Raw genomic sequence first — 71,444 nt, forward strand, 5'->3', positions numbered from 1 at the left:
TGAAGTAAGTTCTTTGGAATTAAGCCATGTTTATACAAGTATACATACCCAGTTTTCTATGGGACACGCTTTGCCACAGAGGAAAGAGGGTCAAGGCTCTGCCGTGTGCCATGCTGTTAATGGAGGTGTACATAAGCCAGTCTTCCGTGTTCTGCTGTAGAGCACAAAGGCTTGTCATGTGGCTCCTGCAGTGATTGACTTCTCTCTCCTTTGGGAGCACTGATGTTGGATCTGCTCAGCCCAGGAGAAATTTGTACTTGGGATTTTTTTAAAAATACATGTATTTACAGTGTGGATGAAGTGCAGCTGCGTATCAGCTCCTCCACATGAAGAAAGAAAATGGTGGTAAACATTACTAATAAGCTTCATCTTCCAGCCCTGGGGTTGAGTAGAAAGGGAGGAGAAAGATTTCAATTTGAAACCAAACTAAAAAGGCATAAATTTTAAAATAAAAAGAAAAGAAAGGAGAAAGGAAAGAAAGAATTGTTGATTCCTTGGGCTGTGTCTAAAATGATATTCTGAATGGTCTCATAGCATAAGGCACTTTGCACAAATAAGTAATAAGCTCTTCAGGTTAAAAAATGGAGTAATCAGGGAGAAGTTGAATTGCAGGAGAGTCAGCTGTGAAATTTGAAATTGTAGACAAGTTTGTGTGTTCATCGAGATTCTTCTCTTTTTAGGGTTTCTCTCCTTCTCTTCTTTCTCCTCCTTCCTTGTCCGCTTTTCCTCAGAAAAAAATTTTTTAAACCAGCGGTTAGTACAACCTATGTCCAGTCAGCACACAGTGCAAACAAGTGGAACAAAAATGTATAGCCCTTCTTTTCAGCTTTTTTCCTCTTTGCCAGTTAAAAAAAGAAAAAAACTGAGCTCTTTTAAGTCTTTATAGTTCCAAAATAAAAGAAGTTGAAAAACCCACAGAGAGAAGAGCATCCCCCCGAAAAAGATGTGTCACAGATGCAAACGAGCCTTCTGTGGTTTGTCAGAGCATGCTCGTTAAGGGTTCTCATCTTCTATAGTCTCGCTGTGTAGTCTGCCACATACCAGCTCTTGTCAGTATTGCTCAGGGTAGGTATAATTTCTGTTCCCAGCTGCCCCTCAGTACTTTTCAGATCGCAACAGTCATCATATGTGATTAAGTTGATGGCTAAGCCAAGATGACCAAAGTGACTGATCTTCCAATACAATGAAGATAAGTCTCTGCTAGCTTTGCAAAGTCAAAGTTTATAACCACATTCACAGCATGTATATCAGTACCTTGGGTAAAAATATCAGTGCAAACAAGATGGTGGCATAAGCCACTTCAGAAGTCATGACATATATAATTTCTATGTTCCTGACTCATTTTAGCATGAATATAGAAACAAGAATAACCCAGCTGAGAAATCTTGGCTAGCAATTCAATTCTGAGAGGAGTTACAGAAAATGATTGACTGGTTTATCTGAAGCCTGGAGAAAAGTGTGTTGAGGCAGGGTACTTTTTGGTGCTCAGTTACATAGGTGTAGTACTGGGTTACTCCCTGCAGAGTAACCTCCATCAGGTTAATCGCATAGTGTTTCTATAAATGGAAATTCATGAATTTGTGTACACTAAGAGGGAAAGTAGCGGAATATGGTAAAATCTGCATGTGTTAAGGTAGCGTGAGACTAATAACCTCCATTATCTGCACAAAATCCTGTGACAGCAACTTATCTGCCTCGTCCAATAGTATCATCTGGACATGATCAACCTTTGCTACTCTTGATAAAATCCGGGATTCTCCCAGGGATAGCAATCCCCATGTGCACTGTGTCATCAAGCCTCATTATGTCATCCCATAAATTGGTTCCTCCTGTGGTTGCCATCACTTTGGCCCCTCCCATGTGTTTGCTGGCTTGGATGCAAATTTGACCTGAAGAGCAAGTTCTCTAGTGTGGACAATCACCATTGCTTGTACATTGTTCTTCTTCAGGTCTAGCCATTCAAGTAAGGGCATGAGGTAGGCACCACTCTTGCCTGTCCATTCTTTGCTCTAGCTAAGATATCCCTACCAGATAAACTAACGGGAATGCTCTCCTCCTGAGTAGGAGGTGGCTTTTCCCAGCCCATTTCAAAAATTCCTATCAATAGCTCCCATTTCAAACAATAGTCTTCAAACTCATTTCCTTTTGTGGAGGTCACATCTGAAGTCTTGATTCTTAGATCCTTTGGAGGGAGTTTTAAAGTCTCTCTCCAGTCATCACCAGGTTTAATAGTGGTGGTCAAACTCTGTGCTTGCAGCTGAGTGCCATTATTGGCTGTGTTGGTGTTTTTCAGCTGGTTCATCTGTTGCTGTGTCTCTGTGACCCCTCCTCTGGGGCCATCACTGGGCTTCACAGGGCCCCTCAGCTGACCGTTCTGACTGGACAGACCCATTATAACACGATTCTCTGTTCTGGCTGTGCTTATGCTGTATTAATTGCAAGGGTGTCTCTTTCATATTTCAAAACTTTGCAAAGTCAGTAGAGAACCTGTAATAACAGTTTATTAGGCTCTCCAAAATGAAGAGATAAATAGAAGCCTTGCTCAATGAGTCCTTTATTGCAGTGCAATCAAGCACCTGTAAGTGACCAGCAAGCAACAGTTAATTTGCTCTCATGTACCACAGCAACTTTTTATTTTAAAAAGCCCTCTAACAACAAGGTTGAGTTATATCTGAATTCACTCAGTTCAAACTCCACTGCTGCCTGCTCTCACGGCACCCTCCCCACTATTTTTAATTATTTCCCTCCTACTACTAATTTTGTTTTTTTTTTTTCTTGAGTTTTAGGACTTTGAGATGCCTTAATAGGTCATTTATTTCATGCATTTTCAATTTCCTCATGCAGACACCACTGCTGTAAGCTTCCTTCTTAACACTGCTTTTGCTTTATCTTATAACATTTAAAATGTTATGTTGTCATCCTTATTTATTTCCAGGAATTTCTGAATTTGCCTTTCAATTTCCTCTATGACCCGCAGTTCACTCAGGAGCATGTTGTTCATTCTCCATATGTTTGCATATTTTCTAGAATTTCTTTCATTGTTAATTTCTAGCTTCATTCCATTGTCAGAAAAGATACACGGTATAAATTCAGTTTTTAAAAATTTGTTGAGTCTCCCTTTTTGGCCTAGCATATGGTCTATCCTAAAGAAAGTTTCATTCACTGGTGAAAACCATGTATATTCTGCAACTGTGGGATAAATCATGCTGTAGATATGTTAGGTCCTTTTGGGCCACAGTACATATCAGCTCTGTTGTGTCTTCGTTGATTTTCTATCAGTTGATCTGTCCATGGATGAAAGTGTGGTGTTGAAGTCCCCCATTATTGTTTTTTTTCAAGATTTAATTATTTATTTGAAAGGCAGAGTCATGCAGAGGCAGAGAGAGTGAAAGAGACAGAGAGAGAGGTGTCGTCCTTCTGCTAATTCAGTCCCCAAATGACCACAATGGCTGGAGCTGCACTGATCCAAAGCCAGGAGCCAGGAGCTTCTTCTGGATCTCCCACGAGGGTGCAGCAGCCCAAGGACTTGGGCCATCTTCTGCTTTCTCAGGCCATAGCAGAGAGCTGGATCACAGGTGGAGCAGCTGGTACTCGAGCTGGTGCCCATATGGGATGACAGCACTGCCGGCAGTGAATTTATCTGCTGTACCATAGTGCCAGCCTCACAATATATTAATTATTGCCACATACTCTATTATAGGTTTTGGTGGATATTTTAATAGTTTTTTGATTGTTTTTTTGGAACCTAGGCATGTTAGCGTATTAGTGGGTCTGTTTATAGGTGCAGCTTGGAGTGGTTACTGGAGTTGTTTTGGTGAAATCTACATTTCCTGGTTTTTTGCCATCTTATTTAAGTCTTGATTATTTACTCTCTCTCTCTAGACACACACACACACGCATATACACACACACACACTCTTAAATGTTTATAATAGTGTGATAGCAGAATCTATCTTTGTCTTTAGGTTTCTCTACTTTCCAGTTTATTTTTTAAATTGTAGCTTTGAATGTTAGAGCACATGGCTCATAGTTTATATTTCACAGGTAGTTTGAACTTGACTGGGGTAACCTGCAGATATTTGAGGTATTTTATTATTCTAGAAAGGGCTATTAATATGGACAGTGCCTAGAGGAGTACTGTATGCCCTCTGAACACACAGTAAGTAGTATCTGGTGGATTAGAAAGGAGCAAACAAGAATGACTTATTTTCCCCCTGGAACTTCCCTGGACTTATTTTAAGTCTTGATGGGAAATCACTGAGTAGGTTTATCATGAACACAGCAGAAGTAAGCTTTATAATGGTTTGCTGTCTCTAGCTTTGGAAGTTCACTTTTACCTTAGTCTTGAAAGTTAATTCTAGTACTTTGGTTTCATTTGTAATGAACACATTAAAGATTAGATTGAAATATTACCTGCAAAGTTGTGTTAGATTTGCTCCTATTGCCATATGCTGAAAATTGACCCTGGATACTATCTAGAATACCATAAGGCCATGAGTCAGCTGGTAAAGTGATCAGACTGAAAAATGCATATTGGTAGTTGAAATTAGCAAAGAAACAAAGATAATCATGATTATACCTTTATTTTTATAGGAAGAGATATAATTAGAGTATGCATCTACAGTAGTAATGATTTCCAAAGAGTATTTTTTAAAGGAACAAAATGAGCATGAATTAACTCTTCAGTATAAGCTGTGAAGTAATAGTTGGTTATGAATTATGGTGGCACCAGCTAGCACCGAAAGACCCTGTGATTTAAGGGTCTTTCAGTGTTTCTAGAGCAAGCCCTTATTTTCAAGGGTTTATAACAGACATAAAATCCCCTTTCCTGGCTAAGGCTGCTATGAAAAGCCTCAGCTTGGGAGGACAGATTTTTTTTCCAATTATTACATCTAAATATTTTGGCCCTTTGATTTGGAGGAGTACAAAAATGGAAGAAACTTTATTTTAGTACTTTCAGTGCAGAGAAAATGCCATCACTGTGCTGTCTATAACGATTCATAGGTTGATCATTCACAAAAATTCACTCTAAGGCTTTTATTAAGAAAACAGTAGAAAGATTATGTCTTGAGTAAGTCTGGGAAGAAATGGCCACTGTAGAGATGCATTGAGAAAATTTCTTTAGAGACACCTGAAAGTCTGCACTCTGTCAGCTTCTGCCCCAATTCATTAGAATTGGCTTAAGGACCTGCCGGGTAGTATTTACCAAGAAATAAAGGAAAAGGATTCAGCTAAGTTTTGAGACACCATCTTCAGGCCACTGCAACCTCGTTCTAGAATTGTTTGCATTCAGTGCTACACTCTGCCACTCTGGTTCTCCTAGTTTTTCCCTTGTTTCACCGTTCTTCCCACCCTAACACCCCTCTCCTGTCTGCTTTCCTTCTCACCCACTCCACATTCCAGCCCCCTCTTTTCTTCTGTGTATTATAACATCTTACAGCCATCAGTGCTGAAACCTTGTCTGATTCCTGACATTTTTGTTTTTCAGTCTCACTTGATAGTTATTGTTATCAACTTGACTCAGCCACTGGGTTCCCAGATATTTGGTCTAACAGTGTCTGTAGGTTTTTGTGTGTGAGTATTTCTGGATGAGGCTGACATGAATAGGGGACAAAATACAGCAGATTGTCCTTATTTCCTTGAAGGCCTAAGCTCTCGAGTTGTTTGAAGGCCTAAATAGAAGCAAAGTGCCGACTTTCCTCTCAGCAAGAGGGAACTTTGCCTCCTGCTGGACTGCTCTTGAGCTGGGAAATTAATGTTGTTCTACAATACTAGCTCTGGTTATCTTTTGTCTCCATCTTGCCAATGCAGTCTTTTTTATTTTATTTTTTTATTTTTGACAGGCAGAGTGGACAGTGAGAGAGAGAGAGAGACAGAGAGAAAGGTCTTCCTTTGCCATTGGTTCACCCTCCACGGCCGGCGCGCTGCAGCCGGCGCACCGCGCTGATCTGAAGGCAGGAGCCAGGTGCTTCTCCTGGTCTCCCATGGGGTGCAGGGCCCAAGCACTTGGGCCATAGCAGAGAGCTGGCCTGGAAGAGGGGCAACTGGGACAGAATCCGGCACCCCGACCGGGACTAGAACCTGGTGTGCCGGCACCACAAGGTGGAGGATTAGCCTATTGAGCCATGGCACTGGCCGCCAATTCAGTCTTGGTACCTGTGAGCTCCCATTAAGCTTGCTCAAGGGATTCAGTACTTGTAATATTGATCTGCAGAAAAGCAAACATTTTAAATAGAGACTCAGTTGATAGATAGGCAGATACATACGTATTTTTGCATTGCGTGGGTTGGTGCTGTGGCACAGTGGGTAAAGCTACTACCTGCAGTGCCAGAATCCCATATGAGCACCAGTTCAAGTCCCAGCTGCTCCACTTCTGATCCCACCCATGTGGGAAGACCTGGAGGAGGCTCCTGGCTCCTGGCTTTGGATCAGTGCAGCTCTGGCTGTGAGGCCAACTGGGCAGTGAATCAGTAGATGGAAGATATTCTCTCTCTCTCTCTAACCCTGACTTTCAAATAAATAAATAAATAAATAAATATTTTTAAAAAACCCTAACTAACACAAGATTATACCTTAAATGTAAAGAAGACAAAGCATCCTCAAATAAAAAAAGAAATCAAAGCAGAAGAAAGAAATGCTTCCAGAATTGAAAGGGGGAAAAACTTTAACTTTCGGTGTGGAGTAACAAGTCAGTGTGGCCAGGTGAGACTGCTTCAATCACAGAAGACAAGCAGTACTGCCTTGGGGCTGAGGAGGGGGTGTCAGAATTCCAGGTCCATTCCCAAGCTGAGTAGGATCCTCCAACACAAATAACCATGGACCTTGAGTGCTGTGTTGGTCGGTCCCAAGGAGTTGGGTCAAAGAGACATGAAGACACAGGACTTCACAGTACATTTCAGCCTCCTTGAACCTGTGGGGTTGGCCACAAAGTAGAATGCCTTCTTGTAAAATGCCTTGCATACAGCTGGAATGTTGTGGCGAAGCTGTCTGTATTCTCAGCACTGCTGTCTTGTTGGTCTCCTATTGCAGTTCAGATCCATGGTCACAAGTACAGCAAGCTGCTCAAGGACTAGGAATTTTTTTAAAGATGTATTTATTTATTTGAAAGGCAGAGTTAAAGAGAGGCAGAGACAGAAGGAGAAAGATCTTCCATCCACTGGTTCACTCCCCAGATGGCCACAACAGCTAGAGCTGTGCCGATCTGAGGCCGGGAGCCAGGAACTTCTTCCAGTCTCCCATGTGGGTGCAGGGGCCCAGGGACTTGAACCATCATCTACTGCTTTGCTAGGCCATAGCAGAGAGCTGGATCAGAAGTGGAGCAGCCAGAACTTGAACTGGCACCCATATGGAATGCTGGCACCGTAGATGGGGGCTTTAACCCAGTGTGCCACAGCGCCGGCCCAGGACTAGGAAATTTTATCTGTATGTATACTGTACAAGTTATTATTTACATATGAAAGTATGTATACAAATTCCATACCAGTCTACTTTCTTGTGTGTATATGTGTATAGATAGAAGGATGAGCACACATTAAGGATAAGGAACCACAATGAAAACCTTCAATTAAAAAAAAGGAAAAGTGGTTGAAGTGATTCACAAAAGATATCCTAATAACGAATAAGCACACAGAATCATTACATATAAGATACATGCAAATTAAAGCCTAGAACAGATCACCATACTCTGCTCAAGGATTAAAATTTTATTTTATTTATTTCTTTTTATTTGTTATTTTTTTGGACAGGCAGAGTGGATAGTGAGAGAGAGAGAGAGAGAGAGAAAGGTCTTCCTTTGCCGTTGGTTCATTCCCCCAGTGGCCGCCGCAGCTGGCGCAGCGCGCTTATCCGAAGCCAAGAGCCAGGTGCTTCTCCTGGTCTCCCATGCGGGTGCAGGGCCCAAGCACTTGGGCCATCCTCCACTGCACTGCCAGGCCATAGCAGAGAGCTGGACTGGTAGAGGAGCGAATGGGACAGAATCCGGCACCCCGACCGGGACTAGAACCCGGTGTGCCGGCGCCACTAGGCGGAGGATTAGTCTGTTGAGCCACGGCGGCACTGGCTCTCAAGGATGAAAATTGGTGTTGGCCAGGTTTGTGCAACAACAAACTTTCATGTATTGTTTGGTGATTATTGGTGGAATCGGCCTTTTTCAAAAAGTGGAATACCTACCAAAACTACGTGTAAAGTCTACCTTACGATTCATTAGCTTCATTCTTTAATATTGCATATAGCTAGAGAGGTAAAGGAGGGAAATCTACCCACAGACAATGAAATGCAAAGTGGACATTATATTGTCAAAAGCAGAAAAATGCATTGCTATTACTTTTCTGATACTTTATTTTTCAAGTTAATATAGTATTAATACAAAGAAAACAGATAAACCATAGTTCAAAAGCTATAATTATAAGAATATAATGATCTTTCCTTCCTCCTTCACATCCTGCCCTCTTGCTGCTCTCTCTCTTTTTTTTTTTTTTTTTTTTACTTTTTGACAGGCAGAGTGGCTAGTGAGAGAGAGAGGCAGAGAGAAAGGTCTTCCTTTTTGCCGTTGGTTCACCCTCCAATGGCTGCTGCGGCTGGCGCGCTGCGGCCGGCACACCGCGCTGTTCCGAAGGCAGGAGCCAGGTGCTTATCCTGGTCTCCCATGGGATGCAGGACCCAACCACTTGGGCCATCCTCCACTGCACTCCTGGGCCACAGCAGAGAGCTGGCCTGGAAGAGTGGCAACCGGGACAGAATCCGGCGCTCCAACCGGGACTAGAACCCGGTGTGCCGGCACCACTAGGTGGAGGATTAGCCTGTTGAGCCACGGCGCCAGCCTCTTTCTCTCTTTCTTTCTCTCTCTCTTTCTTTCTTTCTTTCTTCCTTCCTTCCTTCCTTCCTTCCTTCCTTCCTTCCTTCCTTCCTTCCTTTCTTTCTTTCTTTCTTTCTTTCCTTCCTTATCTCTCTCCTCCCTCCCTCCCTCCCTCCCTCCCTCCCTTCCTTCCTTCCTTTTGAGTTTTATGGGTCATGTTTTTAATTAATGATACAGTTAAGGGTTTGATGCTCCACAAAATAAGGAGTTCAAGAAATTAATGTTAAAGACCCTAGTTCAGCCACAGTATACGGAAGGGCTATCAACAATAATCAAATGGAGGGTGGCGCCGTGGCTCAATAGGCTAATCCTCTGGGTTCTAGTCCCGGTTGGGGCACCGATCCTGTCCTGGTTGCCCCTCTTCCAGGCCAGCTCCCTGCTGTGGCCAGAGAGTGCAGTGGAGGATGGCCCAAGTGCTTGGGCTCTGCACCCCATGGGAGACCAGGAGAAGCACCTGGCTCCTGCCATCGGATCAGCGCGGTGTGCCGGCTGCAGCGCGCCAACCGCAGTGGCCATTGGAGGGTGAACCAACGGCAAAAAGGAAGACCTTTCTCTCTGTCTCTCTCTCTCACTGTCCACTCTGCCTGTCAAAAAAAAAAAAAACACAATAATCAAATGGAAAGATGACCATTTTTGCCATATACTATACATTTTAAAATCATCACAAGTTGTGGAATAGTGGAGACAGCTACACCGGAGATGCCAGCATCAATGTGGGAATTGGTGGGAGTCGCTGCTGCTCTACCCAGACACAGCTCTCTGCTAAAGCACCTGGGAGAGCAGTGAAAGATGCCATGTGACTGTGTCCCTGAAGCAACACAGGAGACCACGGAGAAGCTCTTTGCATCTGTCTGGCCCAGCTCTGGCGGTTACAGCCTTTTGGGGAGTTAACCAGTGTATTCATTCTCATTCTCTCTGTCTCTCTCTCTCTGTCTCTCTCTCTCTGTCTGTCTGTCTCTCTCTCTCTCTGTTTCTCTGTCTGTCTGTCTGTCTTGCCATAGCTTATTAGGAGCAAGGCCTCGCGGGTTCACTCCTGCTTGTTGCAGTGGGCCTAACGGGGCGAGGGGTGCACAATTCTTGCAAGAGTGCACTAGGTGTTTGCATTGGCTCATTGTTAGCTCTGGGAAAAGCAACTTTATGTTGCTTGCTGACATATGGAATTTTTGGTGTAAAATACGGGCTTGTTCTAAATGTTTTGCAGGAGCTGGAAATTGGGCTCCCATACTGTAAAGGCAAAGTAAGCCTTATCCTGTTCCGCAATGGGAATGGAAAAGAAGCAATCTTTGATATCAATGGTAACTATGTGGTATCCGTTAGGAATGACCCCTGGATGGGGAATGCCAGCCTGGAATGTTCCCATCTTTTTTATGTTTTTGTTAATGGCTCTCAAATTACCCTGCCTTAGAGGAAGGACATTTATCAGGCCAGGTAGAAGGGGCAGGATCCCCTGAAAGGTCATCAGGATCCAGGCAGGACATTTGAAATGCAGATACTGGGCAGTACCGGGAAGGTTATCGGGATGACTTTTGAGATGTGGATGCTGGAACACTGTAGATGCCAAATCCTTAGGCCTTTGTCACACACACATAAGCTCATTTCTGACGTCCTACCCAACAAGGGTGCCAGTGCTCCCTGACCCCGTGAGCGTGCCTGAGACCCCTGACCTGTGAGGGTGCCCACGTCCATGAGCCGTGAGGGTGTCTGTGGACCCTGACAGTGTGTGAGTGCCAGTGCCTCCTGACCCAGTGAGGGTGCCTGGGAACCCGAATCCTGTGAGGGTGCCAGCGCCCACTGACCTGTGAGGATTTCTGAGCCCACACAACTGGGAAAGGATGTCTGTGTGCCCCCTCCACAGTGGCAGACATGGCTGCCCCCAGCCTCCCCCACCCGAACCGCAGCCTTCTTCAGTCTTCCCAGGCAGAAAAAACTCCGGGAGGTCCCCACGCTGTTCCTCAGAATCACTCTCAGTGCCCCGAGGACCGTCAGCCGTGGTGGGTACAGCCACTCTGCCTGCCTCAGGCCCATGTCTGCCCCGCTGCACCACCCCACACTGGGGGCGCCCCTGGGACCTCAGGGCCAGGCCCCTCCCTCTCCCCACTGCAGCTCCAGACTCCCTCTTTCCTGTTTCTGTCCTTGTGCCAGCTGGCTCTCTCTCCTATCCCTTCCCAGCCAGCCTTGGGACTCAGTACCGCTACCCAGGGCCTTCATGGCTGAACCTGGGGGTTCTCGGGACAGGATCCACACCCACTGGCAGACTTGAGTGCCCTCTGGAGCTGTCAGAGAGGCCAAGGAGTTTGTGGTTGATGGTGTAGGGGCTGGGGACTTGGAGGGTATTGTTGTGGGACAGCCAGAGGCCTTTGAACTTCCTCCTGGGCATGCCACACCCACCCCAATCTGAGCTGTGCTGCTGAGCCCCCCAATCTGAACACAGCAGACCCTGGGCCCTGTGATGAAGCTGCCACACACAGGGCCAAGCAGTATGGCCAAATCTGCTTATTTCAAGATAAGGGGGCAGGGGTATATCCAGCCCCCCAGCCTGGGAGCTCCAGCACAGGATGACAGGCCGGGGGTCACCTCGTCCCTTGATATGAAGTTGAGCAGTGGCCCGGAGTGGGGCCTCTGGTTGCTTGATGACCTCAAAGCCTGAGAATCCTCTGCACCATCAGCCCAGGCGAGGCAGGGACGTGCAGCCTCCTGCCTCCCTCCTGGGCATTGTCACACCTGCTACTGGCTGAAGGCAGGGTCCTCAGCCCCACATGAAGCCCCGTAGCCAGGGCAGGTCAGCTACTCGGAGTTCCGCCTGGCTGGGCCACAGAGTTGGCCCAGGGCCCCACCTGCCACTCTTCACTGGCCTCTGACTCTCCCTCTTCTGCTTTTCCCCAGCAGGAAGGGCCCAGCCTCACCTACACGACCTGAAGCCCCCCCCGACCAGCCGAGGCTCCCCTCTCAGATTTATGAGTCTGTGGCTGCTGGCATCTGGCTGCCTGTCCGCCCTGCCTCCCCAGGGTCCCCTCAGAGGACTCCTGGGCGTTTTGAGCACCCAGAGGGGCCTCCGGCGCCCCCTCCAGCCATCCATTTTAGCTCCGCCCTCCTGGTTCAAGCAGTGTTCTTCCTCCTGTCTTTCTCCATCAGGCCTGCTGGCTGCCCCGTGGGCCTCCCAAGGCTAGTGCTGGCCCTGGCCAGTGGGTCCAAAGGCAGGGCCATCAGGGAGCAGGGTAGCCCAAGAGGGCCAGGCAGTGTCAGGACTGTGGCCGTGCTGCCTGGGTGGTGTGTGAGAGGTTGGTGAGTGGCAGGGGAGGCCCTCTCCAGCCTCCACCCCGACTTCCAGGAAGCTCTGGTCACCCACTCCAGCTCCTCCTCCCATCTTCCTTCCCCTGCCTGTCCATGGCCTTTTCCAGAAAGCTCACCCAGGTACCCACCTGCTGCTGCTTCCCTCCCCCGCCCTGCCCACCAGTGCCGTGGCTTGGCTGCTCTTGCCTTACCACCTGTCTCCCTCCTCTCTCTCCGCTGTTCTCTCCGCTTTCTCTCCTACTGCCAGCCTTTGGGTCAGGCAAGTCCGTCCAGAGAGCCCCAGGCCCCCTTCAACCTCTAACCAGATCCCTCCTCTTCCTCAGAGACCTCCCTTTGCCAGCCTGCCCAGACAGCTGTTCTGTGGATTGACGGGGGCCCCTCAGCCCCAAAGCCTCCCCTTCATCTGTGACTTTCTGTTGTGTGGTGAGCTGACACCTCCAGGCATGACCTTGGTGAAAATTTGTGCCCCTCTGTGGTCCTGCTCCTGCCCTGCTCTATAAATATCTACACACACACACACACACACATACACACACACATATATATGGCTGACATAGCCTCGACTCTAGTGTTGGGAACCGGTCACTGTACTTTCCTTGTGGATTCTTGTGGCTCATCAGTTACAAGGGATGCTGCCACCCTGACCTCCCCCCTCCAGCGTGTGCTACTTCCTGTGAGCTGCCCTGTCCTGCCCTGCTCCCTGTCCCTCCTTGCGTGGCATGGGGTGGGTGCTGTAGTGGCAGCTGTGTGGTTCCCTGACCGTCACCACCAGTCCTGCTGTCTCTTGGGTGAGAATGAAGCCCATTTCCACATGATGGGAAAACTGTGTCCCGTGCTGGCTTGTGTCCTCTGTGGTGCTCTGGGTGAGGGGAGATTTCAAGGTTTCCCCCTCGGGGTGCTGCGCAGGAAAGGGTGCTGTACAAGGTGTGGAGACAAAGGACCCATCCTTTTCTGGGCATCTTGGAAAGTGGAGGTTGCCTAGTTCTCAATCCTCTGAACCCTGCTCTGACCACCAGGGGGCAAGACCTGAAACAGCCTGGAGGCAGGCTGTGGGACTGGAGGCCCACACTCTAAAGGGATGGACAGGTTAGGGGCGGGGCTAGCGCTGGAAGTTAGCACCCTTGGGCGCTGGCATGTGGCATTCTGTGCATCCCTCCACCATTAACTCAGAGCCTGGGGGCCACAGGGCAGAGCTGTGCCCCTGGAGTTGCAGTGTAAGGAGACCAGCCTGGAAGATGCCTCTTCACCCCACTGGATGCTCAGCACAGCACAACAGGCTGCCCACTGCTGGCAGGCCCTGCTGCCCTGTGAAGTGCCCACTTGCAGCACAGCAGACCCTGGGCCCTGCGACGAAACTGCCACACATGAGGCCAAGCAGTATGGCTCAATCTGCTTATTTCAAGATAAAAAGAATAACAGGAGCCACATCACCAGGGTGCCACAACCCTGTCTCCGCCTCTTTCCTGGGCCATAGACTGTCAATAAATAAGTTTCCCAGCCCCAAATAATTATTAAGACCTCCCCATCATTTGTGAGCTCCAGCCTTAGCTATGATACAGGCGGTGGCCCTACCCCCAGAATATACAAAATGTACACAAGTACAATATGTACATGGGGGTGGGGGTGGGGAGGCCCACTGGAGGCAGCCTCTTCCCCTCATCAGGCCTACAGTTAGCCCCAACTGTCATAGGGCCTGACAGAATGCTGCCTACTGCCCTGCTCCAAAGCGCCTCCAAAGAAAAGGGAGTCCCCCGAATGCCTGCCTAGCCTGCCTCGGCCCTGCCTGGCTGGTGTGCCTCTTAGTAAGGGGACAGGTGACCCTGCATCGGCTGCCCCAGCCGACCCTTTGAGGGCTGTTGACCGTGCCTCCCAGCTGGCCTGCCTGGGGGCACAAGCCTGGAGTGAAGAGCTGGCCCAGGCCTGGTCTACCGTGAGCGCCACCTGTGCTAAGGACCAGATCTCCAGTAAGCCTCAGCTTGCCCAGGCCACCCTGCGATTCGGGAACTGGGAGCCTCCCTGAATAAGGGACTGCCTTCGCCCAGAGATGACCCTCGCCCAAGGAAGATCCTCACTCAAAGATGCCCTCCTCACCCAGAGATGCCCTGGCCTGTAAGTGACCCTTTCCCAAAGATGACCCTCACCCAATGATGCCCTCATGCCCTGGGTGCCCCCACTTGGAGATGACCCTCACCATAGGATACCCTCTTGCCCTGGATTGCTCCCACCCAGAGACAACCCTCACCCTTTGATGCCCTCCTCGCCCATATACCCTTACCCATGATGCCCCTGGTCCAGAAATGACCATTGCCCAAATTGTCTTTGCCCAGGTGCCCCCGCCATCAATAACCCTCACCCAGATGCCCTCGCCTGAAAATGACCTCACCCAAAGATGCCCCTGGCCCAGAAGTGATCCTTGCCCATGATGATGTCCCTGCTCTGATGGCGACCCTTGCCCAGCGATGCCCTTGCCTGGCTGCCCCCACCCAGCAATGACCCTCCCCCAGGTGCCCTCCTCGCCCTGATGCCCTTGCCTGAAATTTACATTGCCCAAAGATGCCCCTGGCCCAGAGTGACCCTTACCAATGATACCTCTGGCCTGGAGGTGACATTGCCCATGATGCCCCTGACCAAAGATGACCCTCACCCAGATGCCCTCCTAGTCCAGATTCCCTTGCCTGAAATTGACCTCATCCGAAGATGCCCCCAACCCTGAAATGACCCTTACCCATGATGCCCTTGGCCCAAAATTGACCTTTGCCCATGATGCCCCTGGCCCAGAAGTGAGCCTTACCCAATGATGCCCCTGCCCAATGATGACTCTCACCCAGATGCCCTTATCACCCAGATGCTTTGCATGTAAATGACCTCACATGAAGAAGCCCCTACCCCAGAAATTACCCATACCCATGATGCCCCTGGCCCGGAAGTGACCCTTTCCCAGCCATGCCCCTGCCTAAAGATGACCCTTACCCAGATGCCCTCCTCACCCTCATGCCCTCGCCTGAAAATGACCTTGCGTGAAGATGCCCCTGCCCCAGAAGTGGCCCTAACCCATAATGCCCCTGACCCAGAAGTGACTTTTGCACAACGATGCCCTTGACCAGGTGCCACTGCACATACATGACCCTCACCCAGATACCCTCCTCATCCAGATGCCCTTGCCTGAAATTGACCTTGCCCGAAGATGCCCCAGCCTCAGAGGTGACCCTTACCCATGATGCCCCTGGCCTGGAAGTGACCCCTGCCCAGCAATGTTCCTGCCCAAAGACGACCCTCACCCAGATGCCCTCCTCGCCCTGAAGCCCTTCCTAATATTGACCTTACCCAAAGATGCCATTGGCCAAGAAGTGACCATTACTCATGATGCCCAGATCACCCACCCAGAGATGACCCTCACCCTATGATGCCCTTCTCACCCAGATGCCCTCAGCCATGATGTCCCCTGGCCAAAGGGAACCTCATCCACACTGCCCTTGGAAGTGACCCATGCCCAGCAATTTTTGACCAGGTGTACCCACCCAAAGATGACTCTCACCCCATGATGCCCTCCTCACCCAGATGCCCTCGCCTGAAAATGACCTCGCCTGAAGATGCCTCTGGCGCAGAAGTGACCCCTGCCCAGTGATGACGCTCACCCAAAGATGCCGCTGGCCCAGAATAATGCTTGCCTAGATTTCCTCACCCAAAGATGCTCCTGGCCCGGAACTGACCCCTAACCAGAGATGACCCTCACCCAATGATGCCCCTGGCACAGAGTGACCATTGCCCAGATTCCACCGCCTAGCGATGACCATTGCCTGAAGATGGCTTTTGTGCCCAGATGCCCTCGCTCGTAGATTACCTTGGCCTGAAGATGACCCTGGCTTGAAGATGGCCTCATCCACAGATGCCTGTGGATTAGAGATGACCCTCGCCTGATGCTGTCCTGCACTGGAGATGTCCCTACGACATCACGGCTCTTGCCTGCTTGTGTCCGTGCCTGCTGATGCCCCCACGTGATGTTCCCGGCCAGATTATGCCCTTGGCAGGCCAACAGTTAGCCCCAAGAGGGGTGATGAAAACTGCCTGGCTGACTTGCCCAAGGAGATGAGCACTCCCTGGTCTTGGCTGTTCTGGGGGCCACAAAAACGCTGCCTACATTGGTCATGGCCTCTGAGGATGGAGATGGAAATAAGGAGGCCCCAGGAGCTCCTGGGGTTCCTCCAGAGAGGCAGCCTAAAGAGGCCTTTCTCTCCCAATCAGGGGTTCTGTCTAAGGAGGGCAGGGAACTGGGAAGGAATGACAGGGGATAGGGTGGCTAGCAGGGGTGGAGTGGCAAGGATTGGGTTGGGGCTCTCCGGGCTGACGGCATCTGGTGTTAGACAATCATGATCTTAATGTCGTCATGCTCATCAGCCCGGTAGAAGAAGGGGATGCAGGGGTTGGTGCCCAAGCCTGGGCACTCCTGGGGGTGCTGGATCTCCTGCAGCAGCTCCCTGACCTGCTGCACAGGGGGGTTCTGGGTGGACGAACCCTCCCCAGCCTCTCCTCGCACAGGCTCCATGGTGTCAGTGAAGCTCACCTCACCAAGATCTTTGAAAAGAGAGAGGGCTCTGAGCAAGCTGGCAGCATCTCTGCTCCTGCCTGCCCTCCCTGTCCCCAGGGCACTCTCCTCACCAGCTTGCAGGTCAACAGTGTCCTGGAGGGCTGGGGACCCCGGAGCTGGATGGTCAGCACAGTCTGGGGCGGCAGCCAGGACTCTGCCCTGCCACTCGCTGCATTCGTCCACAAGCTGCAGCACCAGTTCCTGCAGCTGCAGGAGTTTGATCTGGAAGGAGAGGTACTCAGTGCCCCTGCCCTCATCCTCACCCCCTACCCCAAGAGGCAGCAGGGTCCAGGGCCCCTACCTTCATGTCCTCCTTGTCCTGGGCCAGCTGGCTGATGTACTCCTTCTCCCGGTGCCGCTCCTTCAGCACTGCCCTCTGATGTTGGTAGAGGGCAACATACTCTCCTGCAAAGAGACAGGACAGCAGGGCAGTGCTCAGAGGCGGGGCTCACCCGACCCCCATGCAGCTCCTACCCATGCCAGGGCCCTGGGCTCCTGGCTCACTGACTGTCTGTCTCTCCAGAGAGCTGGATGCAGCGATGTTCTAGCTCCTCTACCTGCTCTTGCAGCTCCACTTTCTCCCCCATCACCTGCAGAAAGTGGTGCTGGAGCCACAATGATGGGGTCAGGGCTCGGTGGTCACTGGCCCCACCCCCACCTTCCTGGCCCATGGCGGGAGAGAAACCCTCACCTGCAGCTTCTCCATGGCCCCCTGGAGGGCCTGGTGGGTCTCCCCAGACACAGAGTCACCCCCAGTCCCAGCGGCTGATGTCTCCTCTGGCTCCCCCTGCGATGGCACGGCAAGGAGAGCCAGGCACCGGCAGCGAGCCTTCTGCTCCCTCAGCTGCCCATGGAGCCAGGCCTGCTCTTCCTCGGCTCGGGTGAGAGCTGATGTAAAGAACATCACCTAAGGGCAAGAGGTGAATGAGTTCATGTGTGCAGGTGCACCTGCTGTTCCTGGGTGGAATGGTATCTGACCACTGGCTCCCACGTTAGGTGTGAGGTCAAGAGAAATCAAAGTGGGGGGAGGGGTGGTCTCAAGGTATAAGGAGGGATCACAGAGGGAGGCAGTAAAAGTGGGATGGAGAGGGAACAGGGCACAGCCTAGCTTACCACAGCCTCTTGGCTCTCCAGGTCTTCCGGGACGGGCACTTTGGCCTAAGGAATTTCCTCCTCCTCCTCCTCCTCCTCCTCCTCCTCCTCCTCCTTCTCCTCCTCTTCTTCCTCCTCCTCCCCATCTCCTGCTGAGGGGACAGCCAGAGGATCCAGTGAGGAAGGGAGGAAAGCTCAGGGCTCCCCTCAGCGCCCACCCTCCCTGGGAGACTCAGGGCAGCCACTGCCCAGAGGAGAGGGCTTAGCCATCCTTAGAGTCTCTCTGAACTCAATGCTGTGCTGCCAAGACCCCATCCTCTCTCCACAGGCTGTTTCCTCTCCCAGTGGGAGCCTCACTTACCCTCTCCAGGGAGGTCCAGGAGCTTCAGCTGAGCTTGTAGGTGATGATTTTGCTGGCAAGCAGCTACCAGACACTCCTAAGGGGCCAGGAAGAGTGAGAAGGCACAAAGGTGGCAAGGTCCTCCCACTCAGGGGCCCCACCCCATGCTCACCAGCCCCTCACCTGGGTCTCCTGCAGCTCTTGGCGAGCCACCTTGCCCTGCACCTCCGCACGCTGCAGCTGGTCCATGAGCTGCATCTGCAGCAGAATCTGCTTGTGCAGTGCCTCCTTCTCAGAGCTCAGTTGTTGGTAGGCAGCCACATGCTGCTGGTAGGTGGCCATGTACTGCTGCAGGTGGACCAGATACTGGTTGTGCTGTTGGTGCAGACTCTGAACCTCCTGGCTCTTCAGAGAGACCTTCATCTGCAGGGAGACCAAAGGGGGGTGGGGGGAGCATAGGGCAGGTGGTGGCTTGCTAACCGATTACATTGGTTGCAGGGTAGTGGCACAGAGCCCCGTGTCTCCTGCACCCAGTCTCACGCCTCATCCCCTTTCCCATCACTTTAACTTGAGGCCACACGCAAGAGGGAAGGCATCATCTTTAGGGGAACACTCGTGCCTAATACTTTACATGCACAATCTCAGCTCATCCTCAACACCTGTATAAGGAAAAAATGCTAAGTTCCTTTGTCAGGAATCTGAGGCTTAGCAAAGGGTAGCCTTTGTGTAGTGACCAGTGGAGCTGGGTGACACGCCTCTCATGGGACAATGATGTCCAGACCCGGGAGGAGCCCGGGGCTACCAGCCCTAAGAGTCACAGGACAGTCGATATGGAGGTCACCTGTCACTCCAGACTGGAGTGGCCTCCCTCCTGGGCCTAGCACTGCCCTCCCCAGTGACTTGTGCTCATGGCCCAGTCCTTCACAGTCAGGCTGAGCATTACCATTTCCTTCAGCTCTCCCAGCTTCTCCTGCAGCTGCCGAGTTCCCTGGCCAGCTCATTCTTGATGTGCTGCTCTACCTGCAGCGAGCTGGTGAGCTGCATGTTGTCATTGCTCTGCACAGAGAGAAGCAATCCGCTGCCACCCAAAGTGGCTGCATCCGGATCCCAGCACCAGGTGCCCACCTCCCACAGTGCCGGGAGGGCTGGAAACTCAGACCCTGTCCTCCGACAGACATTTGAGCAGGGTCCTGGCTCACAGGGCGCCTGCCTAGGTCATCACCGTCCCCTTTGGTGGGGGGGAAGTGAAGGCCCAGAGGGAAGTGTTTTGTGCCAGAGGCCTTGCCCAGGGTGGCCAAACACACCAGTCTCACGAAGCCATCCTGCAGCTCGGCCAGCTGCTCCTTGAGCTCCTGGTTCTGCAGGAGCGTGTGGCTGATGGTCATGTGGTCGCTCTGCATGCGCTCCAGGATCTGATTGTGCTCCTCGGCCTGGTTGCCCCACAGCTCCGCCTCCCGCTCCAGCTGCAGCAGCCGCTGTTCCTGCTGCTCGTTCAGGAGATTCAGGCCCGCGTTGTCCTGCACCTGGGCCTGCAGCTGTCCCGCCAGGCTCTCCAGCTCCTTCTGCAGCTGCTCAGCCTCCCCCTGCAGCTGCTGTTCCGCCTCCGACGGCCCCGCGGGAGGCGCTGGAGCGCTGGGTGGGAGGCTCAGCTGAGAAAGGAAGCAGCCATCAGGGGCCCCGGGCCTCCAGGTTTTCAAAAAGCTCCTGCTTGGTCCTTAGCTCCTTAGGCAAACTGCTTGCCCCCACCCCGGTGCTGGCTTCTTGGCTAACGACTTTCCATATTTTTTTATATGGTCATTACTCTTCCAAGCCATGACACAGAGTGCTTGACTGTACATGGCGGACAATGGGTACGCCACCCTATTTACAGATGAGGTCACCGAGGCTCAGAAATGACATCCACCGGCACAGACCTACTTCCCTCTGCCACAACACCCCTCGCCGGGGCACCCAACACCCATCCTGCTCCCAGGCCACCTCTGGCCCTGCTTACCCATCTGGCTCTTGAGCTCGGCCAAGGTGGTCTCCAGCTCCCGCACCCGACTCAGGCTGCACTCCTTCTCCTGCCTCAGTGTGCAGAGCTGCCCAGAGCACAGGGAAAAGAGCCATGAGCAGGGGCCACCGCCTCCCTCTGCACCAACGCTGCCCCCAAAACCCAAACACGCAGCCACCTCTGGCTCCAGGCCACCACAGGTGCACTTGCTGTGCCCATTTACAGACACCCAGAAAGATCAAGTGAGCTGTCCACGGGGGCCTGCCTCGCCTTGGCAGACATCTGCTGCATCTTCTCCTGCCACATGGCACGCTCTTCCTGCAGGCCCTCTGCATACCGGTCCCTGTCCATACACAGTCGTCTCTGCGTCTCCAGCAGCTTCAAAAATGGACACAGAAGTTTGGAGGAAGCATCGCGGATCCTCACTTGCTCCTGGCCGCCCGGGGCTCTAGTCCTCCTCCCATAGTCCCCCTCCTCCAGACAAGCTGCACCTGTTGCATGTGTTTCTGCAGCTGGGTCCACTCCTCCATGGTCTGCTGAAGCTGCTGCCTATCACCAGAGACCCCAGACTCGCTAGAGAACTGAATGAGGAGGACAAGTTTAGATCTGGAGAGCCCCCACAGCCAACGCAGGACTCTGGGTCACAGAGGAAGTAAAGTGCTGGCTGGGGCTCCCGGAGGAAGCAAACAGGCTCCTGGGGTAGCCGTACCAGTGGCATGGATGAAACAATGGTTTGGGGGTGTGTGTGGTGCAGTGTGTAGGTGGCTACTAGGCATGCCCATATGCTATAGTGTAGTGTCTGGCTCCAGTCACGGCTGCAGCAGGGGCTCTCTGTGCAGAATTCTAGCAATTTTGGGAGGATTCTATGGCAGGACCAGAATGAGGATTCAGAATGTCCAGCTCTTGGCTGGGGGCCTCCCTGACAGTCCCTGGGGATGGTGGCCCCTGCGGGCTAGGGCTGGGGCTCCGTGGGCTGCAGCCTCTTACTTGTTGCAGCAGCAGCTCAGACATTTCCAGCTTCTTCTGCAGCCCCTCTGTCCCCAGCTGCAGGGTCGTCTTCTCTGTCTCGAGGACTCGAAGCCTCTCTTGGAGCTCAGAGTTCTGCTGCTTCAGGTCCTCATTGTTTTTGCTATGGTGAGAGGAATGAGCAAAGAGAGGACCACTTTGGTGACCAACCCAACTTTTGCTGCACCTCCCAAGAACCCTGGCATTGGAGGAGTCCCCAACAATCAGGTCACTCACGTGGCAGGCCAGAGAGAGGACCTGAGCTGCCTGAGGCCATTGCATGAGCTGGTGGCACAGCTGGGACCAGAGCTTGGCTCTGCACACATCCCAGCCTGTACAGCCACTTCCTCCTCATGCTCCCTGGCACAACTCCCCTCATCACCTGTACTAAGGTCCCCCAGACTCCTCCACCGACCTTCCCCTTCTTACTTGTTCTTGTATAACTCCAGTTTGAGAGCATCTTGCTGTTTGGTCAACTCCTTGTTGTGCTGCAATCACAGAAAAGCTACATCAGGACTTGGCAGGACCAAGATGGAGCTGGGGCGCTGGTCGCAGTGGCTACAGGAACCATGCCACAGCCACACTTGCTCACCCTTACTCTCTGTCAAGGCACTGCCAAGCCCAGGGTCCCATTTTTTCTAAGAGCTTCGTAAGGACAGAAGAAGAAGGGAAGGAGCTGACTTCCATCTGGCTAGTGGAGGCTCAGAGACATTGCTGTTACCAGCGTCACTGTGTAAACCTCTCCCTGTGCTCCACCCGGCACCAGGCTAACAGCCCCATTTTATTCTCACAGCTATCCTAGGAGGCAGTGACTACGCCCTCCTCTTTGTCGAGTGACACAAGACAGAACAAAATGCAGTGATTGTCCTGGTCTAATCCTCTGGGCCCATTTTTGCCCCTAGGGATGAGGGCGCAGACATGGAGGGAAACCGAGTTTGTGTTTGAATCTTCTGTTCACTTGTTGAAGGGACAGTGCAGCATTCACACAGTCTACAACTCAGCAAGAACAGAGGTCAAATGACTTCCAGCCACCGTGTTCCTCTCCCTGGGTTTTATGGCCCCTTTCCTATCTGACACAGCACCCTCCATGGATGCTAACTGGCATGCTCTTCCGTGCCTTCCCTGCCCAAGCACCCCATCCCTTCTCCCAGCACTTGGTCTCCAGTGCTCACTGCACAGCCACCCCCCACCCCCACTCAAACCCTACTCGGTCCCAGGTTCTTTTTCACCAGTGAAAGCTGCATGAAACGGCCCGGACTGCATCTGGGCCACTCCAGGCTGAGGAAGGGACCTTTCCACTCACTCCCTGCTTGGGGAAACCAGGCTGCTAGTGGCTGGGCAGGCGGCCGGGCTCACCCTGTCCACCTGCTTCTGCTGCATGGAGACAGCAGACAAAGTCCGCTCCAGCTCTCCGTCGCGCTGGCGGGTAGTCTGTAGGTGATTAGCAAGGTCCTCAGACTCTCCTGGAATCAGAGGGGTCAAGATAGAGCCCCGAGGCCTCCCACAGAGGCCTGCCAGGTGCCTGGCTGAAGGAGGGGGTCCCAGTCCCACCTGCTTTCTGCCTGGTATGAGCCAGGGCTGACTGTAAATCCGCCTTCTCAGACACAAGAATCCCAATGGTTTGAATGTGAACCACTAGGAGGAAGTCAAACAAGTGCCCAGAGCGAGAGAAAGGACTGTTCTCCTTGGGGATGTGAGGGGACACCACGCCAGTCACTCACCTGAAGTTGTTCTCTTAAATCCCCCTGTTCCTTGGCCAACTTTTGCTGACATTCTTTCTTCTGCTATAGGAAGAGAAAAGAAATCTGCCTTACTGGGGGAGGCACAGATGGCATGGCAAAGGACACGTCCTCAGAATGCCACCATGGTCCTGGATGGGCCCACTGATGAGATCAGCTCTCAGGGACCCTGGAGGGGGAGGGGGTGGGGTGCAGACCCAGCAGCCATGCAGTGAGCAGACATAGAAATCACATTACTTTTTCCACTTGATCCAGAGTTTCCTGGTTCTGTCGTTTCTGTGGGGAGAGTCAAAGAAAGGAAGGTGACTAAGGATGTCCCCTCTACTCCACTCCCAGAGCAAGAAGGGGTGGGAAGCGGGCCAGGGCGGGATTGGCACGTTCTCAGACCCTATGGGCACAGGACCTGTCCCGAGGCTCCCAAGGAAAGAGCATGTGGGTCTTCGCTGGTTTTTGCTCTCAGCTATGGAACCGCGTTTGAATCGGGATTCTCCTTAGGGGACAGTAATGTGAGCCTCCAGAAATGGAATGTGAGAAAAGACTGGCCTTCTGCTAGGTTCGGATTTACTAGTGTGCCTGCACCCCCCAACCCTGTGAGTGTGCCTGAGCCCTCGACCCGTGAGATTGTCTGCACCCCCGAGCTAGGGCTAGGGTTAGGGCTAGGGTTAGGGTTAGGGTTAGGGCTAGGGTTAGGGTTAGGGTTAGGGTTAGGGGTTAGGGTTAGGGTTAGGGTTAGAGTTAGGGGTTAGGGTTAGGGTTAGGGTTAGGGGTTAGGGGTTAGGGGTAGGGTTAGGGTTAGGGTTCTGGTTAGGGGTTAGCATTCGGGTTAGGGGTTAGAGTAGGTTTAGGGTTAGGGTAGGGTTAGGGTTAGGGTTAGGCAGAAACTTCTTGGTTTGATAACATCAGATTTTTCCAATTTACTTTTGCTGTCCATGTTCTTTTGGTGTTAGCCCAAAAACTTTGTTGAGTCTGCCTGTTTCTTAGAGCATTTGTGCCATGTTTTCCTCTGTTAGTTTCATAGTTTCAGATTTTAGATTTAGATCATGATCCATTTAGAGTTGATTTTTGTAAATTAAAATCCAATTTTCCCAGTCCGATTAAACAGATGTGCATATGTCCATTATTGTTTTCCATACCTTTGTCAAAAGTAAGTGGGATGTAGGTGCATGAATTTCTAGGGGTTCTCTTTTTTTCCATTTTCCTATGTGTATTGCTATGTTGGTACCATACTGTTTTGGTCTCAATAGCCTTGTGGCATATCTTTAATTTTGAACTGTGGTGCCTTCAGCTTTGGCTTCATTCTGTTAAGAATATTTTGAGTATTCAGAGTCTTTTGTGTTTTCATAAGAATTTTGAATTTTTTTTTTCCTAACTCTGTAAGGATGTCATCAGTATTTTGATGAGGACTATATTGAATCTCTAAATTGTTTGGGATAGTGTTGATATTTTAATAATATTAATTCTTCCAAATCAAGAACATACAAGGGAATTCCATTATTTTGTGTCTGCTACATTTTCTTTCATTAGATTCAATGTGTTTGAATTTCATTGAAGAGGCCTTTCACATCCTGGTTGAACTTATCACAAGGTATTTAATTTTTTGTATCTGTATAGAATTGGATAGCACATCAATTCTCATCAAGGTGGTAGTGAGTTGAACAGCATTCCATCATATAAATATATATATTTAAGTATAATCATACATCTATAATGTATAATGTATGTTACACATTATACACACACACACATACACACCCCCCCCACACATATATATATACAGAAATGTATAAGAATGATTCTAAAGCTTCAAGTGATTCCAAAGTGTCATGGAAAGTCTGTAGTATCCTTTTATTAAAATATACTTTTCAAGCCATATGTATAGCCAGCAAGATTTCTTAACCAGCCTTCTGTTGGTGGACATTTAGGCAGTTTGCATCTTGGCCTCTGTGAATAAGGCATCAACTAGGGATTGCAGGTATCTCTACTAAATGCTGATACCTTTTTTTTTCTTTCTTTGCACATATACCCATAAGAAGGAGGAATGGGTCATTTGACAGTTCTAGTTTAACGTTTCAAAAATATTTCAATAATGTTTTCTGTAATGGCCATACCACTCAACATTCTCACACATAATGTAAAAGTGTTTCTTTTTCCTTGCCCACATTTATTCTCTCTTGTCTTTGGGACAACAGCTAACCATATGGTTCTGAGGTGTTATCCCTCTGTGGTTTAGAATGGGAATAGCAGAAAGCGGCAAAAAGTGAAATCACCTTTGAGAAGCAATACCCTTGGACAGCCCTTTGCTAGGCTGTTGAGTAACAGTTCTCCTAGTTTTCTTGTTCCATTCTGTCTTTTTTTTCTTTCTCAGACTAAACAGGGGAGTTGGAGGAAGAAGAGGGGGAGAAGAGGGCAGGTAGGTGGGAAGAATGACTATGTTCTTAATGTTGCATTTATGACATACCTACAACATTAAATAAAGAAGTTAATTAAAAAACTACTTCAAATATGTAACACCCATATTCCTCAAAGTAAGTATGCCATCATTATATAAATAGTTGCAATAATTATATATAAATATATTATAAAAAAGCAGGCCAGCGCCCTGGCTCACTAGGCTAATCCTCTGCCTGCAACGCTGGCATACAGGTGCTGGTCCCGCTTGGGACACCAGTTCTGTCCCGGTGGCTCCTCTTCCAGTCCAGCTCTCTGCTGTGGCCCGGGAGTGCAGTGAAGGATGGCCCAAATGCTTGGGCCATGCACCCACATGGGAGACCAGGAAGAAGCACCTGGCTCCTGGCTTCGGATCGGCGCAGCACGCTCGCCACAACATGCCAGCCACAGTGGCACTTGCGGGGTGAACCAATGGAAAAAGAAGGCTTTTCTCTCTGTCTCTCTCTGTCTCTCTGTCTCACTGTCTAACTCTGCCTGTCAAAAAAATTGAAAAAAAGAATTGGGTTCTTCCCACACATTGGCAGAACAAATTGGAGTTCTGGACACCAAGTGTCACCCTGGCCAAGCCTGACTGTTGCATGCATTTGGGGAGTGAAATAGTGATGGAACACATAGCCTTGGTTGTGTTTCTCTGTGTGTGTATGTCTCTCTACATCTGGATCTCTACATCTCAAATAAGTATAATTAAACAAAATACATTTTCATTTTCATAAATTGCTCCATGTTATAAATTACTTGTTTCATCCAAAGGGCAAAGAGACAGAGAAAAGAGATCTCCTGTTGACTAGTGTGAACCTAGGAGGCCTGAGCTAACCTGGGCCTGGCCAGGCTGAAACTAGGACTGGGTCCATCCGGATCTCCTACCTAGACTGCAGTGACACAAGTACTGGAGCCGTCACTGCTGCCTCACAGTGTGTGCACTGCCAGGAAGCTGGAGGGGGGAGCACAGCAAGGACTGGGTCCCAGGCACTCTGATCCAGGCGTGGGCACCCCAGGTGGCATCGTAACTGCTGTGCCAAATGCTTTGAAGAACCAAAGTGACTCCATTTTAAAACAATAAAAAAGCAGCCTCCGTTTCCCATAGCAGACCCAGGTCCTTGTAAAAACAGGCATTCAGGCATTCTGGAGCTATCACAACTCACCAGGGACAGTGAGCTCGGTAAACCAAGGACAGCACAGTAGAGATTGCTAAACGAAGTAACTCCCTGTACCCACAGCTTCCATGCTGTATGTAACTGTGTTTTTCCTGCTGATGGAGCCCTTTTCTCCTTTCAAATCTCTCCCAAAGAAAGACTGGGGCTTCACTCCTTCCTCCGCTGTGCCGGTTGGTTGGATGGGGTCCCTGTCATGGCTTGTACTCCCGCATAAACCTTGCTTTTGCAGTTCGGTGTGATCGACTCTCTGGGGGTGTCTGCGGGGATCTCACGATCTGGGCACAACCTATTTTTTGGTGCCCAACAGCTTGTGCCAATTTCATCCTCTTAGAAGAAAAAATAGTACAAAGTCTTTTCAATTTGAATTAAATTACATCTTTTAGGTAAGATACCCAAATTATATGTAATACAAGAATAATATCATAAATGTCCTAATATGTTCAAATTTCCTGTTCAAAGTCATTGATAAGAAAATGAATAGACAGGCCAACATAGGGAGAAAACATTTTGAAATTGCATAGCTGATATAACAATTCTATCCAGAGAACTAAAAGAGCTCTCAAAATTCCTTTCTAAGAAAATAAACTGACCCATTTCTCATGGAAGCTTAAAATTCAGGATTTCAAACAGGTAGAAAAGCCTTGAGATCTCTTTAAACAGCAGGTGGGGTGACTTCCTAACAGCCCTGAGAAAGCAAGGCTTGTTGGGACACATTTTCTGCCTTGGTATTTTCATACACATACATGACTCTACGAGCGACACATGCTTAAGTGATTAGGGGACACGGTCTGTGGTGTCAGCGCAGGATCTATAACTTTGAGACAGGCAGATGGGTAGGTTGTCCCCACCAGTGGGGGTCTTGTGCCTCAACCTAGCTTAGGCCCCTGGAAGGCAGAGTTCCAAAGATTCCGTGACGCTCTCCACCTTCTAATTCTGTGATGGCAACGGCAGACCGTTAGCTGCCACACAACAGCCAGTCCTAGCAGAGACTGAGCTACAGGCAGTGCCTTCAACCTAGGCTTTGGCAGTTTTATCCTTGTTTGTCCAGAGAAGAACTTCCCAGTGTTGTCGGGCTGTGGATCAGGTGTTTCACATCAGTAAGTGAAGCTTGACAGCTATTGTCCCCCCTCAAGCCTACCTGAAACTCTTGGATGTCATTTGTTTGACCCTCACCTGTGTTTGGGTTTCCTCTCCCCAGTCCCTGTTGTCCTGCTGTGACACACCATCAGCATGGCAGGATCCCACAGCCCTGCATCAGATCCCGTGGCAGAACTGAATGACCTCGAATGCCAGCAGTTGCGATCCCAGCTGGCAGAGAGCCAACAGGACTACTGGGAGCTCAAGGAGAAGTTTCTCGTAGCTGAGGCTACAAACTTTGCCCTGGCCAAGGAGCTGAAAAAATACAGTAAGTTCTCTTGGGTCATTTCACCACAGTGATGATTGTCCTGTATCTTCTCCTGAGGAATTAAATGGCCTCACTACGTGATTTTTGTCTGCTTTTTGTCGAACTTAATTTCCTCCTGACCACACTCCCGAGCTGACACACAGAGTTTCGCAAGTTTTCCTAGCTAGCAGTGAGGTATAGGGTGACAGGAGTGCTGAATCTGTCATGGATTCCTGATGAGGCATAGAGCTGCCTGTTGTCCTCAGGTTCAGGCTCCACCATATTGAGCGCATGTTTATGATCATCCTGTCTGTGTCAGCTCCTGCAGCCTTATACCCTCACTGTGGGCCTCATTTCTGGGGCTAACGCATTTCACTCAATTCAAGCTTCTGTTGAGTTCCCATTGGCAAAGCGCTGTCCTAGGTCCAGAAGTGGACGTGTGTTCAGAGTGAGCAGGATGGGCTTCCAGAGAGACAGAGAGTCTCCTGTGCACTGGAACTCTGGTATCCACGGGAACAGCCTCAGACACAGCCTCCCCACTGGGAGCAAAAAGTCCTGCTCCTGGAGCACAAGTTCTTCTTCCAGAAGAGGAAGACCGTGCCTGAGACCTGGGAGTGGGAGCAAGCCCAGGGTGTAGGGTGGGGAGTCATGGCCACTCGCCTGGGTGCCCCCCCATTGCCCACCTTCTCTGTAACTTGGATTTCTTCCCATTCGTAGGTGCTATCATAATTCCTGCCTCTGTAGATTGTCCCAACAAAATGCGCTCCTTCTTTCCTATACAACTCCAAGGATGGCTCCTTGCTCAGGATCAACAGAATCCATGAGGCCCTTATTGTACTGTTTCTAATTTAGTAGGGAGTATACTTTTTATCAGCCCATATTGCCTCAGGGCCTTACTTTGTTAAGCATTGTATTCTACACAGTTCCATGAAAGATGGTCCTTTAAGTCTGAAATAACAAACACTTGAAATCTTTCCCAATTCAAGGGAAGAGTCCTACACTCTTATCAAGCTCCCAAACATACAGAAGGTGAGGACTTCGTGCCCCAGGTTCATGTTTGTCCTGAGAGGCTGCAAGGCTTGCTGAGTCCAGTGGCTCATGATTCAGTCTGAGCTCAGGGGCTGGGAATTCTGATTCTGTTAACACCAGTGGAATCACCTTGTCAAGTCACCTTCTGTATCTTTGAAGTCCTTTTTTCTCACTTTATTGGGAAATAGTGGGGCCAGCGCTGTGGGTTAGCAGGTAAAGCCGCTGCCTGCAGTACTGGCATCCCATATGGGTACTAGTTCGATTCCAGCTTGTCCACTACCAATCCAACTCTCTGCTATGGCCTGAAATGCAGTAGAAGATGGCCCATGTGCTTAGGCCCCTGCATCCACATGAGAGACCTAGAAAGAGTTCTTGGCTCCTGGCTTCAGATTGGCACAGCTCCAACCTTGCAGCCATTTGGGGAGTGAACCAGCTGATGGACTCTCTCTCTCTCTCTCTCTGCCTATGTCTCTCTGTAAATCTGCCTTTCAAATAAATAAATAAATCTTTTAAAAATAGGGACTATCAAAAGCTAGGTAGTGAGTTGATGAAATACAGACATGAAACCCCCAATCTGGAGCCTGGCCCAGGAGTTCTTTTGGACTTCAGCAGGCACTGACTACAAAAGCACGTCCCTGAGTTCTGCGTGTCTGTCTTTCCCCAGATTGTGAGAAGTTTAAAAACATCATTGAGTCCATACTGACCAAGAAGCTCCACTTTGAGGAGCCACTGGCAGAGAAGCCCACGGTCCCAGAGCTGCTCAGGTAAGGGTCTCTGTGTGGGGCAGGCAGGTGGGAGGTGTGTGGGTGTCTCCAGTGGGGCAGTTCAGAAGGGAGAACTGAGGCATCTCAGGCATGGAAAGCCAAGGCACTGTGGCAAACAATGTTCTCCATGTAGGATCACTGTGGGACCCCAGACAAAGAAGTGGCCATCAAAGGAGGATGTACTTTTCTCTAAGGGAGGAGAGAACTTCCACTTTGCGGATGGCCTTGTCTACATATGGACAGAGCTTTCAAAATGCTTCCATAGCCTAGTCAGCTCATGTCATGAGCCTTGTGTGGTTCCTGACAACATACAGAGGAGTGCTAACTGTTAAATGAACAGCAGGAGTCACTGTGCACTGACTCCCCATGCAGGACCTCTGTCCTCAATGAGTTGTAGTAAGAGAGTTACAGTGAAACAATTGTCAAACAGTTTTTATTCTTGTGTGGGTGTGTTGGGAATTGTTGAAGACGTTACTTAATATAGAGTTGGTCTTCTGTGTACAAAGTTCATTGAAAATGCATCTTAATGGAGAGTGAGATTGAGAAGTAGAGAGGGAAGAGGAGCTGGGCTGGCAGTGTGGGTGGTACCCTGGGTATGGGGAGAAGAACTCTATTCCTAAAGTTGTCTGATGAAATGTATATTCCTTAAAATAAATGAATGAATACATTTTAAAAAATAAATGGTAAAAATTAATTTTACAATGAAAGTAAAAGTGAATAGGTACTTTGAAAACATCCTCCCTTCAGGAGAAATTAAAATGAAAATACATTTTTCCCTCCTCAATTACTGTATGTCCCAAATAAAATGGTATGAATAGATAATAAAAAAAAAGACATCATGGAGTCCATGTTGACCAAGAAGCTACACATGGAGAGCCCCTTGCAAAGCAGCCCAGGTCTGCTGAGCTGCTCTCTGGAGGGCAGGCAGGTGGGGATGCGTTTCACTAGTGGGCAGCCCAAATCAAAAACTGAGCCAGCCTGTGCCAAACAAGGGCAGAGAGTTACAGCAAAGCCCCGTGTCTCGGACATTATGGAACAAGGAGGGAGCAGAGGAATCTGAATTCAGAGCTGCAAGTGCGGAGAGTCTGTAAGTAAGGTGTCCAGGTGGATGGGCTCCCATGGGGCCCTCCTGTTTACTCTCTCTTCTGCAACAGGAAGTCCCCGTGGCTGTGTTTCTGGGAATCCAGTCACCAGTTAGCTTTGGTCCTCTGTAGGTGGTGCTATGCCTGTTCTCTGTTCCTCCCGTGTTCTCCTGGTTCCCTTAGTGTGCAGGTGCTTTTCTGTGGGCACTCACCTCGAGATGGAGCTGCATTGGGTCTTCTGGGGGAGGAGGAGGGGATGCTGGGCTCCTCTGTTTGGTCGTCTTGCAATCAATCCTCATTTACCCGATCACCTCCTGATATAGAAGACTGATGCTTAGCTTGGCCCTGCCAGACCTTTATTCTTGTTTCTGGCCATGCAACCCCTGCGTGCACCATGATTCCCAGTCCCTGCACTATACACTGTGTGTCTTCCTACATGGAAATGCCTGTGGCTGGAAGGAGGAACTGAATTAGCACCTTTATGAAGATGAGGAAGGAAGAATCCTTGCACTGTTGAAACACAGAGAACTTAACACTCATCCCTCCCCATCTAGAACGTTCTCCACTCTTGCACCATAGGCATTGCCGTGGCATCCTTGAACATCAGGACCAAGAACTTTCCCAGTTGCGTCCCAAGGTCCAAAGGGGGAGAAATCTAGCCCACATCCTGCAGCAGTTCCTGAAGGACGTGCGCACCCTGCATGACCCTGAGACCTGCAAGGGGCAGGGCTTCCGATGACTACTCACCGAGGCTGTCCGGCTGTCAGCGTGCCTTGAGGACCTGCTTGGAGCAGGTAAGCTGGGCCCAGGCTGTCATTTGAGAAAGCCTCAAGGGCTCAGATGCATTCATCTCTCTGCCATGGGCATTTGCCTCAGCATTTCTGGGTACTGAACACGTGTGCCATGAGAAGGTCAGCACTGCTTGGGAAAACCGATGGGGCAGATAAGTCTTTCAAGCTTGCAGTGTCCCAAAGGTCTCCTCCCTTCCTGATTGTGGTTGTCCTTTGGGGCAAGAGGCTGGGTCCATTCCCAGATCAAGACCAGAAAGACCTTGTGAAGTGAGGCCGCTCTTAGGCTGAACACAGTCACTGAGCTAAGTGAGAATGGAAGCCTCCAGCTCTGTGCTCAGTGTGGTTCTCAAGCTGTAGACAGTGGATTGCTTTCTCCATCTGGGATTTCTCTCTCCTCCTTCACTAAATGGACCAAAAAATCTGGTGCAGAGCAGATGTAACCATCAAAGGTGGAAGCTGTTGCTTGCATGTTTCCCAATAGGACAAAGGCCCTCCTCTCCCTGGGAGTGCCAGCCCAGGCACTAGAGTTAGTAGAACTTCTGTGAGGAAAGCTGTTGAGAAGGGAACTCGTGGCACAGAGAGAATTTCCTCTAATGATACAGCAGAGAAAACTTGGAGGGCCTGTGAGGGAGGGATGGAAGTCGGGTTCTTTGCTTCTTCATGACAGGTGGAGGTTCTCTGTGAGACCCATGGCAACATTGAACCCATGCCTTGGACTCCCACTAGTGGCAGGATGAGGGATAACAGGCAGAAGTCCCAGGGAAGCTTGAGAAGCTTCCAGTGGTATGGGAGCAAAGGATGTTGGCCTAGTTTCAGGCAGAATCTGCCATGATTCTGATCTCCAAGTGCAGAGACACAAAGCCTGATGGACCACAAGAGAATGGCAAGGCATTTCTTTAAACACAGAACATTTGAAGTTTTTGTCTACTATTGGCCCATAGGTAGATATTCATATGCACACAGAGGCCACCTCGACTGTAGTGGGGGTGGGGGTGGTAATACCTGATTGGACATTTCTGAATTTGTTTACAGAAAATATTGAAGAGGAGGAAACACCAGCACAAGGACTTGTTGCTGACAGGTAATAGTGAATGATTAAGAGCTGGCAACAAACGGATGAAGGAGGCACAGGGTCTCCTAAAGAACAGAAACGGGGCCGAGACAGGCATGGAGTTGAGACGCACGCATAAACACAACTGCAGATTGTGTTGAGTCCTTCCTTGCCAACTAGGAAATCCCCCTGTTAAAGTGGTTGTCTGCTGTCCTGGTCCTAGTTGCTGATAGGATCCATCATGAACTCACAGCCTTAGGTGTTGCCTGCACACACAGGGAACCCCTGTTCTCTGCTTTCTGGAAAAGCAGAGGAAGATGCGCACCTGCTTTCTACAGAGTTAGCTGAGGTTCTCATCAGAGAAAACTAGCAGAGAGGCCATGTGCAAAGGGAGCAGTTAGGAAGACTCCAGCCACGTTCAACTGCAGAAAAGCACCTCTACAAAGCCATGTTTGCTGTCCTGTGACTTGGTTAAGAGAAGGCCCAGAAGGTAGCACATCTCTAGGATCTGCCAAGCCCCTAGGACCTTGATCACATGGCTGCAGGACACTGCAACAACCCAACCTGAGCACAGGGTGTCAGCCCGCGTGGCTGTCACTGTGTGCTTGTGCTGTGACCGTACCATGCAGCGACAGTGGAGGCTGCTTCCACATTAGCTGCTGTGTATTGAGTGTGATGAGCAGAGCCTGAACTCTTCCCAGGCCCTCTCCCCCTAGGCAGCCACACGGTGTCCAGAGTGGAGGGAACCGCCTCTCTGCTGTCTATGACCGATCGCTTATGCACCCCATCCAAACCAGCCAACTCCCTGGTGTCTCTTCCTTCTTGGTTTAATCTCTGTCATCCTTATCCCACCTGGCTTCTCAGGGAGCTCTTGGAAGTGGATGAAATGGAAACCGCACAAAGTTCACAGCAGGAAACATCTACCACTGGTGCTGTTGACCACCTGCCGAGTGACTCCTGCCTACTGGCCTGACTGAGAGCACTGAGCAATGGACTGGTGATGCTGAGGACACCCACAGTGTGCTAGGTGTAGACGGGGAACACGCCTGTTCGCACCAGAAAGAAGAACCTGTCACCATTCTCCCAGGTAGCCTCTCCATTCTTTGTACACAATGGCTCTCAGGTTGAGGGTTGCTTTTGAGCACCGGCCCTGCAGACACAAGTTGGTTTCAATCAGGGTCCAGGTTGTGGCACTGAACATAGACATCAGGAGAGTCAAGGAGCTTCCCTCCCCTCAGATGCTGTCTGTCTCACTTGCACCCTAGCCTATGGGAACACACAGAGGCCCTGTGTAGGAAGTGCCTTTCAGACACTCTAACTTAGAAATAATGCCTGCTGTCACCTGCAGTGATATCATTCTGCTCTACTGCTGCATCCCTGGAGTTCTAACCCCATGCAGGCTTTTGGTGACACTTCCCATGTGTGGGCCAAGTTGTGATCCTAGTTTCACTACTGCCATCCCTAGTCTCTATCTCCTTTAAGACAGCTTATCTTAGCTATGCAATCATCTCAAAACCAGGGCATAAAGTCCTTTGTACCGTACTTCCTGTACAGTTCAAAAAACATAGCTCATCCAGGAATGTCCCTACAAAATCAAAGTTCAATTTTCTCTATAACTACATAGATTTCTTTATGCGAGGTGTTATGGAATTCATTCAGCCTTCTATAGAAACTCCTCTCCCCTAATTCACCATGATCAGTCTGATGGGATGAGTCAGTACTATAGCAACACTCAAAGATTTTAGATCACTAAATCCTAAAGGGCCTGGGGAGAGAGCTCTTGAATTGCTTGTATTGTTCCTATAGACAAGAGGGAGATTATTCCTGAGCCACTCTTAGAATAGCCAAGGTTCTGTGTGGCATCAAACAGGTTTCAATTCCAGGGCATGCAGACTCCATGCATAGCTCTCTCCCAGTGTTCTACCTCCTCTCCAGTCAGCAGCCTGGGTCCTTCCATGAGAGCAGCCTGACAACTGCAGTTTGCCTCCTAGGATGATCTTGGGCTGGGAGCTCAGAATCCCTGAGGACCATGGCAGGCTGTTTCTGTCCCCTTGGTAGTAGTGGCCATTGGATACCCGCATCTGACCCAAAACCTGCTTAACCTGTTCAATCTCTCTGAATTTGTTTGCAGAAAATCAATATGACGAAGTGGAGGTACAAATGCAAGATATCACATACACTTCCAGGTAACTCAGAGGCCGAGTAGACACTGTAGCATGGACTACTAGGGAATCGAAATGCTGGAGAAACTGGTGACTAGAGCCATTTGGAAGATTCAGCCAATGATGAAATGGCTCTGTTCATAACGTTCCATTTTGTATTGTTTCCCTCTATATCCCCCTTTGAAAGTCCCTCCCATATTTTAACCTGTAGTCTGATGACAAAGTCACTTCTGTACCTGTGTGTGTGTCTTCAGGTCTCTGCCCTCCCATCTCAGCAGGGAGCTCCCAGAGCAGCAAGAGCGGGAAGACCCAGACGATGCACTGGACGAGCGCTACCTCACTCCCTCGATTTTTCCGGTCGTTTCTGAGCCTGACCATTCCACGTGGAGCAGCTGGTGCTCCCTGGAGCATCAGGACATGCTCTCTGTTCCAGATGCAGATGGTGAGTCTCCCACTGTGAGGAGACACAACCCCCTCTGCTGGCCAAGGAGCCCGCACTACCCTTGCACTCATCACTCCCACCTGCCTGAGAGGGCTCCTGGACGTGGGAGGGTCTGAGACATTCTCATCATCTGTTCTTTTTCAACCAGTCTGTTGCACAGGTGTGGTTGGCCCATCCGGCCTTGCTGTCTTCCCATTCCTCGTGTGGCTTTGTCACTCAGATTCCAGTGCTCAGTCATTGCCAGCAGAATGTGACAGATGCACACCAAGCTAAGCAGCACATCTCATGCTTGTCTCTGCCATCCGTTCATAATGAAGCAGACCCCTCTGCCCCCTGCAGTGTTGATCACACGAGTCATTCCTCATCCCTGGCATGTGACATTGTTTTCTGTCAGAGCCAGCAGCACGCTTGTCTCCCTTGCAGTCAAGTTACTCCCCCTGTTTCATTGAGCCCAGCCACGTTCTCTGTCCCTTCAAAGTTGGCATCATTTCACCTACCACACGTACAGAATGTTCTGCCATTCCCTTAGTAGTGTGTCCCGAGGCTGCAAGTCTGAGACCTGTGCTTAGAGATTCCATGAGTAGTTCAGTTTTCTCTTGTGCTGCACACATTCACTCTGATCCCCAGAACTGAAAATTCACCTGTTCCACCTTTTATCTTATCCTCAATGTACAGAATATGGTAAACCACAAACTACCAAGATAGCTTGATTGAGAACAATGGGCACTGCACTTCCTCTCATGGAAAGGAATCACACTAGGAACCAAGCATCTGCAGAGAATATTATTTTAGATTTCATTTTATCTTATGAAAGGCAGAATTAAAGAGAAATAGGGAGAGAAAGAGAGAGAGAGAGAGAGAGAGAGAGAGAGAGAGAGAGAGAGAGAGAGAGAGAGGCAACTCTTGTATACTCTGGTCTGCTCCCCACATGGCCACAATGGCATCGGCTGGACCAGGCCCAGGGAGGAACTAGGAGTTACCTCCAGGTCTCTTTGTGGGTGCAGGGCCCAAGTGCTGGACCATCTTGTACTGTCTTCCCAGGTGCATTAGAGGGTTCTGGATCAGAAGTAGAACAGCCAGGACTTGAACCGGCATTGCCATGGGATCCTGGGGTGGAAGGCAGCAGCTTTACCTGCTATGCTGCAGCACCCACACATGGGAAAATTTATGTTTCATTTGTGTAGGGAATCAGGTCAGCGATTATTGGTGTGATGACTGGAGGAATAGGGAGGTTTAGCTCATGTGTCAAGAACAATGAACAAGCTAGTTCCCTCAGAAATGACCTCAACCCTCTCGACAACTCCTATCTGAGAGGTCGGCAGTGACACTGAGGATACTGGTGTGCTGTGCTAGTGCTGGACAGCGCATTGTACAGGCCTTGAGGGCATCATCTTGGATGACTGTGCCTATTTGAATTCATTTGCAGAAAAGGAAAATGACAATGATGACGTGGAAGTGGAAACACAAGCCCTGTCACACTCCAGGTGAGTCTTAGGACCCTGGGCAGCGAGCTTAGTGCTGACACGGGCAGACTCCAGGTCCAGAGAAGAAGAGCAGTGCCACTGCGCATCTCCCATCCATTGTGCCAACCCTTCGGTACCCATCAGCACTGCTCTCTGCCATCGTTAGGCTATTAGTCTGGGTTTCCACTCCTCCCTACCTTTTCCATGTAATGACCTGCAGCAGGCTGACTCCATGAGGGAGCCTCTCCAGGGATTCCTTGCCATCATTGCCTCTCTCGTGTGCAGTGAAGGGCAGGGTGCTGCTCACAGGTCTCCTCTTCTCATGAGCTTCTCTGCACCCCATTAATCACGTGAAACCACCTGACAGAAAGTAGTGCCTCAGCACTGAGAATAGACTGACGGCTAAAGCTGTGATAGTCTCCAGTATCCCTAAAGGTGAATACATTGTCTGCATGTAATTTACATAAAATGTTGAAGCCACTTTTCATTTTCCAAATACTCACGGGTACTAGTGGACCAACTGAGAGTCATTTCTCCAGCCTGACTTCCTAGTGACCTCATCACAGAGGAAATCCTCCGTTTCTCTCTGCTTCTGTCTCCATACCCTTTCAATAGCTCTGCTACTCCCCTATCACCTCAAACTTAATACTCTTTCTCCAAGAAGGTGAGAGTTCTGTTTGCCTGTTTACTTTACATTGAGGTCAAGCAGTACAAATAAGCGTAAAGAAGTCTACAAGCACACATAGATTTAATAACATTGAATATTTGGCTGTAGTTGATTCATGTGTAAATATTATATATCTACACACACCTACTGTTCTCAGTGCAGGCAGTGGGGTTTCTGTTTTACCTTGCTTTCTGTTTGCCACGAGCTTCATATGAGCACTTCATTTTACTTCACAAGAATTCTGTCCTCTATTAACGTTCAGTTCATCTACTCCAGGTGGTTCAGCAAGGAGGCTCCTCAAATGGAAGACATTGCATCCTGTCTGCACTGTTAGTAGCCAGTCCTCCCCAGAAATGGACAAAGTTGTGGGTGGCCCATTGCTCAGCTCAGCCACTTCTGGAAGGCCTCCTCTTAGGAACAGCTTGGAAAGGGGCTTTCTGTTCCCTTTCTGTTTCTCACCCACCTTTCCCTCCCTCCAGTCTCATCAGGGAGATTCCAGAGATTGAAGATCAAGATGTCTCACAAGACTCTCACGGTACGTGTTTGACTCCTGCACTACTTCTGGAAGCTTCTGACTGGTCGCCCCACTTTGTGTGCATTGCAATCATAGACCACAGCTTTGCCTGCCCCTTGTCTTTAGGCTCAGTCCACTTGTTTTCAGCAGACATGCCAGTGATGTGGGTGGTACAGGTATTCACATTTTAAACTTTTCTTCTGTAGCAAATTGCATTGAAGAATTTCAAATATCAGTAGGAAAGTTCTGGTCTGCAAAGAAGAACTTCTAAAGGCCCTACACAGCATCTCCCACTAGGAAGACATTGGTGTGCTTCGTCCCTGAGCAGGGTCAGCACCTCATTGAGGTTCTCAGATAGAACTCCAGCTCAGGAGTGCCTCATGGCCTGAAAGTTCCTGGTCTCTCACCTCAGGCTTTTTGCACTCAGGGTCCCAGTGAGGCATGCCCATCTCCATTTCTGTCAAAGATTGTTGCTGTTTCGCAGAACAGAGTTCCCTGGATGAACATTTCTAGACTCCAGTTGTGCCTGGGATGTCTGACTGCAAGAATCCAGGAGCTGCTGATGCTCATAAAGCCCGAGCAGTTTGGTTGGCAGTTTATGCACAGAATGATCACTTTTGAGAGTAGGTCAACCTTCATCTCTGTCCCTGGTGACTGCTCTGTCCTTGTACTCCTATCCCCAGTGAGGATGAGTGAAGTCATTGCTACATGCCAGACCTACAGACTTGTGGTTGTAGACTCAAAATCCTGAATTGAGCTGCAAGCAGGAGTTAGAATTCATTATTGTTTATTTGTTACGGAACAGAGTAGTGACCATTTCACAGCAAGCTCAGCAGCATGTGCCCAGGTGGTGTTAGTTCCCTCCTGGTTGGAACCCTGGAGGATGACTGTTGCCACTTGCTTACTTTTTATTCAATCTGAAACCTCAGCTCTGCCCTTTGACTTCCATGCTTGTCCAGGCCACAGCATCCATATAGGCATCTCTGTCCTTCATGTTCTCAATGGTGTTTCCATTTGAAGATGAATTGACCAGGGATGAGTTCATCCAGAAATACATGCTCTTGAGTTGCTTGTATTGTTCCCATAGACAAGAGGGAGATTATTCCTGAGCCACTCTTAGAATAGCCAAGGTTCTGTGTGGCATCAAACAGGTTTCAATTCCAGGGCATGCAGACTCCATGCACAGCTCTCTCCCAGTGTTCTACCTCCTCTCCACAGCCAGCAGCCTGGGTCCTTCCATGAGAGCAGCCTGACAACTGCAGTTGGCCTCCTAGAAAGTTCTTGGGCTGTGAGCTCAGAATCCCTGAGGACCATTGCAGGCTGTTTCTAAGGGTTCTGGACAGAGGTTATTGAGATGGTGATCCAACTGTGACCAGGAGATTTGATCCGTTGCCCAGGATGGCTCACAAGCCCATCTCCTGATGTGGACTCAGTCCTCCTGGAGGATTTCCCGCAGTCTCCTGTTGTCTCTTGAGAGCAATCTGTCCCCTTGGTGGTAGTGGCCATTCGATACCCATATCTGACCCAAAACCTGCTTAACCTGGTCAATCTCTCTGAATTTGTTTGCAGAAAGTCAATATAATGAAGTGAAGATGCAAGAGCAAGATGGCACAAATACTTCCAGGTAACTCAGAGGCCGAATAGACACTGTAGCATGGACTACTAGGGAATTAGTAGCCAGTCTTCCCCAGATAGAGACCAAGGTTTAGGTGGCCCATTGCTCAGCTCAGCCACTTCTGGAAGCCTCCTCTTAGGAACAGCTTGGAAAGGGGCTTTCTGTTCCCTTTCTGTTTCTCACCCACCTTTCCCTCCCTCCAGTCTCATCAGGGAGATTCCCGAGATTGAAGATCAAGATGTCTCACAAGACTTTCACGGTACGTGTTTGACTCCTGCACTACTTCTGGAAGCTTCTGACTGGTCCCATTCTAGGAGCATCTGGTCCTCACTGGAGAAACAGCATGTCTGCTCTGCTCTTGTTGTAGACAGTGAGTGCTCCATTGTGAACGGGAACACTGCACTGGTCTCCCAGGTGGCCTCTGTATTCTTGGGTTGCTGCACCTGTGTTGGGTGAGACAGACCACTGTGCACTCAGGACCTGGGGACTTATCTCAGTCTGGATGTGGCTCTTGAATGGACTTTGTTCATAGTCATCCAACGGGGGAGACCCTGGGCTGTCACCAGGCCCACTTTCAAGGGGCAGCTTTTGACATCAAGACAGGGAAGGAGGGGATGGGAAGGCATGATGGCAAATGCGGAGCCACCACCATCTCTCTTGGAGAGGCTTCTTTAACAAGTCACTGTGATGTTCTTAATTTTGACAACAGTTGCAATTGTAAACAGCATCCTCCAAACTTCTCAGGCTTAAAGCTTTGGCAGTCTGTGCAATGTTTCCTTAGTTATCTGAACTAGGTCTCCTTGGTCGGCAGACTCTGTTTTCTCTGAAGCAGCTTGGTGCTAAGCACAGCAGTCCGGTCCCACACCCTGTGTCCATGGTGTGGTTTTCATCTTCTGCTTAACAGCACTGATTTGTGCTCATATGTGGTCTGTAGTTTTAATCCAGTGTCTAAACTCGGCATTTTTTTCTCATGCAAAGCCTCCATAACCTTGCACCAGGACAGGAATCTATTCAGTATCTGAGTGAGGCTGAGGGGTCCCTCACATCATCACAGGCAGAGTGCCTCTTGTTGAGTAGGAGCCCTGGAGTATGGCTTCATGGTGGGGGGCAAGAAAAAGTCCAATTTCCTTGAATCTGAGCTTCGATGAGGTTTTACACTTTCTCTCAGGAGGAATCTTTAGGGTTTGAGGCACCTTTACTCATCAAATCATTCTGTAGGAAAATCGAGAATTCCTGATGCCCTTCCCTATTTCTCAATGTTCTGCAGTAGAATTGGCAATGACAGTTGTCCCCCCAATGCTGTAGATCAGCAGGCACCTTTTCGTGGTGAGACCATGCACTTTTCCTCTGTACAGAGGTACAGAGATGTGCAGAGTCATCCCAGGTCACAGCGATTCACACCAGCTATGCAGGCCACTCTCACAGGCATCTGTGCTGTGCTAGACCCTGTGCCGTCCTGATCCATGCAAGCCTCACTGGACCTCTGCTGGTGGAGATTCTGTCCCCACCTTGGGGAGAGGATCCTGAGGCTCAACAAGGTCACTGCCCCAGGTCGCCCAACCTTGTGCGCATTGCAATCATAGACCAATCCTTTGCCTGCCCCTTGTCTGTAGGCTCAGTCCACTTGTTTTCAGCAGACATGCCAGCGATGTGGCTGGTATGGGTATTCATACTTAAAACTTTTCTTCTGTAACAAATTGTGTTGAGAGAATTTCAAATATCAGTAGAAAAGTTCTGGTCTGCAAACAAGAACTTCTAAAAGCCCTACACAGCATCTCCCACTAGGAAGACGTTGGTATGCTTCATCCCTGAGCAGGGTCAGCATCTCATTGAGGTGCTCCAGATAGAGCTCTAGCTCAGGAGTGCCCCATGGCCTGAAAGTTCCTGGTCTCTCATATCAGGCCTTTTGCACTCAGGGTCCCAGTGAGGCCTTGAACTTGTCTTTGCCACAGACCCGTGGTTGTGTGGCTTTGTCTCAGAAACACCCAGTGCCCGGGCTGGGCAGTTGAGGAGGGTGGCAAGTGCACAGACACTGTCTCAGGAGGGAGATGTGTGTGCCAGGCCAAAGCAATGCCTTACCTCCCACCTGGGCTTTCTTCCTGACTTTTGTGTTTCACCTTCGCTTGTCTCTCCAGTCTTCAGGTGCCTGTAACTAGGTTCCCACTTCAACTGACCAGAAAAGTGATGGTCACATAATATATATTATCTATGTGACATGCACTGAAGGCATATATCCTATGAATAGATGTGCTTGGTGTCTGTTCAGCAAAGCATGTGCATGGATGAAATGCATGTGTTCTTGTGCTAGATTTGTCCATTCCAGCTGTCAGTGGTCCCCTGTCCTTGTCTCTCATTACAATGCCCTCCAGGTTTGATGATCCTGCTCCATCCTCCCCAAACCTTCCACAGATAGCCAGTGTGGTTTCTGTGCCTTAAAAGCTTAAGAGCTGTGTGTTTTATTAGTCCAACTTTGTTGAATATTCTGATCATCTGAGCCATGTTTATTACTTTTGCCTAGTGATAAATATTCAGTGAATATGTATAAAATGAACCTGAATGAAAACATTTTGGTGCCTGTGCAGATTTCATCTCCCACTTTGGACATGACGGTCCAGGGCCCCTTTCCTTACTTGTTGTCCCTCTGCTGCAGGCCTGACTGCCAGAGAGAGAGCATGAATACCAATCCTGACGGCTGTGGTTCTATTTCAGAACTGAGTTTAGTTGCTGCTCCTGAGAGGAAGACCCGTTCCCAGCTGGAGGGAGGTCCTCACAAAGATCTCATCACCAGCACCTGTGAGAATCATAGCATCAGCCCCAGTGATGTCCCGAGTTCCCCAAAAGGAGATGTTATCAAAGGAAAACGGAAGCCCAGGAAATGGGAACTGGCCTGCAGGTTCCCTGGCCTGGAGATGAAGTGCAAACCACAGCCCACGGAAAGGAAAATCGCATGCCAATTCCCTGGCCTGGAGATAAAGGGCAAACCACAGACCAACATGTGGACACTGGCATTCAGATTCCTGGGCCTCCCTGCCTAGGATCCAGAGGTAATCCTGTGTGTGTGTGTCTTCGATGTACTTATTCCTTCTTACACTGGCCACCAGATTGTAGCTCATTTCTGTTTGTTCAGATAGGGTAGAACTGTAACCTCTCTGTTTGGATCAATAATTTAAAATAGAAGATACAGGAAGAAATCCTTGTCCTGTAGAAACCTGACCCACAAAATAGGATACCTCCCCTCATAATCAAGTGAAAATGTTTCACGTTGAACTTTCTCCCTAAAACATGCTGTTCACCATCCACTAACTTGATTGCAAGTCCTCTATTGGGTTGAGAAATATACATTGAACAATCACATTTTATCTGATTTTATTCCTAGGCCAATTTTCAATGCAGATTCTTGGGTCTCATTCTCCCATGTTTGTCCTTCCCTCTGACATGTACACAAACATGATATTCTCAAAAAGAAAACTTCTTAGCAAAAAGTGATAAAAGAATGCGGAAACTCTAGGATGACTAAAAAGGTGCCTTTTAAAAAAATTCAGTTTCCCTTCAGAGTTGTGTGAGTCTAGCTACTGGGCACACTGCAGAACGGTCCTAGGTGGATCTGGATGTGGAATCATCTTCAGAGAAACCTGGTGTCTGTTCTATTGACACGAGTTGTGCTGTGGTTACACTCCAGGCTCTCTTTGCTTACTGCAGAAAACGTATCCGTTTGCTAAGGCAACAGAAAGCAGGAGGAAGTGGGGTGACATCACTCACTCCTGGTTAGGAAAGGTCAAGGGCCCTGGTTCCCCAGCACTGCAGAGCTGGGCTGGAGTTCAGGGCAGGATTCTGGTCATTTGGCTGCCACTTCTCTCTCAGCAGCCCAGGGCTGCCCCTTCAGCCAGTCTCCCCACTGGAATTGAGTTTGCCCCTGGCCTCTGCCCCACTGTGGCCCAGATGCAGGCTCAGCTCTCACCTGGACCTGACCCAGCTCTCCTTTGATTTTTCTTCTCTCCCTCTTTCAGATCCCAAATACAGTTGGAAGTATAGAACAGTATTGCTGATGGTAACATCCCCACCTCTTCAAAACATCTAACACAGGAGCTCCGCTTCAACAGCAACCAGAACACCAAGAACGCCATTTCAACCCCATGAACTGCCCTCGGCTATTTGTATCCACCAGGCTGCTTCCCTGAGAGCTGGACCGTCTTCCACCTCCGATCCGAGCAAACACCTAAGGAGACCCAGGCCTGACTCCACAGCTGCTCCAGAGAGAACACCACCTGGCTCCTCTCCAACTGCCTCCTGTAGAGATCTGGGGTCAGGAGGAGCTGGAAGCAAACAGCATAGGACCCTGGGCACACACTGCCTTTGGATGGGGCGGGCTCGGTGTGGGCAGTGTCAGAGACACAGCGCCTGCGCACAAGGCTGCGTGTGAGCAGAGGAGAGGATCGGACTCTGCAGGACGTGGACCCTGGCCCAGACAGCTGGCCCTCTCCTTCACACAGCCAGCGTTCCGCATAGAGGACAGCAGGAGGAGGAGACTTTGGGGCTCCAAAGGACAGGGAGGGTCTCTTTCCTCCTTTTGAACCCCAACCATCTCCCCCTTCTGCTGTCTTCCATGATGGGAACGCTGACTGTGTGAAGGCGGCAGGCCAGGTGTCTGGCTCGGCGTCTGCATCCTGAAGATCTCTGATGCTTTCCTCAATTTTGCACTCAGCCTCACTCTTTGGCCAAGCACCCGATGCAGGGAGTGCTGTGTGCTCCCTCCCACATCCCCGCAGGAGGCAGAGAACCTCTTGTGTGCCCATCAGGTCCCCTGGCCCTGGCATCGGTCAGTGGTGAAAGCTGTCTGTTGATCTGTACGTCCTAAAGATGTGCTCCTTCCTCTGTATTCCTAACAACTGTGGAGAGGGTGACCCCTCAGAGCCTGAGCAAAAAGGGAGTGAGCAGCGGCCCTGGCGGAGGTGCGGTCATCAACCCAGGAGGTGGCCGTGGATGGGCGTGATAACAGCAAGTTCATGGTGATGAATGCAGCAGTGTGGCCGGGAGGGGCCAGGTGGGCGAGGTGGGCTGAGCCTGCATCAAGGAACCGGACACCTCTCTGAGCACTCCTCTCTCCACACCCAGAGTCAGGCAGCCCAGATGCAGGCAGGACCTCGTCACAAGGACGCTCATCTGTTACAGCTGCTGGTCCTGCCAACTCCAGTCAGTGTTGCAGGAGAACTGGGGGCTCCTGATGCAGGACGTGGGCCAAGGCATCCAGAGCCCCAGCAAACAGCAAGGCCGTGTTCCTGCCGGGCCTGAGGCAGCTGCAGGACTTGAGGGGCCATATGCCTGCCCCCTGTCATGGAAAACCGAGTCCTCGCAGATTCTGGACGCCCGCTGCTTAGTAGGTGCTCCTGGGCAAAGAACAAACCGAGCCAATGGCACCGCTGCCCTGTGGTGGACCTGTTTCTCACAGCTACCATTCTTACTTCCACTGTCTGTCATGCCTGTGATAAAGACAATTGTTTTCCTTTCATGAAAATTGGGATCCTAGGGAGGGAATTGTGTTTCCACCTGAGTGTGGCCTCCTCTCAGTGTAACAGCTGCCTTAGACATCCTGTCAGCACATCTTGGGCATCCTAAAATCTACAACTTCTCATTAAGATATCGCTGTCCAGGCCCATAAGTGTCTCCAGTGTCCTGGAGTGTAACTGGAATCTCAAAAGTTTTGATTCAGATCCAAATATGTATTCCCTGTTTTAGTTAAGTGTTTTTAAAAAGAAAAATTCCAAAAACAATTAAAAATTTAAACCCCCCCAAAAAAAAAATTTAAAGTAAAAATGGAAAAGAAAACTGATACTACACTGTTTTTTAAAAAGGAAAAAGATAAAAAAAATTAAAAATTTAAAAACTATTAAAAAATTTAAAAAACAAAAATTAGAAAAAATGTCATTTAAGTGTTTTTGAAAGGAAAATACTGAAAAAAATTAAAATTAAAAAAATTTAAAAACTTTAAAAACTTTAAAAACAATAAAAAATAGGAAAATACTAATAGGAAAATTAAATTGCCACTTTATTTTAGTAACTTTTTAGATAGGAAAATGTTACAAAATATATCAATTTTTTTTTTAAATTTAAAATCTGCAAAAAGAAGTAAAATTCTATTTCACTTCAGTGTTTTTGTAAATACAAAAATGCTAAAACGTTTTAACTTTAAAAATGATTATACTTTACAAATGACAAAAGAGAAAAACAATTATTCAGAATAAGTGTAAAATGTCATTTCTATTCACTGTCTTATTTACTGGAGAAAATGCCAAATAATTAAAATTTAACAACTTTACAAAAATTTAAAACCTAAAATAAAAAAAGCAATACTAAGGAAACAACGTACAATGCCATTTCAATTAATTATCTTTTTTAAATACGAGAATGCTAAAAAGAAATGAAAAATTTCAAAACAAAGAAAAATTACTAAGAAGAACAAAATAAATGCCGCTTCAGTAAAATGCCACAATGCAACAAAAGAAAAATAAAACAATGTTTTGCTTTGTTTGAATTGGTTCTCAACAACTGACCCGTGGTGACAACAGGTTCTTCAGTACCTCCAGAACAAACCGCCTGGTAATTTATGCCAAGAGACAAAGCAGCAGTCATCTAGGTTTTACCTTGGATACCACTTCCACCATCCCTGACTTCGGTGAAACTCTCTGCAGAAATTCTACAAACTCTTTGCTGATTTTGATACCTGCTTTTACTTTTGTTCTGTAAAAATCATCCACTTTGGATAATAAAATTTCAGAATTGAAATAAACAACTTTGGAGAGTGCTGCTTGGAGGATGTATAAATATCCTGTTTGAAAGTGGCCTTCCTTTAACAATTTTACCATGCATTAACCATTCATGCCTGTGTCAATTATTATATGCAACTTTAATACCAGATTTCTTTCTTTTTTTTTCTTTCTTTCTTTTTTTTTTTTTTTTTTTTGACAGGCAGAGTGGATAGTGAGAGAGAGAGAGAGAGAGACAGAGAGAAAGGTCTTCCTTTGCCGTTGGTTCACCCTCCAATGGCCACTGTAGCCAGTCCATCGTGCTGATCGGAAGCCAGGAGCCAGGTGCTTCTCCTGGTCTCCCATGTGGGTTTAGGGCCCAAGGACTTGGGCCATCCTCCACTGTCTTCCTGGGCCATAGCAGAGAGCTGGCCTGGAAGAGGGGCAACCAGGATGGAATCCGGTGCCCCAACCAGGACTTGAACCGGTGTACCGGTGCCGCAAGGCGGAGGATTAGCCTCTTAAGCCATGGCGCCGGCCTTAATACTAGATTTCTAATAGAATTCTTCGTGAAGACTGTGGATCCTGGCATTCTGTAGTTCAAAAGCATCCTCACCCCAACGTGGAATGTTATTCCAAATATCGTGTTAGCCCATACCATTGAATTTTTTTCTCTATCACTTGGATTTTTTAATTTCAGTGTTATAATACATTATATCTCATATTGGGTATGCCGATTTTTACCCTTGTATCTATCCATCTATCTATCTATCTTTATTTATTTATTTATTTATTTATTTATTTATGAAGTAGACTGCTTTTCCCAAGCTATAGCAGCTCCTCACGGTTTCAGCCACACCTGGCTATAGGTGAGGGCTGAAGGCCCTGGGACTGAAGTGAGCTAATTGCCATTCTACACCACCCTTCTCTCCATCACCCACTGCCTCTCTCCCAGGACCTGGGAGTCAGCCCACCCCCCTTCATGGCCCTCTCTTCAAGCCTGCAGTGCTGGGTGTCATGGGGGAGGGACCCTGGGTTTTCTCATGATGCAGTTCTGGTTCACAGCCAGCAACTCAAAAAGTGCCCAGTAGAAGAAGGACAGACCTGAGGACACTGGGACCTACCTTTAGGATAAACACTTGAAAAAGTTCATGGAGTATGACATGAAAGGATAAATTTATTTGGGCACAAAAATGCTGAAATCCAATACAGTTTTTGTTACATTTTTCATGAAATTTTTTCAGGCATACTTTGTGCATGCATTTCAAATTTTACACAAAAATAAGCTTATCTTTTGAATAAAATTTTTAAAGATTTTATTTATTTGAGAGGTAGAATTACAGATAGAGAGAGGCAGAGACAGTGAGAAGGACTTCCATTCACTGGTTCACTTCCCAATTGGCCACGATGTCCGGAGCTGGGCCAATCTGAAGCCATGAGCCAGCAGTTTTTTCTGTGTCTCTCACTTGAGTGCAGGGGCCCAAGCACTTGCACCAACTTCCACTGCTTCCCCAGGCCATAGCAGAGAGCTGGATCAGAGGAGGAGTGAACAGGGGTCCATATGGGATGCTGGCATTCCAGGCACATGCTCAGCCTAGTAAACCACTGCTCCATGAGGGAAAAAAAAGTTGTTTGATAGGGAGAGACACAGAGAGTACTGCCACCCTCTGTGTCAGTCCTCCAACATGTGCAACTGCCTGGCAGGACTGGGGCCAAAGGCAGGAGCAGGGAATTCAATCCAGGTCTCCCTGTGTGGGTGGCAGGGACCCAAGTACTCGATATTCTGGAGACGGGTTGTTCACAGACATAAGTGGGGGCGTGTGGGCACCTTTGGGGTTGTATTTCTACTTGTCTGCAGAAGGCCTACTGCAGAGTTGGCCACCTCAGACTGGTTTGTCCAACCAAGGACATGCTGTTGCCAAACCCCTTCCCATGTGTGATGAATGTCCTACGTTCTGAACACTGAGGGCCCCACACCTGTTTTCTCGGTTTCCCTGGCTCCACCACGTAGGAAGATCTCCATGGACTGGCCATTCTGACACAGAGACACCAGCTCTTGATGTGAAAGGAGAGACCCAAGGAGCAGGCACTCGAAAATTCATGATGGCCCCTTTAACGTAATTCCAGCCCATCTCAAGATCCTCACAGTGTCCAGGGACAGCAGAACCCTGTCCACGGGCAGTGTCCTGTTCCTAGGGCCAGTGGTGTCACCTGCGGAGCCCAGGGTCTGTCACTCAGGGAGGGCTCAAGTGTCCTCCCATTGGGGGCTGCAGTGCCTGCTGGTCTGTCTGAGTGCATGCGTGTCTTCTTCCTGTGTCCAGGTCCTGGTGCACTGGGTCCCTGAAGATCCTCTGGACAATGACTGTTGCCTTCACACAGTAGATTTCAGACAAGCTCAGCCAGACTCCAATTCTGCTCCCTGCCTAGCAAGAAAGAGAGAGGGAAGAGCCCAGCGGTTCTCTCTGAGGCAGCTGTGTGCTGAGGGCTCTTCCCGGGCCTCCAGGATTCTTCTGATGAGCATCCCCCTCCCTCCCCCTCTGCACTCCAGGACAGCCACAGAGACACAGGGACTCCATGCCTGCTGTCAGCTGGGTTTCCCCTCCCCCACCCCTCTCCAGGCCCCAGGTCTAACCCAGTCCTGGGGGCCAGAGGAAAACAACAGGAAAAGCACACTATGTTGCATTTTCAAAGCACCGGCCCTAGCAACCTCCATGAAACTCCCAAAGCGATCAGGGAAGCTGAGCTTCCCCGAGGGGCACTGGGGTCCCTCCTCCAACTTCTGAGAGTGCTCTGGGGACAGCAGCAGCTGAGATGAGTGGGCAGAAGCAGCTCCCCAAGGGCGGGTTTGCACCCTGGACCTCACAGGGACAACTACTCTGCTGAGGGGCGGGGCGGTGGGGCTTCTGCACCCCTGCACATTGGGTCGCCAGAAAATGCCCTGAGAACAGGTGGCAGATTTTTTTTTTTAACTTTTATTTAATGAATATAAATTTCCAGTGTACAGCTTATGGATTACAATGGCTTCCCGCCCCCCATAACTTCCCTCCCACCCGCAACCCTCCCCTCTCCCGCTCCCGCTCCCCTTGCATTTGCACCAAGATTCATTTTCAATTCTCCTTATATACAGAAGATCAATTTAGTATAAAGATTTCAACAGTTTGCACCCACATAGAAACACAAAGTGAAACATACTGTTTGAGTACTAGTTATAGCATTAAATCACAATGTACAGCACATTAAGGACAGAGATCCCACATGAGGAGCAAGTGCACAGTGGCTCCTGTTGTTGACCCAACAAATTGACACTCTAGTTTATGGCGCCAGTAACCATCCTAGGCTGTCGTCATGAGTTGCCAAGGCTATGGAAGCCTTCCAAGTTTGCCGACTCTGATCATATTTAGACAAGGTCATAAAAGACAGAGTGAGGATAGTAACCAATGATCCTAAGAGTGGCATTTACCAGGTTTGAACAATTATACAGCATTAAGTGGGGAAGAGGACCATCAGTACACACATGTTGGGAGTAGAGTCATTGGTGGTAGAGTAGAGGTTATGATTACAAAGGAATGAGGCCCAAGTGCACTAGACAGGGCCTAGAACAAAGGACAGAGTCATTATTAGAGGAGCTAAGAAAGGTGCTATCTAAGCTACAATTAAGTTTTCTGATTGAGAGGCAAATAGAACCTGATAGAAGGGGCTTGATAATAATCTGGTGGGCTTTAGGCCTTGTAAGTTAAGAGGCCCAGACCTATCTATCTCTTCACATGGGGTATATCCTAAGGGAGGTGTGAACCTCCTAGGGGAAGGCACTCTGTTGACTTTCATGACTTGGCTGGCCTGGGAGGAGAGCTGGCCAGGTAAAGGCAGGGGGCATCTCTAACAAGAAATTTACAGTTCTGCCTGCAATGTTGCTGACCCTACTTGACCATCCCCTCAGCTGCAGTGGTCACTTTGGAAGTTGGGCTGAGTGAAGGGCTTTTCAGCTTAGAGCCAATAAGATCTGTGGCTCTGACCTGGGCATCCTTCGACTCCAGGGCAGGTCCATTTCCAGTGATCCAACTCTTGGCAGAGCTGCCAGGGCTCTTCACAAGCTGACTTCTGCTGAAGCCCAGGCTTACCACATTGAAAGCCACTGCAGTGGACTGGCCTGTTGGTTCTCCTTGAGGGCAGATCACTGTACAGATCAGCCATTAATAGGCCTGCCACCCATTGCTTCTGATGCCGAGCTTTCTTTTCCTCCTGGTTTGTGTTAAAGCAGACCAGAGGATGCAAGTCAAGGGAGTGCCCTTGTCCCATCTCTAATCTTCGGTGGCCTGGACTACAAGTCTATAGTCACAGGCATGTTCTGTAGTAGTTTTTCTAAGGTAGACAATGCCCATGAGGAAAATTATATTCTCACTTTAAAACTTTCTTTCCCTTTGGTCTGAAAGGGAGGTTTTTTCTACTTACTGTATACTTTGCTGATGGCGAAGTGAATCTAGCTATGAGATTATTATTTGAGTTCTTATTTTGGCTATGCTATTGCAGAAAAATGTTAGCCATCTCTTTTATAAGGTCTAAAGATTAAATTGTGCATCCTACAGATTCCTTCATAATAGAATTAGTTTCCTACCTTGAAGAGAATAGAGAAATGAAAGAACAAGTTGGGCTTAGAATAGAGAAATGAGGGAGCAAGTCCTAGATCGCTTGCTGACAATAGCAATATCACATGAATACTTAGCAAACCGTTTCAACCATTAGATAACAACTTAAGAAAACATTTACCAGAAGGTCCAATGCCTTCTATAAATTTTAAGAATCATGTATTTGAAAACACGTCTTAAATATCTAACATGGTGTAGTTTGTTTAGCCAGTAAACTTAAGCACAACCATCTAAAATGTTTTTAATTTCTTTCTACCAACAAGTCTAAAACATATGATACACAGATTCAGGTCCCACAAATTAAAATGTATCTTTGATTGATTTTAGCAGCTTAAATTTATGGACAATCTTATCTATAAGCCATTTAAAATAAAACTCTTAATAAAATTTCCCCATGTGGACATACAATATGTACACACATATAATATAGCATAATAGACCAATATAGCAATTTTAATAATAGCTTTTAAAATCTTTAACTCTTTTTGTAGATTGCCAATTGATTTGAATTGCTTTTTCTTTTTAGTAACCTCAGTTAACCATACTTTCTCTCAGTTGGTACTGTTAATACATTATTGGCTTCATCTGTTTACAGAGCCATCCCAAAGTACTGAATACAATAAAAGTGGCTGGAAAAAATTCATAGGAACCTATAGGAGGACAGCTAAACACAGAACCAACAACGCTTTAGTTTTATGAGCAGCAGATCATATATAACTGTGGATGACAAAAGACTTTAAGTCGCCATGTTTAAAATTATAAACTCATCAACCAACAAGAGGCACTTGCTTACTTCACAGTATTTTTGAAAGCACCTGTAGGATTTTACAAGTATTTAACCCTTTAAGCCTCTGGGGCTTTCTCATTAAGATAACTATCATGTCTAGTAACACAAGATCATTAGACTTTTTAATTCTCAAACATTTGTATTAATAGCATTTTCCATTATAGAAACTTAAAGTCTGGTACCATATCACATCTTGACAGTCCTTCTAATATACTCCAAATAGACTGATTAGTTGGTGTCTCTATAAGATGAGAGACATAGGTCCTTCGATTTTTTCAGTTGGGCCCAAACTGGAAAAACCAAAGTCCAGGATTTACTGGAAATTTTAGAGACCAGATTGTTTGAAACTTTGATTTTTTGAATGCCTGTCAAGAATGCCAAGAAGGCTCAAAATCCAAAATATCTGGTTGAAATAAGATTTCTTAAAATCATGACATAACGTAGACCAAATTTGATCATTGTTACAAGGTGATTATTCAAATTTTTGAAAAAAGCACATATTTAAATAACCCATAGCTCTTAATAAAAATTCAGCTGTTTTTGAACAATTAGAATTTAGCAGACATCAAGAGAACATAATAGATTATTTTAACACATTGCTTTAACAGAGCATCAGAGTTTAATTCTATGTCAAAGAGAAATGGAGCTTCCTGTGATCTTTTGCTGTGAGGTTTCCTTCCTTTACCTTCTTTCATATTGGTGACCATGTTTCTGTGTTTCTGTGTGTAACACATCTTTAAGCATCTTTTGCAGGGCAGGATGAGTGGCAACAAATTCTTTCAGTTTCTGTTTGCTATGAAAAGTCTTAATTTCACCTTCATTCACAAATGAGAGTTTTGCAGGATATAGTATTCTGGGCTGGCAGTTTTTCTCTCTTAGTACCTGGGCTATGTCTCGCCATTCCCTTCTAGCTTGTAGGGTTTCTGATGAGAAGTCTGCTGTGAGTCTAATTGGAGATCCTCTAAGAGTGATCTGACGTTTCTCTCTTGCACCTTTTAGGATCTTTTCTTTATGTTTCACTGTGGTGAGGATCTCTTTTTGTCATGTTTATTAGGGGTTCTATAAGCTTCCTGTACTAAGATGCCTCTGTCCTTCTCCAAACCTGGGAAATTTTCTGCTAGTATCTCACTGAAAATGCCTTCTAATCCTTTCTCCCTCTCCATGCCTTCAGGAACTCCTAGAACCCGAATGTTGGGTTTTTTAATAGTATCCTGTAGATTCCTGACAATATTTTTTAGATATCTAATTTCTTCTTCTTTTCTTTGGTTTGCCTGTTTCCTTTCCTGTTCTCTGTCTTCTAAGTCTGATATTCTCTCTTCTGCTTCGCCCATTCTGTTTTTAAGGCTCTCTAATGTGTTTGTCATTTGATCTATTGAACTCTTCATTTCATTATGATTTCTAGTCACTATCACAGTTTCTTGTTCCACTAGTTGTTTCATTTCATTTTGATTCCTCCTTAATATTTCACTTTCACGAGAGAGATTTTCTATCTTGTCCATGAAGGATTTCTGTAGTTCAAGAATTTGTTTTTGAGAACTTCTTAATGTTCTTATCAATTTTTTGAGATCCGCTTCTTGCATTTTTTCGATCTCATCATCTTCATAATCTTGAATTGGGGTGTCTTTTTCATTTGGGGGGGTCATAGTTTCTTCCTTGTTCTTGTTAGCTTGGTTTTTGCGTTTGTTGTTTGGCATGTTGGAGATATTTGGTTTCTTCACTGTGGTGTTTTTTCTTGTTACACTATGGCTCTATATTAAGTGGACTGTCTGCTTTCAGTGGAGCCTTAGAGGCTTGAGATGAGTGTGGACTGAGAGCTGTGTTTGGTTCCTCAGGGTTGAGGGTGTGTCAAGGATGACACTCCCAGGTTAGGTGTGGTAAATCTCTCTTTTTTTGATTTAAAAGGGAAGTAATTCCGCACAGCTGAACGTAATTGGAGGTAGTTAGCAGGCAAATGATATACCCACAGGAGCCAGAGATCGGAAGCTCTTTCCCAAGGACCACACAGGGAATCTCTGCTGCCCTCAGTGTGGGCTCCAATTCTCCTGCAGTCTCCCGCTGGGTTGCCAAGTTAGATGCTAATCTCCTGTTATTTCACCCCTCCCCACAGAGTCAGGTTTTTCTGCTAGGCTCAGGGCTGGTGCAGACCTGAGGTCGCCCTGCTTATGACGTATGTCCAAAATGGCGCCTGCTCTGTCTTGCTCGCCTTTGAGTGGTGAGCGGAGAGAGAGAAACTTGTGTCTGTATCGGTCACTTTTTTTATTTGTTTTCTCTCTCTTCTAGTTAGCCTGGTGAACTTTTCCCCACGGAGTTTCAAGCCTCGTTCCCTCTAGTCTCCTCTTTCCGCTTGCCCGCTGGTGTCTCGGGCTATGGAGGTTCGGCTCACCTCGCGTTCCAGCGCTGGTGCGTTGAGTCTGCCGCTGGTGTCCCGAACTTGGGCTCCCACGCTCTCCACGCAGGTCCACTGTGAATCACTAGTTCCGGAAGAGTTTCCTCTGCTGTTTCATCCCCTACTCTTCCTTGACGCTGCAGTATCTCCACTTATATTAAAGTTTCTCTCCCCCCGGACTAAGTGTGCTCCCTGCCTATTCCGCCATCTTGCCGCCTCCCACAGGCGGCAGATTTTTAAATACAGCCTCCAGCAGGTTCCTCATTCATGGCTCCACCCTGCCTCTGTACTGCTTTCTTATTGGCTTCCCCACCCCCCCCACAGGCAGAGTGGAAGTGAGAGAGACAGAGAGAAAGGTCTTCCTTTTTGCCGTTGGTTCAGCCCTCAATGGCCGCTTGGCCGGCGCACCGTGCTGATCCGAAGCCAGGAGCCAGGTGCTTCTCTGGGTCTCCCATGCGGGTGCAGGGCCCAGGACCTGGGCCATCCTCCACTGCCTTCCCAGGCCACAGCAGAGCTGGCCTGGCAGAGGAGCAACAGGGGCAGAATCCGGTGCCCCGACCAGGACCAGAACCCCGGGTTCCGGTGCCGCGGGCGGAGGATTAGTCTATTGAGCCAGGGCCCTGCCTGTATCTGCTTCTTTAATAACATTTATTTCGGAGCCGGCGGTGCGGTGCTGTGGGTTAGGTCTCCACACCTGACCAGGGAGAGGGGACACAAAGAGCTCCCCCAGGCCAACGCTGGTTTCTCCTCCGGACTCTGCTGCTCCCTCAGGATCCGGGCCAGAGAGACCCGGGAAGAGTGGTCCACGGGCAGGGGAGGAAGGGTCGGGACCCCAGAGAAGAACGGAAGCCCGAGCTCACGGTGGCAGACGATCATTAATCCACAGAGGGGAAACCCCACAGGCCACAGCGCCACGCACCCGCTCCTCCGTCAGCTCCCACACCGCTGGGACGGGCGGGGACACGGACACGCGGGACAACCCCGCACCGGACCTTGGGCTCCCACAGGCCACGCCCACCGCCGCGCGGCCCGGCCTTTCCCGCCCTCCGCAAGCCCCGCCCCTCACACAGCCCAGGCCCCTGAGCCCCAGGGCGCCATCACGACCCCCAGCCCGGCCTGCAGGCCGCCCCCCTGGGTACCCGGATGCGGGCCCCGCTTCGGAACACAGCGCTGTGGACACTGGAGGACCCCGGCCAGGGCTCCGGAGCGGGGACAGCGGTGCGGGGCCCCTTGAGGGCCGCCTTCCGGAACCGGAGTCCGAGGAGGAGACAGGGAAACGCGGACGCGGGGCGGACCCGCGCCGAGGGACAGGGTTCCCAGGAGGACGGCGCCGGCCCCAGGCTCAGGACGCTGCTGCTGGGAGGAGGACGGGGGAGCCGCGCCCGCAGCTCCAGGGAGGGCGGGCAGGGCCGGGCCCCGGAGGAGGCCGCGGGGTGCGGGCCCGGGCGGCAGGGGGCGCTGTCCGGACCACAGCCTCCTGTTGGTGTTAACTCGGCGTGCTTCGTTCTCACTATTGTGTTCATTCATTGGAGAGAGAATTACAGAGGGGAGAGACAGAGAGAAAGGGCTTCCATGCTCTGGTTCGCTCTCCAGATGGCCACCACAAGGGGCCTCCCAGGCAGGAGCAGGCCCCAAGCCCTCGGGCCATCTTCCACGGCTTCCCCAGCCCATTAGGAAGAGCCAGAACGGAAGAGGGGCAGCTGGACAGGAACCAGCGCCCATGGGGGAAGCCGGCCCTGCCGGCGGAGGCTTAGCCCACCAGGACACAGCACAGGCCCGGACCACGGCGTTTCCGGTGTTGTGCAGAGACACTGACTGGAAACTTCCCAGACTCCAGGGGCTAGAATCCTGCTGTCTTTTCTTTAGAGAAAGGAGGCCTTGCCTCCTGTGTGCGGGCTTGTAGTTTATAACTTTGTTGCGGGCAGAAGTCTCTGAGGGTTAAAGTGCAGCTAAGGAAGTGAGGTTAAGGTGGCTGCAGGTCATCCCGCACTGCCTTGGGCTCAGAGGCCCTGGAGCTGGCGCAGTCACACTAAGGAGAGGAGCCCAGGAGCTGCAGCGTGGAGGCCACAGGGCGTGCACAGAAGGGCAGGCTCCAGCAGGATGGTGGCACAGCGGGTTAGAGCCCCAGCCTTCAGCCCCGACCTGCATGGGGGCTGCTCCACTGGCTATGCAGCTCTCTGCTGGGGCCTGGGAACGAAGTAGAGGATGGACGAAGTCCTTGGGCCCCTGCCCTGGCGAGGGAGACCTGGCAGAAGCTCCTGGCTCCTGGCTTCAGCTCAGCTCAGCTCTGGCCATTGTGGTCATTTGGGGAGTGAACCAAAGACCTTTCTCTCTCTCAGGCTCCACCTCTCTCTGTAACTCTGTCTTTCAAATAAAATAAAATAATTATTATTATTAGAAGAAGCAGGGCAGTGTCTTTTCCCATGGGCCACATGAGTTCACTCATCTCTTCCCTGAGAGGTTGCTGGGCCCAAGCCAGCTCCGCCCCGGGGTTTGAGTCATTCAGTTTGTTCTGCACCTGTTCTCTCCATCCTTATCCTCTCTACTCGTTGTGTGTGTGTGTGTGTGTGTGTGATTTCTTTATTTCTTTGTTTGAGGGTTAGCACTACAGAGACAGGGAGAGACAGAGACAAAGGGCTTCCATCTGCTGGTTCACCACTGAAATGGCCTCATTGCCTTGCTCTGGGCTGATCTGAAGCCAGGAGTTTATCCGGGCCTCCCACATGGGTACAGGGGCCCAAGCCCTTGGGCCATCTTGCACTGCTCTCCTAAGCGATAAGCAGAGAGCTGAATTGCAAGAGCAGCAGCCGGGACATGAACCGGCTCCCACACGGGATCCTGGCCCGGCTGACAGAGGCTTCCCCTACAAAGCCACAGCCAGGCCCCATCTCCTTCTACTTAAAATCAGCTGTGCAGAAATCCTGCCTGAACCCCATGCTCACATTAATGAGATTGCAGGGATGTGTGGGAAGGATCCCTCCTCCAATAGGCGTGAAAACAAGACCTGTGTCTTTTCCACATAAATTTTGAGGTGCTTTTCTAGTTATATGAATCATGTGCATCATTTTTGTGGGGATTGCCTTGAATTTGTAAATTGCTTTGTATAGAGTAGACATTTTCATCATGATAATTCTTGTAATCCATGGACATGGATGTCTTTCTAGTTTTTGTGCCTGCTTCAGTTTCTTTCACTGATGTTTCCTAATAGTCATGGTAGAGAAGACACTAAGAAACGGACAAGTAGGAGTACTTTCGACATGACTTGGCAAACGTTTTAATGAGATGTGGGGGCAAAGCATTGAGGCCTGTCTGTGTCTAGCACACTGTAACTGCTCAGTCACATTAGTTCTTACCAGTCCATCACCATCTGCTCTTTCAGAATCTCCTCATTGCCTTAGACACATGGATAACTGGTCATGGTGTGATGGACCATTCTAGCCACATATGTTAATATCCCTCAAATGATTCAAATGTTTGGTATTATTAATAATGTCTCAAGGGGCATCATCTACACATATTTGGTATGTCCCTTAGTGATTGTGAAAGTATTTCTCCAGGTTGTAATCCTGTAAAGGCAATTGCAAGATCAAAGTTCTGGTACATTCCTGATGGTGTTGTTCTGGCCCCATTGCCTGGCAAGAAGATTTTCCTGTCCACATTTGCAGCCACTGATGAGAATGTTCTTTGCTATCTCCCTTGCAGAAACTAGACAGCCCCTGTTACCTTCTGTTAACTTTTACCAGCACTTAACTCTTTATTGTGAGATTTTATCAACTCAGATTACACTCAAGAGGCCTGGAAAGGTTGCAATCAATAGGATGGTCTGTGTTCTCTTGTATTTGATGGCTGTTCTATTCTGAGATAGTCAGACACCAGCAATGCGAGCACATGGAGTCTTGAATGGTGAATGCCACTGCATATTGGGTTCCTGCAGTGTTCTGGATTTTGTGTGAGGCCCTCGGTTCTCTGTTGCTCTTTCCTCTCTTTCTGCTTGCATCCTTATTCTTTCTTTCCACTGACTTGGGATTGGTCTGCTCCTGTTTTACTAGGATTTTTGAGATACTTTGTTAGGTTATTTGAAGTCTTTCTACTTATTTGATGCAGGAACATCAAATAATAATCCCATACACATTCCTCTGAGTACTACTTCTAGAATTTCCCATCAGATTCAGTGTGTTGTGCTTCCATTTTAATTGGATTCATGGAATTTTTAAATTTCCCTCTGGGTTTCTTATCCAGCCTTTATGTATTTGCATAACTTTGAGGGTTCTTTTGCTGTTGATTTCTAGTGTTATAGCATCCATGTTCCATGTGTAGATGAAAAGAATGTGTATTCTGCAGCTGTGGAGTGAAATATTCTGTAGTCATCTGTTATGGCCATTTGGTCTGTAGTAGTTTCTCTGTGACATTTGTTAATTTTTTTCCCCAGGTGATCTCTTTCTGTTGATGAAAGGTGAGTGTTGAAGTCCCCCACTATTACTGCATTGGCATTCATGTGTCCTTTAGATGTAATAGTTTTGTTTTATAAATTAGGGTGCTACAGCAATGGGTGCATATGCAGTTACCATTGTCACATCTTCTTGTTGAATCAAACCCTTGATCATTTTATAGCAACCGCCGTCTCTTGTTACAGTTTTTATCACCAAAACTATTTTATCTGATCCAACCGTAGGTACTCTTGCTCACATCTAGTATCCATTAGCATAAGCATCTTTTCTCATCCTTTCCCAAAGACAGTCTCTGTCTTTGCCGGTGTGTTTCTTCTAGACAGTTCCTTGGATTTCACAGCATTGGGCGCACTTACCCAACCTGTAAATGTATCTACCTGGGCAGAAACTTCTTGGTTTGATAACATCAGATTTTTCCAATTTATTTTTGCTGTCCATGTTCTTTTGGTCTTAGCCCAAAAACTGTGTTGACTCTGCCTAGCAGAAAGCTGGGTCCACAGAGGTCCAGAAGGAATCTCTACTCTCCCTGGCACCAGGAGATAAAAAGAAGAACGTGGGTCTCCACACAGAAATGACCTCCATGAGGTCTGACACTCTCCAGCACTGCAGCAGAGGAGAGAGCCTGAGGGGGAATCCCAGAGGTAAGGGACCACACAGGACAGGCAGGGCTGTGTTAAATACTAGTCCAACTTGTGTGTTCTCTGGTCCCTTTCTATCACCCAGTGATGGAAAACAGACAGAGCATAAGTAATGGGACAACAGAAGTGTGGGAAAAGCTGTCCAAGGAATGCCCCTCATACATTTGTTTGTTTGTTTGTTTTTAGTGGCAGAAATAGCAGTGCTTTATCTGAAGTCCACAAAACCCAACAATGCATTCTTGGAAGACAAGAGCCATGCTCGGGACAGGGAAGCTGGAAGTCAAAGCTCATGGGGTGGCCCTCCCTCCATCAGGTGCTGTGGTGCCGAGACAACCTTTTAGTCTCTATGGACCTCAGGTTCCTCATCAGTGAGGTAAAGTGTGTATTGTTCCTCTCAGAGGTCCTGCTGCTTAGGTTCCTCGGAGTCCCTGGGGAACCACACATGCCCTGGGAACTGAGTCTGAGACCTGACCTAGTCCCTCTTCTGTGTCTCCTCCCAGATCCGGAGCTGAGTCCACAGCCTGAGAAGCCAGAACTGAAGGTGCAGATGAAGGACGATGAGCAGCTCTCTGGGACATGAGAATGACCCAGAGAATGACAAGGTAATGTTAGGGTGAAACCAAGTATGGGTGAGATGAAGGACACATTGTGTCGGAAACCTCAGGGGATACTCAGAAAGGCTTACTCCACTGTCCAGCTCCTGAAGGAGCCACCTTCCATGAGCACTGAGGTCAGGAGAGAAACTGACTCCACAGTGAACCTGTGCACCTGGCCAGGGAGATTCTTGGATGGAATCAGAGCAGGTTTATGTTGAACAAAAGCTTTCCATGCAAACTAGAGTTCCTGGTAACTTCAGTGTTGCCACCAAAAAAAAAAAAAAAAAAAAGTGAGAGAAGGAGAGAGAGAGAGAGAGAGAGAGAGAGAGAGAGAGAAACCACACCCTTCCTGCCCTCTTCAGCTAGGTACATTTTTCCACCTATGCTCAATTCCGCCATGCAGCACATTGCAAAAAACAATTAAATGGCAGTGGTGCAGTCCCACGGCCCCAAAGTAAGGATCCCCATGATCCCCACATGGGGCCAAGACCTATGTCCATTGTTCACAATGCTTTTGCTTTCTCTGTGCCAGAGTGTGAAAGCACTCACAGAACTCAGTAGCCAAAATAATTAATCATTCATCTGAGAAGTTGGCAAAGGACCTGAGTAGACATTACTGCATGAAAGGAATACCCATTGCTACCAGGTGATTGACAAGTTGCCTGTTATCAGTACTCATCAGGGAAACACCATTCCAAACCCCAGAGGGATAACACCTCAGAACCATATGGTTAGCTGTTGTCCCAAAGACAAGAGAGAATAAATGTGGGCAAGGGTGTACCAAAAAGGAAACACTCACATTATGTGTGAGAATGTTGAGTGGTATGGCCATTGTAGAAAACATTATTGAAATCTTATTTCAACCAGATATTTTGGATTTTGATATTGGTCTATTATGCTATGTTATATGTGCGTACATATTGTATGTCCACATGGGGAAATTTTATTAAGAGTTTTATTTTAAATGGCTTTTAGATAAGATTGTCCATAAATTTAAGCTGCTAAAATCAATCAAAGATACATTTTAATTTGTATGACCTGAATCTGTGTATCATATGTTTTAAACTTGTTGGTAGAAAGAAACTAAAAACATTTTATATGGTTGTGCTTAAGTTTACTGGTTAAACAAACTACACCATGTTAGATATTTAAGACGTGTTTTCAAATACATGATTCTTAAAATTTATAGAAGGCATTGGACCTTCCGGTAAATGTTTTCTTAAGTTCTTATCTAAGGGTTGAAACGGTTTGCTAAGTATTCATGTAATATTGCTATTGTCAGCAAGCGATCTAGGACTTGCTCCCTCATTTCTCTATTCTAAGCCCAACTTGTTCTTTCACTTCTCTATTCTCTTCAAGGTAGGGAACTAATTCTATTATGAAGGAATCTGTAGGATGCACAATTTAATCTTTAGACCTTATAAGAGATGGCTAACATTTTTCTGTAATAGCATAGCCAAAATAAGAACTTAACTAATAATCTCATAGCTAGATTCACATTGCCATCAGCGAAGTATACAGTAAGTTAAAAAAAAAAAAAACCTCCCTTTCAGACCAAAGGGAAAGAAAGTTTTAAAGTGAGAATATAATTTTCCTCATGGGCATTGTCTACCTTAGAAAAACTACTACAGAACATGCCTGTGACTATAGACTTGTAGTTCAGGCCACCAAAGATTAGAGATGGGACACGGGCACTCCCTTGACTTGCATCGTCTGGTCTGCTTTAATACAAACCAGGAGGAAAAGAAAGCTAGGCATCAGAAGCAATGGGTGGCAGGCCTATTAATGGCTGATCTGTACAGTGATCTGCCCTCAAGGAGAACCAACAGGCCAGTCCACTGCAGTGGCTTTCAATGTGGTAAGCCTGGGCTTCAGCAGAAGTCAGCTTGTGAAGAGCCCTGGCAGCTCTGCCAAGAGTTGGATCACTGGAAATGGACCTGCCCTGGAATCGAAGGATGCCCAGGTCAGAGCCACAGATCTTATTGGCTCCAAGCTGAAAAGCCCTTCACTCAGCCCAACTTCCAAAGTGACCACTGCAGCTGAAGGGACGGCCAAGTAGGGTCAGCAACATTGCAGGCAGAACTGTAAATTTCTTGTTAGAGATGCCCCCTGCCTTTACCTGGCCAGCTCTCCTCCCAGGCCAGCCAAGTAATGAAAGTCAACAGAGTGCCTTCCCCTAGGAGGTTCACACCTCCCTTGGGATATACCCCATGTGAAGAGATGGATAGGTCTGGGCCCCTTAACTTACAAGGCCTAAAGCCCAACAGATTATTATCAAGCCCCTTCTATCAGGTTCTATTTGCCTCTCAATCAGAAAAATTACTTGTAGCTTAGACAGCACCTTTCTTAGCTCCTCTAATAATGACTCTGTCCTTTGTTCTAGACCCTGTCTAGTGCACTTGGGCCTCATTCCTTTGTAATCATAACCTCTACTCTACCACCAATGGCTCTACTCCCAACCTGTGTGTACTGATGGTCCTCTTCCCCACTTAAGGCTGTATAATTGTTCAGACCTGGTTAAGGCCACTCTTAGGATCATTGGTTACTATCCTCAACCTGTCTTTTATGACCTTGTCTAAATATGATCAGAGTCGGGGAACTTGGAAGGCTTCCATAGCCTTGGCAACTCATGACGAGAGCCTAGGGTCGTTACTGGCGCCATAAACTAGAGTGTCAATTTGTTGGGTCAACAACAGGAGCCACTGTGCGCTTGCTCCTGATGTGGGATCTCTGTCCTTAATGTACTGTACATTTTGATTTAATGCTATAACTAGTACTCAAACAGTATGTTTCACTTTGTGTTTCTATGTGGGTGCAAACTGTTGAAGTATTTATACTAAATTGATCTTCTATATATAAATAGAATTGAAAATGAACCTTGATGTGAATGGAAAGGGAGAGGGAGCGGGAGAGGGGAGGGTTGTGGGTGGGAGGGAAATTATGGGAAGGGGAAGCCATTGTAATCCATAAGCTGTATACTGGAAATTTATATTCATTAAATAAAAGTTAAAAAAAAATATTTTTGAAACGTTAAACTAGAACTGTCAAATGACCCATTCCTCCTTCTTATGGGTATATGTGCAAAGAAGGAAAAAAAAAGGTATCAGCATTTAGTAGAGATACCTGCAATCCCTAGTTGATGCCTTATTCACAGAGGCCAAGATGCAAACTGCCTAAATGTCCACCAACAGAAGGCTGGTTAAGAAATCTTGCTGGCTATACATATGGCTTGAAAAGTATATTTTAATAAAAGGATACTACAGACTTTCCATGACACTTTGGAATCATTTCTGTGTGTATAGATATATATGTATATATATATGTATATATATATAATATGTAACAATACATTATACATGATAGATGTATGATTACACTTAAATATATATATATATTTATATGATGGAATGCTGTTCATCTCAAAGATAAAGGAACTCCTGTCATTTGTGAGAAACTGGATGAAATTGGAGGACATTATGGTAAGTGAAATAAACTAGATACAGAAATTATAACACAGCATGAAGTCTGTTATGTGTGGAGTCTGAAAGAAAAAAGGAAAAGTGTTGAGTATGTCGCAACAGCGAATATAAGAGAGGGCTTCAAGGTAGTGGAGTCTGGTGGGAAGAATAGAGGGATGTTGACCCAAGAGTACAAAGTAGTAGTTATAGAGAAGAACTAAATCTAGGGTTCTGAAGTTAAGCAGGAGAATCTGAGTTATTCGTGGAGCATTTTATTCTCCATTAGAATGAGAAAGTCTGAGAATTTTCTAACAGTAGATTTTGTGGGTTCTTACCATGTGCAGGCACATAAAGGTTAACTGTGAGATGATGACTATTTTATTTACTGGTCTAGAGTAATCATTGCACTCTGGATATGTACATTACAATATCATTTTTAAATATTTTAATCATTATTTTAAAAGATTTATTATTCTATTTGAAAAGCAGAGTTACAGACAGAGAGGAACACATACACACTGAGAGGGAGAGACCTTGCCTCTTCTGTTTCACTCCCCAAGTGCCTACAACAGCCAGGGCAGAGCCAGGCCAAAGCCAGGAGCCCCAAATGCCATCTGGGTATCTCACATGAGCTCCAGGGCCCAAGAACTTGAGCTGTCTTTCACTGCTTTCCCTGGCACATCAACAAGGAGTTGGATCAGCTGAAAGTGGAGCCGCTGGGATTTCACCAGCACTCATATAGGAGACCAGTGTCGCAAGTGGTGGCTTAACCCACTATGCCACAATGGTGACTCTACATCTATTTAGACATCAGAGTTTAAAATTAAAAAAAAAAAATCCCAGTTTTGATCATCCACTCGAATGGAAACCTTAAAATTTGCAGCTTTGGGACTGGCATTTCGTTCAGCAGTTAAGTGGCTTTTGCAATGCTCACATCCTATATTTGAGTGGCAGGGTTTGAGTCACCAAAGGGTTTCCTGTCCAGATTTCTGCTAATGTGCACCCTAGGAGGCAGCATAGGATGGGTCAAGTATTAGATCTCTCAGTTCTAAGGGTACAGTTTAACAACTTGCCATAGGACCCCCCCCCCCATCCCTTAAGCTGCCTGATAAAAAGAGCAGCTTCAGTGTTATAGAGTACATGGACAGGATTAAGTGGTAAAGTGAACATAGAGATAGGATCAAGTGTTAAAGTGATCATATAAATAGGACCAAGTGTTTGGAAACAATAATAGAATTCCAAAGGAGGGAAGAGTCTAATAAGAAAAGTGGTCCATACAGCAGACTCACAGAATGAATAGCACCGTGAACTCAAAATATCCCCATAAGGCATTCCAGTCTGGCTGGAAAGCCCATGAGAGCATTTCAGGCATGGGAATCTAAGACCCTTTGGCAAAAAATTCCCTACATATAGGACACCTGTGGGTGAAACTGAAGGGGAAAGAAGTGACCACTATGAAGGTTGCACATTCCCTGAAGGGAGGAGAGAGCTTCCTCTTTGCTTATGGCCTTGTGGAGTGAGGATCCAGAAGGCTTCTGTAGCCGAGGCAGCTCGTGTCAAGCACCCTGGGTGAGCACTGATGTCAGACATAGGAGTGTGATTTGTTAAAGACACAGTGAGAGCCACTGTGCACTGCCCTCTGTCCTCAAAGCTGTATCAAGGGACTTACTAGTAGAACTGTTCTCCAGAATCACTTCCTTTTAGTGCATTCAGTGGAGGATATTCTTATGTCTCATGGGTTAGAGGGATGTCTAAGAGCTCACAACAGATGTATCATCCGTGGGTTCTTCTTTGAAGACCATTAAGTTTCTAAAAGGAAAGAAGGGGGAAGAAGGAAGGGAATAGCAGGAGGCGGCAAAAAGTGAAATCACCTTTGAGAAGCAATACCCTTGGACAGCCCTTTGCTAGGCTGTTGAGTAACAGTTCTCTTAGTTTTCTTGTTCCATTCTGTCTTTTTTTCTTTCTCAGACTAAACAGGGGAGTTGGAGGAAGAAGAGGGGGAGAAGAAGGCAGGTAGGTGGGAAGAATGACTATGTTCTTAATGTTGCATTTATGACATACCTACAACATTAAATAAAGAAGTTAATTAAAAAACTACTTCAAATATGTAACACCCATATTCCTCAAAGTAAGTATGCCATCATTATATAAATAGTTGCAATAATTATATATAAATATATTATAAAAAAGCAGGCCAGCGCTGTGGCTCACTAGGCTAATCCTCCGCCTGCAGCGCTGGCATCCCAGGTGCTAGTCCCACTTGGGGCACCGGTTCTGTCCCGGTGGCTCCTCTTCCAGTCCAGCTCTCTGCTGTGGCCCGGGAGTGCAGTGAAGGATGGCCCAAATGCTTGGGCCATGCACCCACATGGGAGACCAGGAAGAAGCACCTGGCTCCTGGCTTCGGATCGGCGCAGCACGCTCGCCACAACATGCCAGCCACAGCGGCACTTGCGGGGTGAACCAATGGAAAAAGGAAGACTTTTCTCTCTGTCTCTCTCTCTCTGTGTCTCACTGTCTAACTCTGCCTGTCAAATTTTTAAAAATTGAAAAAAAGAATTGGGTTCTTCCCACACATTGGCAGAACAAATTGGAGTTCTGGACACCAAGTGTCACCCTGGCCAAGCCTGACTGTTGCATGCATTTGGGGAGTGAAATAGTGATGGAACACATAGTCTTGGTTGTGTTTCTCTGTGTGTGTATGTCTCTCTACATCTGGGTCTCTACATCTCAAATAAGTATAATTAAACAAAGAACATTTTCATTTTCATAAAATGCTTCATCTTATAAATTACTTGTTTTATCCAAAGGGCAAAGAGACAGAGAAAAGAGATCTCCTGTTGACTGGTGTGAACCTAGGAGGCCTGAGCTAACCTGGGCCTGGCCAGGCTGAAACTAGGACTGGGTCCATCCAGATCTCCCACGTAGACTGCAGTGACACAAGTACTGGAGCCGTCACTGCTGCCTCACAGTGTGTGCACTGCCAGGAAGCTGGAGGGGGGAGCACAGCAAGGACTCGGTCCCAGGCACTCTGATCCAGGCGTGGGCACCCCAGGTGGCATCGTAACTGCTGTGCCAAATGCTTTGAAGAACCAAAGTGACTCCATTTTAAAACAATAAAAAAGCAGCCTCCGTTTCCCATAGCAGACCCAGGTCCTTGTAAAAGCAGGCATTCAGGCATTCTGGAGCTATCACAACTCACCAGGGACAGCGAGCTCGGTAAACCAAGGACAGCACAGTAGAGATTGCTAAACGAAGTAACTCCCTGTACCCAAAGCTTCCATGCTGTATGTAACTGTGTTTTTCCTGCTGATGGAGCCCTTTTTTCCTTTCAAATCTCTCCCAAAGAAAGACCGGGGCCTCACTCCTTCCTCCGCTGTGCCGGTTGGTTGGATGGGATCCCTGTCATGGCTTGTACTCCCGCATAAACCTTGCTTTTGCAGATCGATGTGATCGACTCTCTGGGGGTCTCTGCGGGGATCTAATGATCTGGGCATGACATATTTTTTGGTGCCCAACAGCTTGTGCCAATTTCATCCTCTTAGAAGAAAAAATAGTACAAAGTCTTTTCAACTTGAATTAAATTACATCTTTTAGGTAAGATACCCAAATTATATGTAAAAAAAGAATAATTTCATGAATGTCCTAATATGTTCAAATTTCCTGTTCAAAGTCATTGATACGAAAATGAATAGACAGGCCAACACAGGGAGAAAACATTTTGAAATTGCATAGCTGATATAACAATTCTATCCAGAGAACTAAAAGAGCTCTCAAAATTCCTTTCTAAGAAAATAAACTGACCCATTTCTCATGGAAGCTTAAAATTCAGCATTTCAAACAGGTAGAAAAGCCTTGAGATCTCTTTAAACAGCAGGTGGGGTGACTTCCTAACAGCCCTGAGAAAGCAAGGCTTGTTGGGACACATTTTCTGCCTTGGTATTTTCATACACATACATGACTCTACGAGCGACACATGCTTAAGTGATTAGGGGACACAGTCTGTGGTGTCAGCGCAGGATCTATAACTTTGAGACAGGCAGATGGGTAGGTTGTCCCCACCAGTGGGGGTCTTGTGCCTCAACCTAGCTTAGGCCCCTGGAAGGCAGAGTTCCAAAGATTCCGTGACGCTCTCCACCTTCTAATTCTGTGATGGCAACGGCAGACCGTTAGCTGCCACACAACAGCCAGTCCTAGCAGAGACTGAGCTACAGGCAGTGCCTTCAACCTAGGCTTTGGCAGTTTTATCCTTGTTTGTCCAGAGAAGAACTTCCCAGTGTTGTCGGGCTGTGGATCAGGTGTTTCACATCAGTAAGTGAAGCTTGACAGCTATTGTCCCCCCTCAAGCCTACCTGAAACTCTTGGATGTCATTTGTTTGACCCTTGCCTGTGTTTGGGTTTCCTCTCCCCAGTCCCTGTTGTCCTGCTGTGACACACCATCAGCATGGCAGATCCCACAGCCCTGCATCAGATCCCGTGGCAGAACTGAACGACCTCGAATGCCAGCAGTTGCAATCCCAGCTGGCAGAGAGCCAACAGGACTACTGGGAGCTCAAGGAGAAGTTTCTCATAGCTGAGGCTACAAACTTTGCCCTGGCCAAGGAGCTGAAAAAATACAGTAAGTTCTCTCGGGTCATTTCACCACAGTGATGATTGTCCTGTATCTTCTCCTGAGGAATTAAATGGCCTCACTACATGATTTTTGTCTGCTTTTTGTCGAACTTAATTTCCCCCTGACCACACTCCCGAGCTGACACACAGGGCTTCACAAGTTTTCCTAGCTAGCAGTGAGGTGTAGGGTGACAGGAGTGCTGAATCTGTCATGGATTCCTGATGAGGCATAGAGCTGCCTGTTGTCCTCAGGGTCAGGCTCCACCATATTGAGCGCATGTTTATGATCATCCTGTCTGTGTCAGCTCCTGCAGCCTTATACCCTCACTGTGGGCCTCATTTCTGGGGCTAACGCATTTCACTCAATTCAAGCTTCTGTTGAGTTCCCATTGGCAAAGCGCTGTCCTAGGTCCAGAAGTGGATGTGTGTTCAGAGTGAGCAGGATGAGCTTCCAGAGAGACAGAGAGTCTCCTGTGCACTGGAACTCTGGTATCCACGGGAACAGCCTCAGACACAGCCTCCCCACTGGGAGCAAAAAGTCCTGCTCCTGGAGCACAAGTTCTTCTTCCAGAAGAGGAAGACAGTGCCTGAGACCTGGGAGTGGGAGCAAGCCCAGGGTGTAGGGTGGGGAGTCATGGCCACTCGCCTGGGTGCCCCCCCATTGCCCACCTTCTCTGTAACTTGGATTTCTTCCCATTCGTAGGTGCTATCATAATTCCTGCCTCTGTAGATTGTCCCAACAAAATGCGCTCCTTCTTTCCTATACAACTCCAAGGATGGATCCTTGCTCAGGATCAACAGAATCCATGAGGCCCTTATTGTACTGTTTCTAATTTAGTAGGAAGTATACTTTTTATCAGCCCATATTGCCTCAGGGCCTTACTTTGTTAAGCATTGTATTCTACACAGTTCCATGAAAGATGGTCCTTTAAGTCTGAAATAACAAACACTTGAAATCTTTCCCAATTCAAGGGAAGAGTCCTACACTCTTATCAAGCTCCCAAACATACAGAAGGTGAGGACTTCGTGCCCCAGGTTCATGTTTGTCCTGAGAGGCTGCAAGGCTTGCTGAGTCCAGTGGCTCATGATTCAGTCTGAGCTCAGGGGCTGGGAATTCTGATTCTGTAAACACCAGTGGAATCACCTTGTCAAGTCACCTTCTGTATCTTTGAAGTCCTTTTTTCTCACTTTATTGGGAAATAGCGGGGCCAGCGCTGTGGGTTAGCAGGTAAAGCCTCTGCCTGCAGTGCTGGCATCCCATATGGGTACTAGTTCGATTCCAGCTGGTCCACTACCAATCCAACTCTCTGCTATGGCCTGAAAAGCAGTAGAAGATGGTCCACGTGCTTAGGCCCCTGCATCCACATGAGAGACCTAGAAAGAGCTCTTGGCTCCTGGCTTCAGATTGGCACAGCTCCAACCTTGCAGCCATTTGGGGAGTGAACCAGCTGATGGACTCTCTCTCTCTCTCTCTCTCTTTCTCTCTCTCTGCCTATGTCTCTCTGTAAATCTGCCTTTCAAATAAATAAATAAATCTTTTAAAAATAGGGACTATCAAAAGCTATGTAGTGAGGTGATGAAATACAGATGTGAAACCCCCAATCTGGAGCCTGGCCCTGGAGTTCTTTTGGACTTCAGCAGGCACTGACTACAAAAGCACGTCCTGAGTTCTGCGTGTCTGTCTTTCCCCAGATTGTGAGAAGTTTAAAAACATCATTGAGTCCATACTGACCAAGAAGCTCCACTTTGAGGAGCCGCTGGCAGAGAAGCCCACGGTCCCAGAGCTGCTCAGGTAAGGGTCTCTGAGTGGGGCAGGCAGGTGGGAGATGTGTGGGTGTCTCCAGTGGGGCAGCTCAGAAGGGAGAACTGAGGCATCTCAGGCATGGGAAGCCAAAGCACTGTGGCAAACAATGTTCTCCATGTAGGATCACTGTGGGACCCCAGACAAAGAAGTGGCCATCAAAGGAGGATGTACTTTTCTCTAAGGGAGGAGAGAACTTCCACTTTGCGGATGGCCTTGTCTACATACGGACAGAGCTTTCAAAATGCTTCCATAGCCTAGTCAGCTCATGGCATGAGCCTTGTGTGGTTCCTGACAACATACAGAGGAGTGCTAATTGTTAAATGAACAGCAGGAGTCACTGTGCACTGATTCCCCATGCAGGACTTCTGTCCTCCCTGAGTTGTAGTAAGAGAGTTACAGTGAAACAATTCTCAAACAGTTTTTATTCTTGTGTGGGTGTGTGTGCGAATTGTTGAAATCGTTACTTAATATAGAGTTGGTCTTCTGTGTACAAAGTTCATTGAAAATGCATCTTAATGGAGAGTGAGATTGAGAAGTGGAGAGGGAAGAGGAGCTGGGCTGGCAGTGTGGGTGGTACCCTGGGTATGGGGAGAAGAACTCTATTCCTAAAGTTGTCTGATGAAATGTATATTCCTTAAAATAAATGAATGAATACATTTTAAAAAATAAATGGTAAAAATTAATTTTACAATGAAAGTAAAAGTGAATAGGTACTTTGAAAACATTCTCCCTTCAGGAGAAATTAAAATGAAAATACATTTTTCCCTCCTCAATTACTGTATGTCCCAAATAAAATGGTATGAATAGATAATAAAAAAAGACATCATGGAGTCCATGTTGACCAAGAAGCTACACATGGAGAGCCCCTTGCAAAGCAGCCCAGGTCTGCTGAGCTGCTCTCTGGAGGGCAGGCAGCTGGGGATGTGTTTCACTAGTGGGCAGCCCAAATCAAAACTGAGCCAGCCTGTGCCAAACCAGGGCAGAGAGTTACAGCAAAGCCCCGTGTCTCGGACATTATGGAACAAGGAGGGAGCAGAGGAATCTGAATTCAGAGCTGCAAGTGCGGAGAGTCTGTAAGTAAGGTATCCAGGTGGATGGGCTCCCATGGGGCCCTCCTGTTTACTCTCTCTTCTGCAACAGGAAGTCCCCGTGGCTGTGTTTCTGGGAATCCAGTCACCAGTTAGCTTTGGTACTCTGTAGGTGGTGCTACACCTGTTCTCTGTTCCTCCTGTGTTCTCATGGTTCCCTTAGTGTGCAGGTGCTTTTCTGTGGGCATTCACCTCGAGATGGAGCTGCATTGGGTCTTCTCGGGGGAGGAGGAGGGGATGCTGGGCTCCTCTGTTTGGTCATCTTGCAATCAATCCTCATTTACCCGTAGTCACCATCACCTCCTGATATGGAAGACTGATGCTTAGCTTGGCCCTGCCAGACCTTCATTCTTGTTTCTGGCCATGTAACCCCTGCGTGCACCATGATTCCCAGTCCCTGCACTGTACACTGTGTGTCTTCCTACATGGAAATGCCTGTGGCTGGAAGGAGGAACTGAATTAGCACCTTTATGAAGGCGAGGCAGGAAGAATCCTTGCACTGTTGATAGAACATGACCCGAATGGAGTCTCAGGAATTGTGATGAGAGCTTCCTCTAAACCTGGGAGCGAGGCCTTGTTTTGCCCTTTGCTTTTCTTGGCACAGGTATTTCTCCAAACCTGAGTGGTGCTGCTGGTGGAGGGCTCTATAAGGCATGGTTATGAAAATCTGTTGAAACACAGAGAACTTAACATCCATCCCTTCCCATCTAGAACGTTCTCCACTCTTGCACCGTAGGCATTGCCGTGGCATCCTTGAAGATCAGGACCAAGAACTTTCCCAGT

At 48.2% G+C, this 71,444-nt stretch overlaps 1 protein-coding gene and 1 pseudogene across 1 annotated transcript; both read right to left on the minus strand.

Moving 5' to 3' along the window:
• Positions 1-993: 993 nt before the first annotated feature.
• LOC133750302 (probable ATP-dependent RNA helicase DDX6) lies at positions 994-2,419 on the minus strand (annotated as a pseudogene).
• Positions 2,420-16,502: 14,083 nt separating this feature from the next.
• LOC133752290 (golgin subfamily A member 2-like) lies at positions 16,503-27,733 on the minus strand. The gene is given in 22 exon segments (XM_062182772.1): positions 16,503-16,717; positions 16,802-16,952; positions 17,032-17,177; positions 17,239-17,335; positions 17,422-17,637; positions 17,844-17,971; positions 18,184-18,259; positions 18,346-18,579; positions 19,106-19,140; positions 19,143-19,218; positions 19,467-19,806; positions 20,152-20,243; positions 20,426-20,533; positions 20,647-20,736; positions 21,143-21,284; positions 21,590-21,648; positions 22,517-22,623; positions 22,712-22,795; positions 22,878-22,944; positions 23,137-23,175; positions 27,640-27,674; positions 27,721-27,733. Coding segments are annotated over 22 exon segments (2,550 nt in total).
• Between the last annotated feature and the right edge of the window lie 43,711 nt (positions 27,734-71,444).

The sequence above is a fragment of the Lepus europaeus genome, chromosome 2, assembly GCF_033115175.1.
Source record: "Lepus europaeus isolate LE1 chromosome 2, mLepTim1.pri, whole genome shotgun sequence".
NCBI lineage: Eukaryota > Metazoa > Chordata > Mammalia > Lagomorpha > Leporidae > Lepus > Lepus europaeus.